A 72,089-nucleotide genomic window follows, 5' to 3' on the forward strand; every position below is an offset into this window, starting at 1 on the left:
AAGAAACCACTTATGAAATGGTACAGAGCATGCCATTCTAAGAGGAATTCAAAGTTTATTTGATGAAAATCGGTTTTGGAATGACTGAGATATCCAAGAACAAAGTTAAACAAAACAATCGTAATAAAGTGTGGGTCCCACACTTTACTAGTATTGCTCTGTTTTGGGTATCTCATCGTTTCATAACCAATTTTCATCAAATAAACGTTAGATTCCTCTTGGAATTACATGCTCTTTCATATTTCATAAGAGGTTTCTCATTATCTCACCCAAAAATGTTAAAAACCTGAAGTTAGGTCTCAACCAAAACTATACAAGCCTTTTAAAGGGATGGTACAGTTTTGGTTGAGAGCTGGCTTCAGGTTTCTAACTTTTTTGGTGAGATAATGAGAAACTGGTTATGAAATATGAAAGAGCATTTAATTCCAAGAGGAATTCTATGTTTATTTGATGAAAACTGGTTTTGAAATGGCTGAGCTAACCAAAACAAAGCAATACTAATAAAAGGTGGGACCAGCCTTTTACTAGGATTACTTTGCTTGACTTTGTTTTTGGATATCTCAGCTATTTCAAAACTGATTTTCATCAAATAAACTTTGAATTCCTCTTAGAATGGGTATGCTCTGTAACATTTCATAAGTGGTTTCTTAGTATCTGGCAAAAAGTTAAAAGCTCAACCTTCTCCTCTACCAATACTATACCATCCCTTTAAAGTTTGTTCATGTTGATCATTGATGTTCTCTTCTGGAAACCATTCATTTTCAAGAAAGAAGTAAAAGTATGATGTTAGCTCTTTATTTATTTAACCTTTCAGGGATTTAAAAAAAAAGAGCTCATGGTCTTCATTACTCAAATTTTGAACACTAACTTCAGAGGTTTTTAGCATACATAGGACTATCATAATATGTGACTTGTGCAACAGAATCAACAAAAAGTTAATAAAGACTTTGGGGTTCAGGTAAGGTGCAGGGGAGGGGTGGGGAGGACAATGTTTGTTCATGTTTGGGTTTTGTTGTTTTATTTCTACTCTTTTAAGATAACCTTTTCATACAGTGTATTGAATAGTACTGTAGTAATGTGCTGACTACACCCAACCTTGACCTTTCCAGACGAATCTCAGATCAATTGTAGATGGTCATTTTGAAATGTTCTTGTTGACAAACATATTTATTTTCTGTGTATGAATTTTGATAAGATGGAAGTGTATTGAACTTATCTTCTCTGTGGGTTTGTATGTGAGGGACCAGTAAATAAGATATCATGAAAAAAGATCTGTTGAAGACCTTAAAGCAATTATGGTCGAGGTGGGAGTGTATTTCCGATTGGGAAAAAAAAAAGGATAGAGAAATATAAAAGATGACATCAAGACATCTTTATGACACTTGTCCTTGTCAATGCTAATGATTGCTTCCTCTCAAAGAAATATTTTGCTCTTCATTTTTTTTTCCAGCCATATTTGTGGCAAGGGCGTATTTGATCGCCCCATTTTGGCGCTAACTGTCCATATCAATTTCCTCAGAGGTTATAATTTGCTATTGGGAAAGAGAGAAATTTGATATAATCATATCCTAACCATTTCCTCTCTTTCCTCAGAGTATTTTTTTCTCTCTCTTCTTCTTCTTCTTCTTTTTTTTTAAGGGGGGGGGGCAGTGGACAAGATAGAACTTTGCCAATAGCAGTTTTATGTCAGTGACAGGCAGACCTTGAATATATCTCCTAAAAAGAAAATATGTGGAAATAAAAGTTCTGTGAAGGTTGGCTTGATGTGTTTCCTACCGTATGTATGTAAATCATGGAATGCTAAAGGAAACATCAATTCATCTTCTGCTAGCAAAATTCTTTTTTGTGACAGAGATTGTTGAGCTGTAAAAGCTGCAGTATTTCCCATCAAGCAGTTGCACAATAATGTATGACATACGGACATGAATACAGCTGTATCTTAAAAAGTAAGGTTGTACAGGCCTGAGCTTTAGATACCAGTGTACCTTTTCAAGCAGTTAGAATATGCTATTACAGTGCCATTGCAGATATGATTCCACAGGCATGGATGCAAAAGAAATGCATGTGAACTATATAATTATGTGCAAAGAATGCTGCTTGTGGGGCTAACACATGCACTGCAAATTGTTTGTGCACTTTTTCTTCGTCTTCATTTTTTTTGATGCAATACTGTCCTTCAGTCTTTCTATGAAATGTTATTTATGTCCTGTTGTCAATTGATCCTCAGTACATACTCTACCACATTTTTGTTTTTCTGCTGGTATTGACAAAGATAGCTATCAGCCATGTTTGATAAGCAACATGATGGCACGGACATTGTCTTGAATATGAAAGGACTCGCTGTAGCTAGATATGGGTACTCGGTGATGCAGAAAATACATTGCAACATTCAGTACATGGGCTGGATGGGATATTTTTTTGCATCAACCCCTTGAATACAAGAAATCTCAGCTCTTGTAAGCTATTACATGGCACATCTGGTTCACATAAGCAATGGGTGAGTGGACCTAGTATCTCTTAATTGTCTGGAAATGTACCTATGCAACTTAAAGGAGAATGAAGCCAAAATAATATGTTAGGGAATGCAACAATGTGAAGAAAATTCAACACATTCTCACTTTTCTAGTATATTGAAAGAGCATTTGGCATACCTCATTCAGAATACAGGGGGAACAATATCAGTAACAAGTTGAGGGAACATATACTTTTCATTAAAAACATAATTCTTTTTTACATGTGTTCTTTATATCATTTTGGTGAGTGCAGTGACATCACAAACTGTCTTCTCATCCAGTAATGGTTGCACCAAAACTGAAAATTCATAACTTTTTAACAGATTGTATGATTTTCCTAAAAATAGTGTGTTCTATTACCATGGTTGCATTCACTCAATTGTCATTTATATTTTGGTATCATTCCCCATTCAGAATTATTGTGAAATTTCGTGAAAATGTTGTGTATCACTAATAGGCCTGCGGATTGAGGCTGAATTTGGGGGTCAACTGGCAACTATCGTATAACAAACAAATTTTGTAATTTTGTGAAAGTATATGTCTTAACAAACTTACCAGTAAAATTTACCCGAAATTTCTGCGTCGGAACATGCTCAAATGACGTCATCAATATGGCCACCCCAAAACCAAAAAAAAAAAAATCAATGAGAATTTTAGGATATCTCAAGTGTTCATTATACAACTGACATTATAATCATTAGATAAGTTGCCAGTGTATGTATTTCTTATTTCCTGCCTTTCTTCAAACAAAATTGGGCCCATTTGTGACCTCTTTTCAAAAAATCTGAGCCCAAATTAGGTCATTTCTATGGCAACTTTATGCTGAAAACATTTTTTTTTAGTGGAAAAGTGAGCAAAGAAAATGGGATTCCATCGGGATTCGAACCCGAGACCTCCGGATTGCTAGACCGGTGCTCTACCGACTGAGCTATAGAAAGCCCTAGTGCAGTGTTCGTCCCAGAAACCCTTAATTCTCAATGCTCGGGTGGTCAGAAGCTATAGCAGTGTGTTTGTGTGTGACACACACGCACACACTTGAACCTGGCATAAACCCGAAGGATAATTCAACTTGGGGATAAATGCGAGGGATCACCGAAGTGATGCAGCTTTTTGAGTTTGTAACAAATAAAGACAGAATAAACTGACCAGAAAGAATATAAATTATTTTCTCAAACAAAAAATGCAACACCCTCTCAACGATAAACACCATTCTAAATTTATATAAGTATGTAAATTTAATAGACTAGAGTTGAGGCCTAATCTGTGAGAGACCATAGCTACCATGGTTACACCCAAATTTGCCTGTAGCCATTATAACACAGCTATCCAGATATCACAATTTTCATTATTAGTGGTGTATTATGTATATATTCCATCTCAGTAGCTGGATTTTTTTTTTTTTTTTTTCGTTTTGCATTTGGCACAATCAATAAGACAATCTGACATTTTGTTCAAGCCAATTAGGCATAGAACATATAGATTAAGTCAATTTCTCATACTAGATGAGATCCTCCTCCACCTCAGCCCCCTTGTTAGTTCATGGCTGTTTCTTTCTTACAGTCCTGTAGGGTGTTTCACCAAACTTCTCATTGGTTTCAGTTTCACTTCACTGGTTTCAGTCTCGCTATCTCACTTTTTTGGTTATATGTTTCAGTCACGAGGACTTGCTAAGTGAAACTGAAAACACTAATTGACACTGATCTCACTGAAATCAATGTCGGTGAAACGGGTCTTGCATGGATTTCTGTACGATATCAAAGCAAGCTCATTATACTCGATGGACTACTACAACAAATACTATACTTCTGAAAGAAATGAAGCACTGTTAACAGAAACTGGATACACATTTTGTCATAGATCACATTAGTCCAGTCAAACTAGGGTTTCACCCACTATACTAATTGCAGTAGGAAATTCCACTGCAGTGCTACTTGTTATGGGCTCCTAAACACCTTACTCAAAGTCCCAAGAAATCCAGTGGGGCATAGTGGCTAAATTTCCATAATATGCAAATTAGCACCCATTATGATAAAAATACAGTGTTTCCATGAAAACTATACTTCTAGGTTTTAGATTGGAACACCGAAAGTGTTGAAACCTATGTTTATAATGTCAGTTAGTGCGATGCAAACATTCGCCATGACATGTACATAGTCTGGGCCTCATTTTGCATAAAATGCAAATTAGGTCCCATAGGCCTAATGATAAAAATACAGTGTTTCCATGAAAACAATACTGCTAGGATTGAGACTGGAACACCGAAAGTGTTGATATCTATGTTTACGATGTCAGTTATTGCGATGCAACTATTTCTATGCACTTATAGTCTGGGCCTCATTTGCATAGTATTGAAATTAGCTCCCATAATGATAAAAATACAGTATTTCCATGAAAACAATGCTTCTAGGTTTCAGACTGGAACACCGAAAATGTTGAAACCTATGTTTGCAATGTGAGTTTGCGATGCAAACATTTCCACGTAATATAATCTCGGCCTCTTGCATAATATGCAAAGGGTTCCGAGCCAACGGAATATTCTAATGCATCAAAGTGCCCGATATGAGCATATCAAGAGTGTTCAAATATGATACTTCAGTTTCTCTTCACCAAAAACAAACTTTACAGCCTCAGTAAACTAGCATGAATAATATCATAAAATTAGAATTTGTTATCCAACAGATAGTGACAGCTTAAAAGTACGAAATAAAACAAGTGTCAACATCTATAATTTGTCTAATTTTGTAATGAATGATCTCTATTTGGAGGGTGGTTTGCTCGAATCTTGATGATTCATCTCTTGCATCCTTGAAGGTTTTGAGATATTGAAGATGGCACAGTCAAAGGAAATCATTGTGATTATTTACTATTTTTGTTGCCATGACAAAGTGCATTGTTTCTTTTTTACGACATCATTCGTGTATAATTTATATTGTATTGAAAAAAAATCCTTTATCGGACGAGTGTAAGAGAAATGAAAAAAAAAATTGTATCACTTTGGATTATGTCAACTTTTTCTTTTCTTTTCTTTGTGATGATGGAAATAAATAAACTATTGAACTATTGAACTAAAGGAAACCATGTAGGTAGTGCCCAAAGTCACCCCAGTCGATCATATTATCCCCACGACCATTTACACAACATGCATCAACCAACGCGATTTCCGTTGTTTTAAGCGTAGGAGATTTTATTTTTAAGTCGTTTGGCCGTCTAGCAAAGACTCTTATTCCCATGAAATAGAATTGGCATTGACAGAGACATTTTCCTACAATGTGTATAATTATCTTTAAAAAGTGGTGCACAGTCAAAGCGACTCGTAAGGAGGTACCCGAATTCATCCCTATACCCTCACGGCTCGGTACAAAACATAATTATACACACGTGAATACAGCTGTTTGAAGCGAAAAAACTCTGTGCATAACGTCCTTTTAGTTTCATTTCCATTAAAATTCAGTGGAAGTTATAGAAGAATTTTTGTTCTACAATATCTATAGGGTAAAAATGGTTCACATACGAAGGCAACCACGTGGAGGGCGCCCAAAATTGCCCCACCTAAAGGCAGTCTAAGACATGCAATAATCATGTACCAACGCAAATACATAATTATGTTCTATATATGGGTACATGCCTTTACACAGTCCTTTTGGTCCTCTAGCAAAGAAACTTTTATTTAATGAAATTCAACGGAGTCAACAGACGACATTATTGCTCTGCAATTTTGACTTACACTGACGTAGTTAAAGTGGTTATCATTCGAAGGGAGCGTATATATGGGAAGTACCCACATTAATCGCCTCTATACATGACCCTTTGTAACGCAAATATCAACGCAATTACAGTCGTTCCAAAAGTGTAAGTCTCAAAAAAAAAAAAAAAACAAGTCGTTCCTTGAGTTTTATGACTATCACTTGAGTTTTATGTTAATTATCGTATGGTGCTATAATCATTGTAAATCCTTTTCATTCGACATAGTTTTACGCACCTCATTTTCTTTTACAAAGAAAGTGATGTCTCGATCTGTTCTTGTTGAAAATGAAATAAAAATTAAATTGAATTGTATTGAATTGGATTCCTGCCGCATCAAGACATTTTTTTTTTATAAAAGTTGCCGGGGTAGAGATAAAATAACAACATTGATCTACAATATCTATGCAGTCCAAAGGGTTCACTTGCAAAGACCACCTTAGGAGAGGTGCTCAAAGTAACTCCATGCATCCTAAAGGCGATGAAAAACATGCAGTATACAACCGAGAAAAATGTTCCATGGTTACATACTTCTGAAAAGCTCTTCCGCCTGTGTAGCACATACGCTTTTATGTTCGTAAAATGCAATTAAGGTGATATAGGACACGTTGCTTTACAATATATACTTTGTCAAGCCCTTGGGAAGTGCCCAGATTATTCCTACCCTGACCGTCGTGGTCCTGAAACAGATTAACAAAACATGCATTTATGCCAAAGCAAACTCACTTGTACATGCATGTAAAGTCGTTTTGCCGAGTGGTTAGTAAAGGCACTTTACTTTTCATGATTTTTAAATGGTAGAGACACTGCTTTGCAATCATCATACAGTCAAAGGGGTGCACATTCAACGGCAACCGAGTGGGAGGTGTTCAAAATCATCTAACCCCACGGCAATATAGAAACATGCACTAGCATATAGCACAAATATGTTTCAATTTTCCATGCCTTCACATTTTCCCGATCGTTACGGTTGTAGAGCAATTGCCCTTTTGTTTGTAAGAAATGCAATATAATTACAAAAAGAAAAATGCTCTACATTAACTACATTGTCAAAAGGGCGAACATTCAAAAGCAATCCCTTGGGAAATCTCCAGAATTACACCGCCGCTCAAGACCCGTAATTACATCACACGGATACTATGAACGCAAATACCGACGTTCTTTCGTGCATGCATGGTTTTAGAAGTATAGTTGCAGCAATACAGCTACACACTTTTATATCAATGAATGTCGTGGAAATGATAGGAAAAGCATTGCTTCAAAATATCTATTTAGTGGGAGGATGCACATTAGATGCCAATCCTGTGGGATGTGCCCCCAAAGTGCACCACCCTCATGGCAATATAGAAAACATTGAATATCATTAACGCGAATACACTATATGTTCCAAACATACATGTTTTCAAACTTCGATCGTGCCGTAAATCAAGGGCACTTTTGTTTTCAAAAATACGTTGTAGTTAATAGAGGAGACAATGCTCTACAATATCCATTATTATCGTCAAGAGGGTGAACATTAAAAGACAACCCCATGGGAATTGTCCAAAGTACACCTACGCTCAAGCCCCCTTAAGACAAAATATAGATATTATAGCAACACAAACATCGTTGTTCTATAGCGTGGATGGTTTTAAAAGCACTTCCGGCAATATAGCAAATACACTTTTTAACAATGAAAAGTCATAGAAATGATAGAAGAGGTTTAACTTTACAAGATCTATGTAGTGAAGAGGGTGCACATTAAATGGCAACCCTGCCGATGTGGTATGTGCCAAAAAATATTCCACCCTCACGGCAATATATAAGACATATAAAATCATATAATGCGAATATATTATATATGTTCCAAACGTGTATGTCTTCAATATGCCATCGTGCCGTACAGCAAAGGCACTTTTGTGTCCAAGAAATACAACTTATGAATAGAGGAGACATTGCTCTACAATAAATATATTGTCAAAAGGGTGAACATTTAAAATTAATCCCTTGGGAAGTGTCTAAATCACACCTAAGCTTACGCCCTCTTGTTACAGAACACATTAGCAACGCAAATACCGTTGTTCTAGCGTGAATGGTTGTAAAAGTAGTCCCGGCAATACAGCAAATACAATTTTCATCGACGGGAAGCAATGGAAATGATAGAAGAGACTTAACTTTACAAAATCTATACAGTGAAGAGGGTGCGCATTAAAGGGCAACCCTGTGGGATGTGCCAAAAATACTCCACCCTCACCGCAATACAGAAAACATTGTAATATCACATAACGCAATGTTCCAAACGTACATGTTTTCGAAATTCCATCGTGCCGTATAGCAAAGGCACTTTTGTTTCCAAAACTGCAACCAATTACTAGAGGAAGCATTGCTCTACAATAACTACATTGTCAAAAAGGTGAACATTCAAAGGTAAGCTTTGGGGAGGTGTCTAAATTTACACCTACGCTAACGGCCTTTATTACAAAATACGGATATTAGCAACGCAAATACAGTTGTTCTAACGTGAATGGTTTTAAAAATAGGTCCGGCAATGCAGCAAATATACTCTTACATCAATGAAAAGTCATCGAAATGATAGAAGAAGATTTACCTTACAAGATCTACATGATAAAGAGGGTGCTTATTGAAGGGCGACGCGGTGCCGTGTGCCCCCAAAATGCCCTTTATCCTCTTGGCAATATAGAAAACATATTATCCTATGACGCGAATATATAATATGTTTCAAACGTACATGCTGTCGTGCCTTATAGCAAGGGCACGGTTGTTTCCAAGAAATGCAATGTGATTAATACAGATTGTCACATAGTTCTTTACCTCAAATGTGACATCCATATTAATATATTTTGATAAACAGAATAGGCCTACACAAGCAAAACGACACTTGACAGATATGTTGAAATTGCACTCTCATTCCATTGCGTAAACCTGTTTCCGAAGCTCTTTCTCGTTGCCATGGAAACAATTTTGGTGACCATGGTTAGCCTTGCAATGAGTTGAGTCATCTAGTGACTGGATACGTTTACTGGGCGCCTTCTTATTTGAAAGTTGTCAAGCTTAATTTATAACTATTTGCGTAGAAAGAATTACATTTTATCATTTAGGGTTTTTTTTTCATGAAAGCGTTACCATGGCAATGACTATATTTCCCCCATATTAACACATGATTAAGACGGAAATTGGTTCGGCACTTCGCTGAAACCAACAAGACACATAAAAAAACCCATATATTTAGGCATTCTTATTATATTTCAACAAATTAAATGAAAATTATGAAAATTATTGTGATTTTTTTTGTTTATTTCTACTACGTCAGTGTAAGGTTGCTATAGAAACGCTATTGGTATGCGTACAACTCACCAGGCTCAACTGAAAATGAGCATAATTGATGGCTGATGACCTGAGGTACATGAGAAATAGCATTACTGTAGCTAGAATCACTTCCTTTCCGAAATATTCCATTTTTATTATTAGAGATGTCGAAGTGACAATCTGGCAAAATTGCAGTTTTAAGAGGCCATTTTGATGACGTCATTTGAGCATGTTCCGATTAGATTTTTTTGGGTAAATTTCAGGTGGGATATTGTCAGGATGTATACTTTTTAAAAAAGTTAAAATTTGCTTGTTATACGATAGTTGCCAGTTGAGCCTTTTTTAAGCCACTTTTTGGCCATCGTCTGCAGGCCTATAAACATACATGTGGGTGAAAGCCTGGATAATTTGAACCATAGTTTAGCGACATTCTGTCATTTTACCCACTGCTCGTCATAGAATAGATTTAGTGGAGATTCTGAAGATTTTGATAAAAATGCCAGTCGTACAAGGACAGTTGTTGTAAAGACTCAGTTTTCTCTCTTCATATAAACATGCTGAACAGCAAACTATTTTACTCTTTTCTCTCCTTTATCTTACTGTCTTTCTTCTCTCTCTCTCTCTCTCTCTCTCTCCCTCTCTCTCTCTCTCTCTGTCTGTCTCCCTTACAAACTCACCGCAATTTCTTGCAATTCACAATAAAATCATTGATCCAGAACTCAGTTGCATTTGATATATATAATATATATTTATATAATAGTTCTTTCTATTTACAGAAACATAGAGTTTTGAAAGGGAAATACACAAGTTTATGTTCACAAAACATATGTATATATGTATATGCACACAGATTACCCTCTAAAGAGGTGAAGAACACCATTGAAACAGGGAAAAGACACTCATTTGTCTTTTACCAACTTTTCAATACTTTGGCTGAATGGAAGACGAGACATTATTTCAAAGTTTACCAGCCTCGACTGTTTAATTCAGTCATGCTGGAAGCAGATCCAAGGCTTTCACAAACAAAACTCCATAATCATCTCCACATCTTTACACTATCAGCCTTATGAATTTAACACAGCTATAAACTACTACTCTTCTGTTTTCAATGGCACATATGTGTAGTCAATAACATAACATCATCAACATGACAAGTGAGTACAGTTGCTGGAATGACATTCACTAAATTTTTTATTTCACTCAGCCCATTACCAATCCTATGTCTACACCTACTCCCAGCAAAAGTTGGAAGAGTCCATGAGCAAAACACAAGAGGGAATTTGAAATATCTCGAATCATATAAATCTTCATTACTTCTATATTGTGTGTTCATCCTCCAATTAAAACTTTACTGTGGTACATTGAATTATAAATGTGAAAGGTACCATGCACAAAGTGTGAAATAAGTGTCTGTCAAATCGTGTTCTAGATCTCCTTAGATCTTGTCACCAAGATAGCAGTTGGCTGATAACATCTTGAGTTGACTTTCATACACAAGACTTGACTTGAGCCATATAAGGACTTGATTTTGAGCTACTTCTTTTCCCTTGTCTAATTCTGTCTATTGAAAGATGCCAAGCCTTAATGTTTCCTTTCCCTTACTGCCTCAAGTGTGGTTCACAGTTTTGTGTTTTCATCTATTAAAGAGCAAACTGAGAACATCTCATTGCTGTCAAAATTGAAATAAATGCCTAGCTCAATTTTGTCGCAAAAATTTGATTCACTTTGGTCAACATCTATTCATTTCTCATTCATCACAGGAGGCAAAATTGTCATAAGAATCATAGAATATGTCAAAGAATACATGATTATATCCAAGGTTAAGATTTTAGTGACAGTTAAACCACATCTACACCTTGATTGTCCAGTCTGTGCCCATTTCACACTCATGTGTACGTCATTTCAGCGTGACTGCTTATCCTCCACCTGATTCATCGATGGTTTTAGTTAGAAATTCTTGTTAAATATAGGGTCACTGATGAGCTATGACTGAGTCAAGACAGTCTCCATAGCAAAAACTCATCAGTGCATTTACCTGGTTTCTCAGTAATGAAAAAGCCCACAGTCATTACCTGATACCGACACTGTGCACACCTTAAGCATGTATTCATACATCTATACATTTCATGCTTATTAATAATACTGATTTTGTGCATAACTAATTTGGCCTCTCTTTCTCTCTCCCTCTCTCTCTCCCCTTCCTCACTTTCTTTGTATATAATTATCATCACTTAACAGTACATGATAGTCTTGGAGTAGTAAACTATGTCACAAAGACTATGCCCTTAACTGATAGTAAACTATGTCACAAAGATTATGCCCTTAATTGAATGTCCATGCTAATATTGGTCAGTGACATCTGTTACACTTAAATCAGTGCTACAATTTGATATTCTCACATCAGTGTAGAACAGTTCCATCACAAAGTATACTCTTTAAACAACTTTAGGTCACCTAATTAAGGTCATTAAAAGTGCACAGAGCTCTTCTATTGGCCATAAATGTAGTAACATATATTTCAGATGCATTCTAATGTTAACACTTTGACACTGAACAAATCACAAAATTGTAGACTATTAAAAAATGCATATATTCAACATAATAAAGGGCAACATTTATCCTACATTCCTCAAGTGGTACATAATGATTTACAAAAAACAAAAAAACAAAACATTTTTTTTTTTTTAGTGGCTTCTGACACACTGACCTGGAATACATGACTATTTCTTCATAACATTCATTTCAGTTCAACGTGCATGTCAACATTAATCAGCATATATTACACAGATGTATTTGATTGAGATTACATATGCAGGTGTGTAATTGGTTTTTCATTGCATGTATTTATTTAGTTTAGATGAGTTTCACAGCTAGTGTCTTGTTTCTCTCCTGAAATTGGCTCCAAACCACTGTTAAGTATGTAAAGAAAAAAAAAAGGGGAAAAAAAAGAAAAGAAAAGGAGATTGTAATTCCCCCTTTAATGGGATCAGCACTCTTTTATCTCAGATTTTGCCCCTCGTGAAAGGAATGATAAATTTGGCATTTTTCTTGATTATTCAGAGTCATTCAGGATATGATAGATTACAACAATTACGCTCCAATTTCCTTAATGGCTAGACAGTCCTCCTTCACTCTCTAGCTCTACTGGGCATAGAAACATACACACACAGACACATACACGCAAAGGAGATTGCTGGTAATTAGCTTCTAATCCTCAGCTTTGGCTTCAGAAAGTGGATTAGGATAATCCATTGTTTCCTCTTCCCCCCCCCCCCCCCCCAAGCCTGATTGCCAGGGTCCCAAAATGCTACGTTAGGTTGTCGTCTTAGTCTCTCCAGTGCTGTGCAGTACTTGCTGACAAAGCCATACAACAAAAGCATGTCTCTTACATGAGAATTGTCATATTGTTCCGCTGGTAGGCAGGGTATTGAAATACTGTGAATGCTTTTGGAGATTATGTTATCCTTGAAACTTTAATGACAAATCCTTGGGATGCCATTAAAAACAGCACATCATCAACTTAGCTGATTGATTAATTGCGTTCCTGCAGTCATTAACAAGTTACCTCTGGATCCACTCAAGTGGAATGCCCTTCAGAGAAGGATTACAATTTCATCTATTGACTCTCAACAAAATGGATGTAATTGGTCATGGTTTAAGCATCATCAATCAATTTGTAATGTTTCCTTTCTACATATAAGTGTTTAGAAACCCATGGTAGCATTTGTGTTTGTGTGTATGCAACACATGGGTGGATTCCTGCGTCATTTATCAGGGCTGTTGATTGGCTTCGTCAAGGATGTATCCACTTCCTTTATCAGGATTTACGTCATGACCACGCCCGACAAGGTTCCAATGTTCTTTCGGCGTTTGATGTCATGAGGATGTTAGACACCTCTGTTCCCTGCGATGAGATCTTGCCTACCCATTTCACTCAATATTCAACACTGCCAGTACCCTGCAAGATTTGATCGCCAAGTCATGTTTTAGATTTTTCAGCAATTGCTGAGCTCATTTGATGTGGATTAAATTCATTTCAGACAAGATATTAAAACAAAGTACCGATTTTGCTCCTCAAGATTTCAGATAGTTCTCTAGACGTAGGATTGGAAGTACATTTTGTACAGAGTTAAACATTAGACATCATCAAAGGCTGATATATTTACACCTGTAATTATCAAGTAAAATGTCAATTGCTTCATAGTATTTTCTTCTTTAATTTATTGAATGTGACTACATAAGAGCTTTTAGTTTAGATGACAAATAACAATCACATTTAACTGTTAGAATCGACTCCTTAATTTTCAGCTGGACTTGTGATGGTTGTATTGCGCAGAACACCTCATTCTATGGCATACTTTTCTTGTATCAGAAAGGTACAGATACAATGACTTGCTTTTAAGATACAAGATAGCTGATGTGCTTCGATAAAAAAAAACGGAAAAAATCTGGGCTATCTCTGCATCAATAGAGGCAAAAGATATCATGTTCTCACATGTTGTATCCTCTCACGTACCCTAACCCATCCCATTACTGTCTACCTTGATTTGATTTGAAATCCCTGAACCTCTACCCTGGAGTAACATATCCTTTTAATAAAATACAGGAGAGAATATCCACAGTGTGAGAAGCATAGACTTTCAAGTCCATTCCTATACAGAGGGAATCGAAAGACAAAAATTATGGATTGATTGTTTGTCAGAGGAAACATTTCTCAGCGTCGAGATTGCTAACTCGGCGTCGCTCTGGCGCAACGGTGCCTCCTGTACGAGAGCTGTATCTGTGTTGCTATGGCGATTTCCTGACCACCCCCTCACTGCCATTATGCTATCCCGCGATCTTTCCCCCCTGATAGCATCACATCAGAACCGAAAACAAGGAAGAAGGAGATGAGGTAGAAATGAAGAGTTTTGTGTTATCGTTCTTTTCTGGCAAGGTCTTGAATAAGGATCACATACAAGGACAGAACTCTTTTGGGAGAGTTTGAATCTCAGGTGAGTTTGCGGAAAAAGGGCGTAATTGGAACTGGATGGTGAGATAGAAGAAGAAGAAGAAGGTGTAGGTAATCTTTGTGTATTGATGGGATTTTTTTCATCTCAAAAGAGGAGTGCGTAAGGATTTTGTGCCTCGCCTCAAATTACCCCGCCCCTCCTTTGCCCCTGGGCGGATAATTTGGGGGCGAGAACCAATGTTTGGGATCAGTAAATCTATTTTGGGCCAGTTTTAGCTGCAGGATTTTGGATTAAAGCCTTAGAAATGGTCAAAGTGATGAGGATTCTGCCAGAGGTTCATGACAGTTCAACACAAACAGGCAGGAAGAGGAGAGAGTCTGGCTAGAAGTCAAAGGACTTGTAGACCATTTTCAATCCCTTATGTCTCAATATGTCACAACAGATCATGGACATTTGCAGCCGTTTGACAGTATTGATGGGCTGGTCACTTATTCACCTATTTATCATGTCATGATACAGCATCAACAAGGAAATCAACTCCCCAAGATAGGGGGAAAAAGTGCAGTGTTTGGTACATCCACAACCAATTTCAAATCTGAGTCATAGAATTTGCCATTGAGAAGGAATGAAAAAATAAATTAAAGCACATTTCTTGAGGAAAGTTTGTCAAAACCTGTTATTGCCACACACGCTAGAAGTCATAATGACCTTGAGTGTTACACGCACATGCCAGGTCAAATATATCTCAGAATAAGATTAACAAAAAAGAAAAAAGGTAGGGAGAAATACCAATTCAATCAGGGAATACTTGATGTGCTGTATGATAAATCATAATTCCTAATTTTCCCAATTTTATAGAAAATATATCTAGATAAATATAAGTAGACCATTGAAAATTTTTTAATGAAGTTAGTTTGTCAAAAAAAAAAAGACTTATGACAAAAGTAAAAGTTTAAAAGGCATTATGGGTCAAAAAGGGTAGTTTGCTAAGATACTAATTGTGCTTGAAGTTACAATAAAAACAATTATAGATAAGAAGAGCTCTTTTGTTTCCATTGCAAACCAAGCAATCACAACAAAAACCAGAGAGTGGAGGTAAGATAACTATTTGCATTATTTTCTCTTCATTTTTGCATTTAAACAACCAAAGAGATAAATAATTTGAAAAATCATGGACAGCTGTCCCTGACGAAACCTCATCATCATCTCCGCGACCTTACTTGACTTCTGCAGTCACCCCTCATCCTGTCCCCAAAGAGATACTCCACTGACCAGTAACAAAGCAAAGTGACCACTGCAACTCATCACCAAGTTTGCTGGATGCCAAATTGTCTCCATCAACAGTTGATGAATTGGCTTGAACATCACTCAACAGCCAACCTTCCCTGCTCCCACCCCTCCTCCACTTATTGTCTGTCTAGTCTGAAATCAGGTGGAAAGAGCTATAATGATAAACCCTCACCATCATCTTTTGCTGCAGTACTGTAAAACCAGAAACATTCGTAGTGATCATGAAACTTTCACAAATCACCACTGGCATTCACTGCATTGTGTAGATAAGCACTTTCTTGTGCACTGTACTTTTGTAAATCTTGACTCCTTCCAAAATTCGCACTAAGTTTCATGCACATGAACATTTCTGGCTTTACAGTATACCTTAAAGTGATCATCGAAAGGTGTTCATATCACCCGTTTGGGATGATTTGGCTTTTCGTCATGTGTCACAATAAGTTTTAGCTTCTTAGCGATTACTACTTCACTTGTTGGGTTATCAAACTTTTCACAAATGCTAGAATCATATCAGTGTATACACCATATTGTTTAATATTACCTCAGAAAAGTTGATACTGAAATGTTGATGTCATACCATCTTACATGTAGCTATTGTCTACAAGACCAGATGAGGTCCAACAGAATGTATCATTTCCCACAGTGATGGCAGATTTAAAGACGGATCACACTGCTACTGTTAGATTGTTATATTTTGATTATTTGATATTTGTTTGAGTCTAGTAGAAAAATCTGACCTAAATATGAGTCATCATTGACCAGCACATCTTGATACCGTATTGAGTGTGTGCTGGTGAATATAGCAAGGCTTGTATTTTCTAGAGAACAAAGAAATGTGTTAATACATCACATCAGTCAAATCAACACAGTTAAGCACATCACACAATAGAAATTTGATTTCCATGTAGCATACATTGAAACATTGTCAAAGTCAGTTTAATATGCATGTACATATATCACGCGCAATGTACTCTCTATTGACAAGAACATGGAACATTATTCATTTCAATAAATACTTCATATATACCTCTACAAAAAGATGATTTTTCTATACACATATATCAGGAACATGTCCATTTGTCCAATTCTTGTGGATGGAATCAAAGCAATTCTTACATTTCTTTTAACAAACAAAACAAGTGTGCACTTTTTGAGTGTCATCAAATCTCCAAACTCCATTCCTTTTGTATACATAACATCGCAAGAGTCACTTTTACCAAATTTGATATGCTTGCCATTCAAAGGTTAGCATACTTTTCACATTCAAGAGTTACCATTCTCTGTCGTTCATTTCATTCTGTTACATCGAAACCCTTTTTTTTAAACCATTGTATCACCTGTCATAAAATTCATACAGGTACCAAAGCTTTCATGTAAACCAATCCGTTTGAATGGAATAAAGTACAACCCTTAAATGTATTTTTGTCGAACTCATTCCCTCTTTGTTGCTTTCATCAATGGTGTCCCTGATATGATTTCCACTTTAGTACAGAATGATACTTTTATATATCGACACTGACAGCAGTGCTCCTGGAAATCGTAACAAATCACATACCACTCATTTTGCATCCCCTAACAAACTCACTTTCTTCGTGTCCAAGTTCCTTGCAAAACTCATTTGTATTGACACTCTCTATCTGGTATGTACACACAGGAAATGACAACATTAACCATTTATTTTCCAACACAGGAGAGAACATATACCGTCCACTTGAATCGTTGTCTTCAAAAAACAGTTTGGCACCAAATCCTGACTGCCAGAGCTCATTTCCCATTTGGGTTTGAAAGAACCTGTCCCTTTCAGGTTATCCCTATCTATGCTGTGGTTCAGCATAAATCTTCCAGTCACAGGCAACCATGGTACCATCAATCTTTTCTTCAGCACACAATTCTAAATGATTTTGCTGCCCTCTTGATTTGCCAACACTTGTATTTGCAATCAAGTAGAAGGCACCATGCATGGATGTAAATTTTTCAAAGTTGGCATGGATCAGCTTTTGACCAGAGCTTTGCTGCTGCACTCACACACAATTCAACTTCTTCCAATCATCCAGAGGGAGGAGTAGGAAAAAAAAAAATCAACGTCACCTGTCCCTCCAACCCTTACTTCATCCTTGATCACGGACTATCAGGAGACTGCCGTACAATCGTCAGTCAAACAACTTCTCCGCAACGCTCAAGAAATGTGCGAGGTCACACAGGTAGGCCATCCACCAAGTCGTCACCCATGTCGCCTAATGTTTGCGCATCCTTTGCAAAAACACGCACCAAGAGATGTTTCATCGTTATGCCGATGTCTCTTCATCTGCCCCTGTTATGAGAAGACGCTCCCGGTCTTTTGCCGACAATGTTTGAGTCCCTTCGTCTCCATCCAGTTGCAGTTTCCGTTGGGCAGCAGCACGCAGCTGGAGTATCTACCCTCGCAGTCATCATTGTCCATCATGTAGGGATTGTACGGACAGACTTCTTTCTCTTTGTCTCGGGTGGCCAGTAGAGCGTACCACTCTTGATCTGCAGGGGAAAGATGTCAAAAAGGAATAGAAATACAGAGATGATTCAGTTGAAGGAGAATTGAATGTTGATATATTTGTTGACTTTTGAGAGTTCGTAGCATGAAATCATGTGCAGAGAAACAGCACAAACAGAATAGCAGACTTTTGTACATGGCATCATTTGTGCTCCTGGATTGTATGTGTTGCCATTTTATCAATATGAACAGTTTTACAACCTAAAGTATGATAAAAGTAGTCTTGAATGGGTCAAAGATAAGGAATTGAGTACAATTTAATGTGTACACCTCAAACTTTCTTACATTCTCTAGTTTGAATTGACTGGACAGTGAGTCGTCAATGTTATCTGGAGTTCCCTTTTTTTAGCTCTATACATTCCTCCCTTGATTACCAGTGTAAAATGCCCCCATCTTCGCTTGAAGATATGCAGTTGAACAAACACAAGTTTGCTCAGTAAGTTCTGTGCAGTTTGCATGTGGTGAAAAAGAGCCAAGTTTTCACAAAGCAAGATTTCAGAGAAGATGGATCAATCTCACAAATTCTGTGGATGTCTCCAGATTGCCAGTAAGGACAGTGGCAGGTCAGATGGATTGACAAAAATAGCAGTTCATGCAGCAAGGAAGACAAAAAATTAACAAAAGATGGCTTGGGGAAAGTCGGACGCCGGTTAAGTCGATCTGTTTCGGCGAAAAGTTTGAATTACTCCGGCCAACAGGTGAGGATTATCACCACTACTCTGCAGTCTGGCCATTTTAAGGTGTTAATTGCATGATCCAAATCACTAAGAGGGAAGGATCGAGAACAAGCATACAAACAGTCGGTCCAGTTTGTCAGACAATGGTGTTGGTATGTAGAGGTATTTTTGTCGGTAGCAAGGCATGGGGGGGGGGGGGGATTGGGGTAAATGACCAGGATATGGAGAGAACCAGAGTGGACAATAGGAGACGAGATGACAGGATTTACCTTGTTCATTGATGAGGAGGAAATATTTGATTATAACAGGCAAACATAACTGTCACTCTCTCTACTCATCCTTACTATCTTCAGGACAAGCATTTTTTTTTTTTGTCTCCGTAATGACTCTCCACTGCTTTGTTGTTGTTTTTTCTTTCACTTATTTTTTTTTCTTTTTCCCATCAGAAGGGAGACTGCTAATTACACAGAGTCCCATACCAAGACTGTCCCACTTGCTATGGGCTCAGAAGATGATGAAAAAAAAAAATGTCTGTTGTTTGCTGGGTAGCAAACATGTTTTCCTGACAACCATTACAGTGTCCAGGTCCCAGTAATTTCAGCAGGATATCTCGAAAGAAATGAACAGACTGTCCGATTAGCTTGCTGTTGTGACATTTCTGCTCTTTCATGGGCTTGGAAATAGGTTTGCTCACGGTCACTTGCTACATTTGAGGTCGGGCAAAAAGTGCTCCATTACATATAAACAATTTAAAGCACTATTAACTCTGTCGTAGATATTCTCTCCTCTTTCCCAGAAAGATTGAAAGATCTTTGCAACAATGTCAATGCAGAGAAGCTCATGAGTTCTGTTAGTTTTGTAGGATTTATACTCAAGTTAACTATAGGCAGTTTTGGATACATCTCATGTTTTTATTTTTGTTTTGTTTTTCCCAGAATATTTTTAAGAGTGACTAGACTACGATCCATTTTAACGGTAGCCATCGTGCATCGAAGACCAATATACTTCTTTGTTGGACTATGAGTATGAACAGGAGGATGTCACTTCTGTTTTACTCAAATCTCTTACCTTAACCCTGTTTGCAGATGAACCAATTTTGCCATAAAGGGTGTGTACAGTTCTGGTCGAGGTGAAGATTTAGCTTTTAACGTTTTGCGAGATATTCAGAAACCACTCTATGAGATGTCGAAGACCATGCGGTTCTACCGGGGTATCAAAAGTTTATTCGATGAAAATCGGTTTTGATATGGCTGAGATATCCAAAAACAAGGTGAAACGAAGAGATCCTAATAAAGTTGTGGCATGTCGCCTTTTATTGTTAGCACTTTTTGGGATATCTCAGCAATTTGAAAACCAATTTTCATCAAATAAACGTTGAATCCTTCTTAAAATTACATGCTCTCTCATATTTCATAAGAGGCTTTTCATTATCTTACTTAGGAATGTTCAAAACATGAATCCCTACCTCAACCAGTACTGTACAGTCCCTTTAACATGCATTTCCGATAGACACCTGCCCGAGTATACTTGGGACTAGTCCTAGTCTTCAATGGGTTAAACCCTGTATTTGCCCAGGCACTGAGGTTAACATGCCAAGCTTTTTCAATAACATTCACTATCAGATCCATCCAAACTTCACCTAGTCATAAAGTTAGCAGGTGTAGCAATATGCCTCAACTCAACTGGAGAGTCATGGATACACAATAGGATTTAGAGGGCTAGGTCATCTCTATTCATTGACAATTAGTTTCTAGATATCCATGCCAATCAGCAAAGAAAGTGATCCATCATGCACGCCAATGGTATACACAAAGCTCAGTAAGGGTTAATGCAAGGAGGTCTAGATAACCTCCCTGTTTTTGTAGTAGTGAAAATTTCTTCTTTGAAGTCTTATCTCTTTACAGACTTGATAGTTATGGCTGTACTAGGTTGATTTTAGCATAGATGTGCAAGAATTACCTTAAATGATTTATTGCAGACGTATAGGGTAATTTGATGCCAGAATGGAAGATGCAAGCATTTATGAAGACCACAGGCATGGTCACATGACCAAAAATGAAACAGGAAAAGTTGGTGGTGGGAGAGGGGTGGGTGGAGCATGAGAGAGAGAGCTCTAGAGAGAGACAGGAAGTGGGGGGAATGTAGGGACAGGGATGTAGACCTTCAGGTGCACGTGTAATGCAGGGTGAGAGGAATTATCACTTCACAAGTACTTGTCCTTATTCCTAATGTACAATTCTATCACCACATCACATGGGGGTAATGGAGGGGGAGGAGGGATGGTATTTTACCCTCTTCATGCCACATTAATTTTTGTCCATAGATAATTGTGTGAACTCTGTGCACATTTGACTCATTAGCATACAAAGGGTTAAGAACAAAAAGGCTTACATCTACAAAATTAATATCCTTAAATTATAGCTCTAAGCCCAAAGACTGTACTATCGATGGCAGTGGTGTTGTATATGTCGGATGGGCATGGAGAAATATTAATGACTCACGCCTGCAGGCGTAATCATACAAACTGAATGAAGGCAATCGGGGAGAGAAATTGATGTGTCATACTGTCAGTGAACAGCCGTTTGGCACATAGACCTTTTTGGCATGGTCATTCTGGGCACAAAATCGAGAAGACACTGTATAATACGGAATGATGCAGACCCAAGTTTGTTTTCCCCCTTCTTATTCATATTTTTGAAATTGTGGCACTGTTGTTTTGGCACACCAAAACAAAAGGAATCTATGGAGTTTCTGAATTTCAGGAACTCAGCTACATGCATACAATAAATGTGTTAGCCTCCTTAGGAGAGGGTTTGGAATTTTAGAATTTTGTAAACTTTCTGTTCTCGGTGCCAAACATTGGGGACACAATGAAATGCTGCATTCATGTATTGTGCATGATGTGACATATGATGTGAATTATGATGAAATCTATGTATTCAATTTCTGTAATATATTTATATGTTTCAGTTGGAAATAGAAAAATAAATGAATGAATGAATGAATGAATGAATGAATGAATGAATGAATGAATGAATGAATGAATATATTTGATATAATTTAAGTCACTTCCTGTTCTATTCTTTTATTTCTTTCTTTATTTCTCTCCTTTATTTATTTTTTTTTTTTTGGGGGGGGGGGAGGGGGTAAGAATGGGAAAGTACAATGAGATGATTGTTTTGATTGTAACTGTTGGTTTGCTTAAGCAATGTATATTTTGTGATGAAAATATGTACTGACCTTGTCCAAACTTATGATTTTTTTTTTCAAGTCCAATACTGAAGTGTCTGTATTTGTTGACAAGTTGTAAACTTTTATTTGCCCACATTTTGTACAAAGAGGTAGAATATCCCATTTTGTGTTTGTTTGCTTGTTTTTGTGCTTGTTTTTCTTTTTTCTTCTGTAGTCTAGGTCAGACTGTCAAATTGGAGAAAATAAATAAAAGGACTCTGTCATCCTCCTGCAGAGATTTAGCCTTTTTCTGTGTGACTAACCAACCCCTCTCCTTCAAGTTTTGAAAATGCTTAAAATTGAATATATACAATGAAGTCGAGTGTTCTCCTGTCAAAGGAAAAATATTCCAGTGATGGAGTGAAACAAAGCTATTAATGATGGTAGAATCTTGTTTTCATTTCCTGTTTGTAATGTCCACATCATTTCCACAGAGGCATGAATCATGCAACATGAAAGTTTGACCGGTCACAGAGATACCCAAATTGACTTCTACTGCGATGTCAGGGCATGACACAGCATTTATTACAACAATCTTGCCTCCCTTCAGTGATGTCACATATTAACTTGGCCAATAAGCTATAGAGGCAGTCTGCAATCAGCTGGGGAAAAATGCAATTCTAATGAAATTCTCATCTTGTGAGCTATGTGTACTCTCGTCATTGATTTCATCAGCTGCCTCAGCTTACGAAGACAAAAACAAATTACTGTAGGGGTAGCTAAGGAATGAATGAGAAAATACAGAACAGAAACAAAAGAACAAACAAACACACAAAGTTCACACCATTATCAAATCTTTAAGTTCACTAAACCAATTTTAAGGATTATTCGAAATGCATATCATATGTTCCCCCAGACATTGTAAGGATAACCATCCAGTATGTATACTTCGTAAATATTGTGATATAGTTGTGCTATGTGAGGTGTCTCTAAATGTGACCGTGCACCTCAAAACGAACATAAAGTCGCACACACTGATTTTGTGTGAGGACTGAAAATAAGTGAAATGGGTCAACCTAGCCGAATTTGACTTTTTCATATTTTCTGAAAGAACGAGTCTTCTTTTACATCATGCTAAAATTTGGTATCATAATACGGGCAGGAAAATGTGTTTTTTTAGCAGTTTATCTCGAACATTTTGGTAGAATAGTGTGATTAGGTGTGTCTTTAGAATCCCTTTTTCATTTCTGAAAAACCTTGTCCACACTCTTCACTTTCAACTCTAATTACTTTTGAAAAGATAATGCTACTGCTTTGAAAGTTCGCATTGATTATGGACAGAATGTGTTAATGAGGCATGCTTAATTTCAGTTTAATCTGATAATCCCTTCATTGTTGTTACTCTGGTAGTTTACTTCCTGTTTTTTGTCCCATTCATCACACAGCCAGCACGGTTTGGTAAAGATTAAACGCTTGAGTAGACACTATACTTCAGAGCCTCTTTTCTCAGTTCACGCTTTTCCTGAGTTTGTGCTTTCTTTCCTATATTTAGATAGGTTAGGAGAGTCCATTTGATTTGAGTTATACATCATTTTAAAGCTTAAAGTCTGCTCTTTAAGAATATGGACTTAACTAAAAATTCATGTCTGGCGACTTTTTGTTTGTTTTGAGGTGCAGGGTCACAAATGATTAATCATGGTAATGGTGATGATGATGATGATAAGAGTTAAAAGTAAGAATGAAAATTATGATCATAACAGTAGTATTAAAAATGATGATAACAATAATAAAACTGATAATGAAGATAGAAATAAAATATATAACAAAATATTTAAATGAGATTGCTCATGTTATGACATTGCAGTATATTTCATTTTAGTAATGATAATAACAATAACGTAAATAATAAGAATGCTGGTAATAATGAAACATAAGATATTTAACAAAATGCTTTGTTGAGATTTACTCACCTTGCAGACATCGCAGTATTTCTTATAGGTATGCCTGAGTCCCCTCCTTTGGTCCTTGGTAAGCTGGCTTTTCTCAATGACCCAGTCGCAGAGGCCTATGAAGATTTCTCCGTCAACATAGTAACCTGTAAATGGGCAGTGATAGGAGAGATCCAATGCATAATCATACTTAACTAGGCATTCATAAAGTGTTTGTTTCAAGGCAAGTGCATACTGCAATCAACTCTCTCCTTATCAACAGAAACCTGCAACATTGTTTCTTAACTCATCGAGGATGGGCTGATTTTGCCACAACATGCATTTTCCATAGACACATGCCCGAGTATACTTGGGACTCGTCTTTGACGGGTTAAAGTAAATACCATGTATCTTTACTTTACAACCTATCATATTGTAATTATACTATATATTGATATAAACATGTATATTCCTGAAGTCCGTTTTTTTAGCATGATATGTTTCATAATTTTGTATCATTTCTTGTGGAAAATGAATTGAATGGATAGAATTTTAAATGCAATAGAGGCAGAGAGTGAGAGAGATAGAAATGTCACTAAACCATCTCTTGAGAAAATGTTTTTGTTATTATTTTTGTTTTGTTTTGTTTCTGAACGAATGTGGACAGGGTAGCTTTCTTCTTTTTCTGTCACCATAGACTGGTGACCCAAGATGACTTTTAGTTCACCCTTGTGGAATGTTGTGAACCAGCTATAAGACACTCTTCGTTAAGGGTGACATGTCCGGATAGTCTCGCCCAGGTGATCTGTAAACAAGCTCCTCAAATTTCATAAACAAGTCAAGGGAAGACCATTCAGGCACTTGCACTATCATTAATAGGTACACGCCTCTCAGCAAGCAACCCTGTCAATATTCCAAACTATTTCTTCCCTACGAAGATAGCTCCTGTGAAATTGGAAGCACTGCATCTATTCGTTCCATCATGGCTAGCTTTACCCCCATCCACTTTCCCCCAGCCTCCTCTCTCTTACCCCCTTCCCTCCCAATTAACCCCCTATTGGGCCATCTACTTAAGCTCTGCGAGACCCTTTTCTTCATTATACCGTACATATTCCAGGCTTAGCCAGTATCTTCTTCCAAGCTTTAGGCATTCCTCTCTGTTGTGTTTAGATTAACTGTAACTCCGAAGATGGGGAGTTATAGTTTTATTTAAACAATGGCATGTTATTCATCAACTCTGACAACCCCCTCCTGTGTAAAGCCTTTATATATCATGATAAGAAAATAAAACTACTTGTCTTAACCCGTTGAGGACGAGTCCTGAGTATACTCGGGCATGTATCTATGGGAAATGCGTGTTGTAGCAAAATCAAATCGTCCTCAACGGGTTAACAGGGCTCTCCAACAAGATAAAATAAGATTTGGATGCTTGGCAGTCTATTGCACAGTAAAAACACACATGCATTTTCATACTTCTAGGTTAAATCTATAAGTTCATCCAACAAGCTTAAACCCTCGTGGGCACTTTTTTTTCCTCTCTCTTTGAATTACATTTTAATGCAAAGGCCTTGAATGACAAGTAAGCAAGCATAGTGTAGCAATATAGGAACAATTTGTCATTTGATCTTGGCATTATTTGGTGATATATTTGTATGTTTATATGTTTCTCTTCCTGGTTGATGAGATGAGATGGGGTGAAGCAATGGTGGTAATGCCCCTTTTTTCTCTCTCCCTCTCAAACTGTATCCTGAGCTTAATCCACGAGTGACTCAAAACCAATGAGTAATCAAGAAACATAATAACATTGTAGTTGTTTCCCCCAGACAGAAAAGTTGGCAGAAGTGGAAAGGAAAAAAGTGGACACACCCTTCTCATGATTCCTTGGGCATCTGTTACATATGTTTCTCATTCTAAATGTATGACATTGATCCATACCGAATGACAGACATAAATGTCACACTTTCTAAAACTTCTACACATTTTTTGTTCTCTTCTTTTCCATACCAAAATGTCAGTCAGACGACTCGTTGCATGTAACATTTTACTTTTCTTGTCTGAGAGCTCATGATACTGTCTCCAGTGGCTACTTCAGTAGGAAAAAAAAAATAAAAAGAAGTAACTTTTGGATAAGATACCACATAATCAGAAACTATACAAGTCAACACATTCATTTTCTGTATGATATAACGCTAGCCTTTCATTCATTTGCTCCATTAGTTTTCCGTGCTTTCTGCACTTCAGTAGAAAAAATACGTAATGCTTCAATATCAGGATTATGTAGTGACCCCCTGCCTCTAACAAACTGAAATGAAACCACATTATGTCTGATGATGACATTTCTGGCTATTTTAACTGACATATTTCAGCTCATTAACCCTCTTCTTAGTGACAAAGGGATCAAAAACACAGGTGACATACTCCTTGAACTTCTTTCTGTCTTTTTCTGGGTGTTCTAGGCATCTCCCAGCTGCAGTAAAATATGCCCAATGTACCTTGGATCAGATATGCCCCATATCATGCGATTTTTATCTCTTACACAGGTCGTGAGTTCAGCCGAACTAAAGCATGTCCATTTGGCTTTTAGACGCCTACACTGTTTTGCATGCTGCGTTTTCTGACTGACAAAGAATTGTCACAGAAATGCTAAGTCACAGCAAGAAGCAGATGTGTACATAATAAAGATAGACATCCAGTTTCTGGGTAGGACCAGCATGTTTTTAACATACCTAAAAAGTAATTGCAACTGATTAACAAATTACCCTACATTGACGTAATTCTTTCATCAAATTCATGCATTTGAACAAAAAAAAATCATGTTTCTTAAACTATTAACACATAATATGTGAAGCCAAAAAAAAAAATTGTTATGATCCATCTACGTGCAAGTCAAATCATTCCCAACAACATGCATTCACAGTGTTTTTGTTTTTGTTCTTCTTTTGCTTTTATAACATGACCAAGGAGGTGATGTGTTTGGCTGAAATCTCAACTTCCGAAAATTTTATAGGGACAGACCTGTGAAAAAAAAAAGTTATTTTCTAGAAGAAAGGAAGGGATAGCGTGCAAAGGATATCGTGCAGGGCCTTCAACTTGAACTTCAAGTGTCTGTGGAATAAGTTCATAAAGAATAAATTATTTAACCTAGTTTACACTCATTATTTAACTTTCCCTCATACTTCCCTGCATGTAGTCTGTGTGTGTTTGACTTGAGGGACAGTTGCCATGGTGATTAGATAACAAACCACTTCACAGGGCGTGGATGACACTCATGTATCCCTTTCCCCCATTTTATTTTTAATAGTCTAATTTGCTACTAATAATAGCATGCAGACTTGTGTTTATCATAAAATAAAATTGTTTAAGTATTCTTCTCTTTACTTTTTTTTCCCCTCACCACAGGGAAGATAATTGTAATGCAGGAAGTGTAGGGATGTTGTTATTAGGACAGTGGCAAACCTCGTAATGACGGAAAACAGCTGAGTGATTATCCATAAGCATTCCAGGAGTGCCTTTTGAATGTCAACTTTGGTTCTTTTCTGATGCCCCATACATTCACACTGCCTGGTGTCGAACTTGCTACATAACGCACCTCTGGCATCCTCACCCCAACCACTGTCCCCCCATCACTTCAGCTCGCACAACTTTACAACACCTTCTTTTTTTCATTGCCCTCCTCCAACCAGGCCCAACTCTCATTTATGAATTAAAGAAAGTTCAAGCTGATGCTCCATAGAATTGCTTTTGTAGCATACAGTGCAATTCAACCACGAAAATACATTTTTTTTTTCCTTTATGTTTTTGAACATAACATGTATTTGTTTGTTTGTTTGTTGGTTTTTTTTTAACAAGGTGCCATGGTATTGCAGGCTTTGAGATTTCATTTAAATGCATTCTTAAAGGCTAGGTAAGGATGTGAGATATGTTAGAAATATGACAGAATAAGCACACACTCACACACACACACACACACACACACACACACACACAAATAAAATTTTCCACTGGTCATGTATGTTGGATTTCACTCTCCGTTCCAGGCCCAATAGAGTAAATCTGTTCTGCATACTAAAGCGAAAGTTGTTGAGGCAGAAAGAAAAATGCAATTAACCCCTAAATGTACTCACTTGGAATTTGTTTGTTTTGTTTTGTCTGGTTTCATCCATAGTTGACACCTATTAAGAAAATCTGTTTTTTATTTGTTTTCTGTTTGGATGATTGCAAAGAAGACAAATACAGTCTCCAGTCATTTTCTTTTAAGCAGCTGCTTATGAAATGCCTTTTGATGTGGCACTTTCAGGGGCTTCTAATTTCTTCATTCTTACATGATGGATCATTTGACGCTTGATTGTAAGGTTAATGATTCGGCCATCAGCTTACACAAAATGTCATCCTTTCTTCATCAACTAAGGTACGCGCAGGGAGGAATGAGCTGGCTACTTTAAGTGTCGGCATGCTTGTGTTTTCGGCATTTTAGGAAGGAAGGTTTGGAAACTCTGAACAATGCTGTGAAATGTTACAAGTGCTCTGAGGATTTGCATGGCTTCAGATAATGACATGGTTTCCTACCATAGAATGTTGAACAAATATTTATTTTGTTGGTCTTACAGAAAACACACACTACACACTAACAAACATTTTTTTTTTTCTGTCCCTCCCCCTTACTTTTTTTTCATACCTCTTCTACAACTACCTTGCTTTGCCATCAGTGAAATTCCAAGATAAATGGTGCACCCTAGGATTACAAATCAACTTGATGTATTGAACTTTTTCATCTTTTCCACACAAAACAATGTTTGTACACATCTTTCTCAGAGTGTAAAGAAGACTTGTTGAAGTACCTGGTTAAGAAAGCCTTTGTAAAGGTATACCAGTACATAAAATTCTAGCAAATGTTTCCTAACAAGGCTCGATATTAGCAGTGACCCAAGGCCACTAAAAATTGGTTTATTTTGAATCTTAGTTGCCCAATAAGCCAGTTCGGGGTTCCAGTTTGAGCATGAGCAGAAAAAGGTCATTTGTACCAAGAGACAGGTTGGTTACTAATTTCACTGAGATAAGCATCTGTGATGCTATGATTATTCATGGAATCCTTAAAGGACAAGTTCACCTTCATAGACATGTGGGTTGAGTGAATGCAGCAATATTAGTAAAACACATCAGAGAAAGTTTGAGGAAAATCAGACAATCCGTTCTAGAGTTACGAACTTTTGAAGTTTCTGCTCACTGAAGGCTGGATGAGAAGACTACTTTAGCTTGTAATGTCACATGAGTACAACGATATAAAGAAAATACAAAGAAAATTCAACATATTTTCACTTTCCTCGCTTAATAAAAGGTCTTTTGACTTCCCTCTTTCAGAAGGCAAGGGGAATTATATTACCCTTAACATATGTCTGTGACAAGTTGAGGAAATGTACACTTTTTTTAAAAAGTGAAATTTTGTGAAATTCTCTTTTTATTTTCTTTATGTCGTTGTACGCATATGACATCATACACTGTAGTAGTCTTCTCATCCAGCAGTAACTGGGCAGATACTTTAAAAATTCATAACTTATGAACGGATTTTCCGATTTTCCCCAAACTTTCACTGATGTGTTCTACTGATATTGCTGCATTCACTCAATCCACATGTACATGAAGGTGAACTTGTCCTTTAATAAATGGTGCCTGCCAGTACATCCACCTGCCAGCAAGCCTGGTATTTGGCAATGTTAACAGAAAAAGTTTGTTAATGTACCCGGTATTCAAAACAGCACAATGAAATAGATGCTTTCCAAAGTGTTGATTGACGAACCATTCTGGTCACTTCATCTACACAGATTCATTCTTTGTTAGAATATGAGTTCCATAAATTGGTATGTTGGGCAAGCTGCTGCATTATGTTGCTTTGAATTGAGTAAAGTGCCTAACCAACTGAGAAAAATGAAAGGTCATTTGTACCCATGTGCACATGAGCTATCTCCGAACTGGCTTATTGGGCCACCAAAAGATTTTAGTGGCCTTTAAAAAAAAGTTAGTGTTGAGCATTGACTTAGGCGTAGTATTGGAGATATATGTTCATTTTAAGCATTTTAAGGACCTGTGGAATGCTTTACATTTCTCGAAGAGCAGTATTTGGCATTATCACAAGTTTCCAACACAACCTGCATAGCCATACGTAGACCCAACATGTTTACAAGAAAAATAATCAAATGTGCCACTGGGTGGGGTTCTTCTGGTACAGCATTCACAAACTTGGCACTTTTATCATCATTACATTTTGTTATGGCATTTCACACCTATACGCCCACTTGCAAAGTACCAGCACCTTATTTTGCCATGTGTGCAGCAGAGCTCATACTATTTTTTTTTTCAAAACCTTGTTTTCTTTTGGCTAGCGTCAACCGTCAGATGTATATTTTTGGTAGGCATTGATATCAAATGAGTGCCATTAATACAATCATGATTGATGTTCGATTGCCAGGGTTTTTTTATCCTTTTTGCTCTCCTCGATGTACTTTGTGTGAATTTGTGCTTGTTTATGGCATCAGTTCTGGTGCGTGGGCAGTATATAAATACATCGGTCGTAGTAGTGTGTGTTGTTGTTTTCATGCACCCGTTGTTGTTACCACACCTTTTTCTCTTTTCTCTATCTTCATCTGTCTCAGTCAGAATGGTTATGCTGGCTTTGCTTTCTTTTAAAACCAGGCGGGGAAAGATGTGAAATAGCAACACATTCAGAATAAAACAGTCATTCATTTATTTGTTTTCTTCATTTTTTTTCCACATTCTATCATGTATAAGCATTTTTTTTTCTTATTATTTTTTTCTTTTCTTTTTTTTATAACTGCTGAGAGAAAGGACTAAGTTGGCATGGATCCCTGTAGCGCAGTTGAGATCTTCAGGATTATTAGCTTGTACGATGACAGTTAAAATCATCACACGTCAACTCAACTGTGCACTACTTCCTCCGACTAAACAGTCTTGTCTGCTTCAGAAATTGCGGTTGCAATTTTGAAGATGGACATCCAGAATGTTCTTGGTTTTATACGTTTTAAATCCTGAAGAAAACCCCCTCCCCCCCCCCCCCCCCCCCCCACCCTAGAAAGAGTGAAGGAGAGCAACATTTGTTCACAACAAACAAAATGAAACAAGAAGATGGTAAGGAGGGCAGTTGTGAATTGACCTTGTGGGGAAGCTCAAATTGAAACATAAGTCTGGAATTTTTTAGTCAAAAACTGATGGGTAACTATCATCACTAGAATGATGCTATCCGTATTTACTTTTCATCAAGAGTAGTGATGTTCACTTGTTTACCGCAGAACCAAAAAAAAAAAAAAAAAAAAGAGTTCAGAGCAGTAAGTGTGTTATTTGTGCTGAGGCTTTAGGTCCATGCGAAGGTCTGCCTTCGATTATGCCGTCTTTGAGTTGAGAATCGATGAAATGAGGTATAGGAGGGATGGCCCATGAAATTCATGTGACTTAAAGAGATTTAATCTATTTGGCACCAAATCTGAGAATTTGCGATACGAGAATGGAATGACATGTATGCTTTAAAAAAAAAGTGAAGGTAAATTAGTCCATTAAAGTTATGAAGACTAATGGAATGAGTCTGTGAGTGCCACTTTGAAGTTTATTCATTTTCAGCAAATTATTTCCTAGCTCTCTTCACTGCAGGTATTCCTGCCTTTTTGTGCTTGTTTGTTTGCTGAATTTCAGCGTACACAGAGCATTGCAATTGGCAGGTAAATGTTGGGAGTATATATTGTTAACAACAATCTTTTCGATGTGCTGATGTAACCGTTCCAAAACACATACCACACTTTGTAGAAACCAGAAGAAGAGAAAGACATTCAAGATGATTACATGAGAGCTCAGCAGAAAATGACAACACCAAACATGTATCACAGAACAAGGATGTCAAATTTGCTATACAGTGTCTTGGTGTTCTTTTACAGCAATAACTGTTTTGGTCAGGTGTGTACAGTACAAATTGCAATGTGAGTGATTTTGGAATGCAGTGGTACACAGACAACAAGGTCTGTAAATATCACCACTTTGCCTATTTGTCCAAATGCCCCTAGTGATCCAAACATGTTGTGAGGCATGCTTTCTGGTGTATTCAATTTGTGTTTTTGCATGTGATTCCTTTCTCTTTCTTTATGCCATAAAAAAGTGTCCTTTGCATAGGTTACAGGGAAAAACAGCTCAAACAGCATGAAAGTACACACCTTTGGAATGTTAATAACAAGCACTCTGGAAAACAGGATTTTGTCTCTCAAATCCTAAAAATAAATTCAACTAAACGTTTGATTACTACAAAGGTGCAAGGTAGTCTCATGACTGATCCTACATTAACACACTTTGATAAACTTTTTGAGTGAAACTCCCAAACTTGTTATCCAGGTTCACTGTAGACATCAAATGAGAACATCGTTTCCTTTGTTTGTTTGTTTGTTTGTTTGTTTGTTTGTTTGTTTGTTTGGTTGGTTGTTGTCATATTAGTTTCGTTCTTAAATATTTCATATGTTGACCTGTTGAGAACATGCTGGTTTTGCTACAGCACACATTTTCCATAGACGCTTGCCCAAGTATACTCAGGACTCCTCAACAGGTTAAGCATCGTCAATTTTGTTACTTCCTTTGCCTTTTTTCTTAACCCATTGAAGACAAGTCCCGAGTATACTCGGGCTGGTGCCTCGGGAGATGCGTGTTGTAGCAAAACCAGCCTGTCCTCAACAGGTTAATAGCCTAATTGTTAAATATTTCATATGTGAAGCATTTTCTATTTCTTAGTATAATGAAAAAAACAGATTCGCTATTTGGTCTGCATGCTTGCCCTCTGTGTGAACGCGTCACAAATTGATGCTCTAAGCTGTGTGAGGGGGAATACTTTTCTTGTCGCTATCTCCCTCTCTCGCTTCTGCGAAACTGCAGCATTGTGGTTGTGAGTAAGAGAGTGAGGGGGGAATTAGCAGGAAACCATTGATTCAGCGGCTAATACTTTAACCGGGGAACAGGTGACAGCAGTAATAATCATCCTTTGTTTGTTTTGCTGTATTTCACCAGGTCCCTCCTTATCTCTTCTCTTGATCTTCTCTTTCATCCATGTACCCCCTCCAAGGTCATCGCTTATTTCCCCAACTTCTCTCATGTATGCATGTATGTGTGTATGTGTGTCTCCTTATACTAGGCCAGATACATTGTACTGTAGAGCAATATATTTTCGCAGAATGAAATTTTCACGAATTAGAGCCAACGGCCTTTTCACTACATGAAATTTAAAGATGACAAAATGAAATAGGTTAGCTCTGTCCAGCTACCAATCCTGGCTATTCCATATTATCCTTGCAATATTCTACCTGCACTTTGGCAAGTGTATTTTTCACTGCTTTTTGTCTACTGCATAATATACATCATGTATCGAAGGTGTCAGATTGAGTATTAAAATTAATCGAGGGGAGAATACATCAGATTTGTAGCCGTTGCCTCTGGCAAAGACAATTGGGGAAACCCCTTGATACAACCTACATGTCATTTCCAGGATTCTCCAGTCTGCACACATTGAATTCAACTTGCTTTCGTTCTTGAGCAACCCTACTAATCCCCTGATCAAATTTGTTGGTATTTGTGGGGGATGTCCCTGGACTATCTTTGATATTTACATTACCAATGGCAAGTAAACACAAAACGTTCGTATATATCTGCCATCTCTTGTATTAGGTATTTAAGTGGTGTAATGTCAGCAAAGAGGAAAGGCCTTGTACAATGTTCATTTCAGAGAATTTATGCCCACCAATTGCCATGTCTGGTATTCCATTTCTCCCAGTAGCTCAAAACTTGATTTCCCAAGAGGGTTCATTAGATATTCCATTTGGATTATTACAAGGGCTCACCTGCTAAGATATATCTCGAGTCTATCTTGAGATCCTTTCCGCACATTCCTTCACTGGTCTCTGTAAAGATGTTGATGGTAGATCTGGCAGCAATCCTTTCCTCCCCCTTGTACACCTTGTCCACCTTAACTGTGTATTTCCTCAAGTATTGCCATGGCAACCCGTCATCCTTGAAGCCGCCGCTGCTGACTACAGGTCTGGGTTGGTGCAGGGGTTGGTGCCGGGGTTGGAGCTGGGGTTGGTCCGCCACCATGAGGGGGAGGGGGTCTTCAATGCGTGCCTCTGGTGGCTGATCTGCAAGCACCAGGGGTGGGTGCTGTCGGTAGCCCATGAAGGGGTTCTGCCACTGAGGAATCGGGCGGGGTTGGGGCCGGGGCTGGGGCTGTTCTCTTGGGCCTGGCCTGAGAAGAACAGGTTCCCACCATGGTTCCTGCCACTGGGGGAACTTGAATGGGGTGCGCTTGGTGGTGGTGGGTGCTGGAGGCAGGGTGGGAAGAGGTGCCTTTGAGGACGTGATGCCTCCAGCCGGAACATAAGTCTCCGATAGTACTTTTCCCCTAATAACTGTGAATACAAACAAAGAAGTCAAGTACATTATATTTTGATATGACACAAATATAATTCAGAAGTTGGTTAAGCTAAAGTCCAAACATTGATAATGCGATTAATATATTCAAAGGGTAAATTGTTGATGTTCATTCTATATTTTCAATATTGGTGTCCTTGTACTTTGAAGAGATAAAAGGAAACTAATTTTGAGTAGATGGATTAGGGATATCATAAGATGGATGTACAACATGGCGTGCAAACCTTGAATTCAGCTTTGAAGTCAGGCAATTATCAAAGGAATGTGGCTGTTTGCATGCTTTCCTCTGCAGGTGGGTGTGTTGATCTTTATGAAGATAACAAGTTCCAAAGTCATGCCATGCATGATGGAATATCTTTGACAATAAATTGAATTGCAGCTGTCACTGCAACAACATGTGTAGATATACATGTATAACGTAATATCTCCTTTGCGCGAAATTATTTTATAAGATATACTTTACACTATAAGGTAAAAATATAATGGTTTTAAAAAGACCTTAATTACCAGGTTATTGCACCTTTCTGCATTCCTGTCCTCTCTCCTCCAAATACGTGCTATATTTCATTTCCCATTGCCATTGCTGACAAGCAGAGATTTACTTTTTTGGCTAATTATGAGGTTTTAAGGTCAGATGTATCTTTTTGATGCACAGAAAAAAAAGAAAATGCTGGAAGATTGCCATATATTTCCTTGTTGCCATGGTGAACATAACCCAGGGTAGGGAGACTCCTTCCTTTGACCAAGGTGAAGTTGCTCTGACCAGCAGGTGTGACGACAGAAAGAGGGGGAACTTGATACTTCCTGAAAACCTGCAGTGGACTTTGTTAGAGCTGTGGGATCCAATATGGTTGCCTTATGCACAAGACTCTGAGCACTTGGTCAGTAAGAGAGATCTGAAAAGTACACTTTTATTCTTTTCTGTATGATTTTCTCTCTGATGCAAGCTTCAAGTTTGGTCCTGTCTTATTCCTAAAATTCAGTTCCTTTATGCAATTCATTTTCCCATTATTGAGATGGAAGGGGAGTAGTTGAACACCCGGTGTAGTGTTCTTGAAGTTTCCCAGTGCTGCTCGTACCAAAAATATTTGTTAACCATGCCCTAAATAAAATGTAATATGGAACACATTTCGAGGTACACTTAATATGAATTGTATAGGGTCAGTGAAAATAGGTTTTATGTAATGGACCAGGATGTATTTGATCAAGAGGTAAAACAAAACCGTAGTAGCTCCATCATAGAGGATGTGCATTCAGATCCAATCAATAGGCACCTTATGCTATTAGGTAGATTCTACTAATTGACACTGTCTGTGGTCCCATGATTACTACTCACGAACAAAATCATGTGTAATTCATTCTGCGGGGATGGTTTTGTTTCTTACATTGCTCTTATAACATTAAGAAAAATCAAATTTTCTTTGCTAGTCTGTTATTAGGGCCTACATCATTCCATGCTCACATCACCTCCCACGATCTGTCAACGTGAGGTATTCGGGGTCAGGTAAAGTGGGCAAGAGTTTCATGATGGAGTCACCTCAATTTCCTGCTGCGGTCCTTGTGGTCAAACAAACACTGGCTGCAGCCAGAATATCGTACCTCCTACACAAGAGTACCACGCCATATCAGTACCGATATATCTCAATTAACCTGTCGTAACTTACATGTGCTAAGACAAACCTGACGAGTCACGACATTTTATATATTTTCTTTTTTTATAATATGCGGTGGGTTTTTCTGACAAGACTTTCTTCCCGGGAGGGGTATTCAGGTTACCCACTGTTGTTTTACGACTGTCAACTCAGTGGAATATTTTGCATTTTGATGCCAGCGGTTGTGGTAACACTGCAGACTTATTGAGCAAAGGAGGGAAATATGAAATCCCAAGGTAGCTGCTTATATCCTGCTATTAAAAAGTATCTTTTAAAGTTAGAGTGGTGTTTTCATTTCCTTTAATTTCCTGGTAGTATGATGTGTCACAAGAGGCGCATCATCATGATCGTTTCAGACTCACGTGTCATTCTTTAACATCGCTGGGGTGATGGAAATCCCCCCATCCTGATGTTGCAACAAGGATGAATTATGTAAGTGTGGATGGGTCGGTTTGAGGGGTGATGTTGCAATATCCTCAAAGATAATTATTTCTTACTCTCTGTCATACTTTCATACAGATTTGTAGGTGTTTTCTTTTTAATAATTTTTAATCTGAAAAAAAAAAACCAACAGCAATCAAACAGTAACAAATAAACTGGACTGTTGGCACACCAAATCCAAAGGGTTCAGGGCACCATTTCATGAAAGTTGTCAGCCCTGACAAGTTGTCAGTCTCTGACAATATCAGGTAAATCCTTGGTTTTGATTGGCTGAGAAGCTCTGGTCAATGACTGTTACTATGGTAATTGTCAGAAACCGACAATTTGTCAGAACTGACAACTTTCATGAAACACCCCCCAGGATTGTAATGTGACTCCACTTTTCACAGACACATATGCAGCACGCTTCCGTTTAATTGTCATTACTCCTCTTTACATGAATATGTCATGCACCTCACCACCTCCCATCATTTTCCAGTATTTGTCAGTATCTATACTGTAATGTAAGGAAAAAGAAGGACTTAAGGACAAAAAACAAAAACAAAAAAACATATGTATAGGCTGTGCCAATTAATACCTGCAAAAGCGTAACATGCACAACAAATGTAGTAAGAAATAGGTTCAGCCCAAAAGGGAAAACAAAAAAGATAGTAAACTGTCATAATAAAGACACAGAGAGTCATGTTTTCTGTCACTTCAGTGTGGCATCATCCTTGAAGTAGTCTTCCAAAGAGGCCAGTCGATATTTTACAAATACCTGAGTATGCACAAGTGTAATTATGTATATCCTCCTGAGTTACATATAGTTACTCTCCTGTGAGCAGATTGCAACCTTAAAGTTACAACTGCATTTTAAGTCCCTCGTTTACCGTCAACAATGTCATGCCATCATTTCCTTTACGACTGTACCATTCACTTTTTCTGAAAAATGATTGTCATTTCTGTGCAGCTGTATTCTGGAACTGGCATCAACCACTTTCATTTATGGTCAGAGTGTTGTATAAAACAAATAGTGAATGGCCTTTACTTTATGCAACTTGGATCAGTTAGATTTTGCATGCATCGCATCTTTCACCTCATGTGCAAAATCATATACCACTGCACTCGGGACCGTTCACTGTTTATGATAATGTGAACTATAAAGAGGAATACAGTGATTTTGACAGGTCTCTTGTCACTACTTGAGGTACAGAGCATAAGTGAGTCTGGACAAACAGACTAGTCAACTTCAAGCCCATAAACTACCCAAGCAGTCAGACTCACTCAAGTTTTTATTGGCTATCATTGCTCACAATTTTTTATTGGCATATCAGCTCAAACTGGTCAATGACAAGCTACAGGTCCAGGGGGCATAGAAATGTTTCTTTTTAAACTGTGTGGAATGGGAGAGATTAAAAGAAAGTAATCATAATACCCAGTGTCTATGGGCAGCCATAAATATTGCAGTATTAGCCATGATTAACTACACATCAAAAGTTATCCCCCTTATATTTGACTGTATAAACAAATGCTGATGGACAGTCACAATATACATAGACAGGAAAATTTGACATAAAAAGGAATATATGCAATGAAATCAAACTCAAAAAAAATATATCTAACTACTCAATTTTGGGAGGACTGATATGCAGTAGTTTGCCAACTTTTTAGAGCAATAATTTGCTACTTGTTTATAGCATTGTTGACGATGGAATGTCAAATTGGACTGTTCCAGGCAGTTGGGTAGTTTTGATTGATGGTATCGCAAACCTCTTCTTTTCAGATGACAGTTCTATCCTGCATGTATAGACAGTACTCTTTCGGGTTGCTTATCCCATTGTCTCCTGTCTATAGGTGCTCAGCAGTTATGAATCGCTCTGTTTAACTCATTGAAATTTTGACATTCCATTTTATGTCAGGCATTTCTGTGTAGCGTGACAGCATCTATTTCTTTTGCATTCTTTTCTTGTATTTAATTTGGTAGGTTTTTCAGAAAACATTATCATGAATGACACCAATGTCACAGAAATGTCTGTTTGTGTGGTTCCTGTGTAGGCTTATGATATGTGTGTTTCCCTGAGGCTGCGTTCACATAGAAGTATATGGTATTCGCTATTCGCTATTCGCTATTCGGGCACCCAGTATACCATCACCCGCACCTTCAACTCACCATCCCATGCAGTGAGGATTTCTTCCTCCTACATCCCAGCAAATCTTATTAACAATTTCTAAACTGCATCAGAATGTCAGTCTACATGCTTATTTTTGCTAAAGGGCAAATCCAGACCAAAATTGTCATCATTTTATAAACGAGAGACGGTATACGCTGCAAGAAAATCGAACAAGCTCGATTCCCACTATGCTATACTATTCTATGCTATTCGGTACTTTCGAATAGTGCCCTCTTATGTGAACCGGTGTTAGGAAATCCTATCGTTCAATTCAAGCTATTCATGTGCCCTCGAAAACGAGCCCCGAATACCCGAATAGTATACTTCTATGTGAACGCAGCCTTATGCCTAAATGCTCTGATGTAACTTTCCTATTTGTTTGTTTGTTTAATTTAATGTTGTTGTTTTTTTTTTGGGGGGGGGGGTATCATCGTCAATACTTGTCAATCATTATCAAACGGACATCTGCAGTAAGACATATGACTTTTGATAAGTCCTTGTGAAGTTTTTCCATTTTGAACAAGCAGTGTCACACGGTTGTATAGAGACATGGTTGAATTGTATCCCAAATGACATACAAGATCAGTAACAATGAATTGTGAGGGTATAGCATTCCTACAACACAACATGAAGCGTAATATATTGGCTGTTATGACACACACCACTCTAATGACTGTTGATAAAGTCCTACAGCGCCATGTTAAAAGGGCAAAGCACTTTGTACAGCCAGTTGTCATTGCACAGAGGAAGACTTGCTTGTCCACATGGACAGTGTCTACTCACATCTGGTGTCAGGTTAAGCCCTTCTGACCATGAGCAAACAGAAGGATCATGTTCTATTCTATAACGAGCAGTAACTTGAAACATTGTCTGTCTATCCTTGGAAGCTGAACTAAACAGGCATCACATCGGCCGAACAATAGTGTGTATATTCTCTCTGTGTATCTATGTATAATAAAAAAATTGTATCTTATCATGAATTATATTCACAGGACAAAGTTAACATTCCCAGGGCATATCCTAAATTAGGATTTTTGTTTAATTAGGCCCTATATTGTGATAGAATATCACTTTTAGTCTTGTAAGTCTCATTCTGTGGCTCCTTTTGAGTGCCAAAATTTGAACTGAAACATTTGTCCTCTTCATCAAGCCTGGCCTGTAGAACTTATAAGATATGGCTCTAATTGCTACTGACTGACTACAATATACTGAAGGAATTACCAACCACTTTGAATCCATCATTATGTTTCACGAACTATCTTCCCGATAAGGAGTATCTCCTGGTCTTTAGTTTGGTCTCCTCCCTGGAAATAACTTTGACCCTGCCAACAGGTGCAACCACATCGGGGGCCCACAAGTGTAATGACGTAAACCGGAATGTCTGTCCCCGTGTCAGACGCTGGATTCCATTAAGTCATGCTCCAGTCATATCATGGTTTTCCAAGAAATACAGAGGACAGACGGAAGAATTTCTCAGATGCAGCTTGTCACCACTTTCCTACACAGACACTCAGCCAGCCGACATTGGAAACTCCTCGGTAATCAGCAAGGAATGATATCTCCGACGTCTTCGCCTTGTCGGTCGAATCCTGTCTACCCCATCTCCTCCCAGAGCTTTGTAGTCTCTACATGATCCTACCTGGACCTCTGGCCCTCCCTTCCCTCCCTCCTCATGATATCACTCAATCCAGCTCATTAATGCGTGCCCATATCGACATCCCCATTTCATTAAGGTTTTTATCATCACCAGTCTCAAATCACACGTTTCGCCTTACACCTTCTAGGAACCCATTCAAAGATTCAGTCCATTCAAAACCAGACAAATAATAATTCCAGGAGGGTCAACAAGTGAGTGAATGAGTGAATGAGTTTGCTTGTTTTATTTTGTTTTATTTGTTTGTCTGTTTGTTTGTTAGCTATTCTTTTGTGTCTTTTTCCGAAGTCACACATCTGGATTAACAGCATCAAGAGCAATCGTTTATGATAGAGAATAGAGACAATTTGATGGTGTGGTGAAAATTTTCAGTGTGTACAATTTACTGGTAAGTTTGATAAGATAAGATATAAGTTTTCATGCCTAATCATTTATGGTTATACTTTATGATTGACATTTGAATTTAAATCAACAAAATTAGAAACATAGGTTGATATGATATCCTGTCCTTCCATCTCAAAATAAATATGTAGAGTAGTGTTATATTATGTCAGCAGATGAGATTAGAGATAAGCAGATTTACATCTTGAAAGGCAGAAATGAATTCAGTGATACACTGTAACTGCAAGTTGTTAATATTAGCTCAAGGGCAAGTCCTGGATCCATTTCTCTCATACACAGAGAGCAGTAATAACATACAGTCCCTTTTCCAAATAATCAGTTGGTACAGACCCAGTCGAGCTGAGGGCTAGCCCATAAGCCCCCATCAACCATTACAGGGGTGATAATCACCCTAATTGCCGCCGTAATCAAACGGTAATTACAGTAAACCCTGCCACTGCGATGACAGCAACTCTACAGAGCATTTGAAAGAAAGAGAGAGACCGCAGAGCTCGCTAAAGGCATAGAGCATTCCTCCCCCTTTTCCCTTTTCCCCCTGACTCAGTCAGTTAGCTGACCACTGCTGGACAGTGGTTTTAGTGGCGATTAGTCTTGACTTGTCCCAGAGAAACTCGTTTAGCCTGTGGCTTGGAATATGTCCAAAGCATCACATCTTGTCACCATTGGTCAGACAAGGAATCTTGGCATCTATTTGGGGGACAATCCTGCTCCCATCCATCCCCATCTCCCCCCCCCCCCCCACCTCTCCCAGGCACCACTTTGCAAAGTATTGTTTTGTACCTTAGGACTGCATCTCCAAAATGTTGAAGATGCCTCTGTACTATTCTTGGGGTCAGTTCCAAGTTTCAAAACAACAGTGTTGTTGACCTGTCGGTAGGTGTCAAGTGACATTAAATTTAGTTGGGCTTGAATCATACACTTTCTGTTGTGGTTAAATCACAATACTGGTCAAACCTCTGCATGGGTTTTATTAGGTGATCCGAGTATCCTCTCGGATCACCTTCTGTATCTGTACTGATTCTTTATTCTTCTTTCTTTGTTTCTTTCTTTATTTCTCCTCAAAAGTTGTGCAGAGGTTAGCTCAGAAAGTGCTATGCCTATCAAGTTCAAACTTATACCATGTATGTATCGTGTCCCAAAGACGACAGATCAAGTAAAATCATTGTGATCAGTTGACCGTGACGTCACTATGACGTCATTATATGAAAACACATTCTCAATCATATCTCATTAATGGGATGGAATTTTTAAATGAAATTTACGTCACATATATTTCAAGTCAAGCGAATTCTATTCATATTGTCAAAATTTATATTTTCTCTTAAAACGTGCGCGTACGCGCGCGTTGAAATATTTGTATGCTCCAATCAAGCCCAAATTTTTTTTGCACACGTTTCAGACCATTTAGAGCATTTTTTGAAAAAATGAAAAAATCGGACGGACGCGTACGCGCGCGCGCATATACGCACGCACAGCTCATATGCAATAGAAATTTCCCATTTTTTTCACTGTGATCAGATGTCTGAAATGTGAAGGAATATTTCTACCAAGTTTCAAGTCAATCCGACTCAATATGACGTCATACGGGCCCGTCAAAGTTGAAATTCCGCGCGCGCGTCAATGGCGATAGACAGTGCAACTATGCCAAAAAACCGCAAATCTTAAATCCGATTTTACTCGTCAGGATGGACGGTGACCCCCCATTTCCTTTACATATTCTGAAAGCTGATGAGTTGTATATGTCATTTCATGGGGTGGCGATGCTGAAAAAATGATTAAAAGATATCAAATTTCTTAATAAAGTAAAAAAAGTAAATTTTCAAAATGACGTCATCAAATTTCAAGTTTACTCGAGCGTATCTCACTTATCCTTTGCCAATTTTCACCCAAATTTCAATATGTTGTAGCTTATGAAATGCTCTTTCATAAATTAAATACACAATTTTCATTAGATGACGACATCACCTCGAAAAAATGGATTGAAGGTAACCTTGTCAAATTTGACCAGTTTACGTGTAATCTCTATGGGAGTGCAATTTTTATGGAAATGAAAATTGACATGACTATCTTTATCGAGCACTAGCTCACTTATGCTTTAGTGAATTTCTCTAAGGTTTTAATATGTTGTAGCTGAGACGTAGGGCTATCGTAAGTGTGCCCTTTGTTTTTTCATACGTTGTCGGGATCACGTGAAAAAACTTGGTTGAAATTAAAGTTTATCTTCGATGTATTGAGATATTCCTTTCTTTTTGCAACTTTATGTGCAATAACTCAAGAAAAACATACCCTATCACCACCATATTTTGCACATGTTTAGTTCATGTCACGAACATTATTTCATAGAATAACAACTACTTGATCAGACGCCATCTTGGGTATGTAAATTAGGGTCAAAGGTCATAAATGTTTCATCCTGTATCTTGGTGAATACATGACCTATCTTTCCCATATTTTGCACACGTAAAATCCATGTTACAGGGATCATTTCATAAAATAACCACTTTTTGCTCAGATGCCATCTTGTCTGTGCAAAGTGGGGTCAAAGGTCATATGTACTTCTTTTTCTATGTTCGCTATGACGTGTTATCTCTATGGGAGGGAATTTTTTAGATGTGAAAATTGACATGACTCTCTTTATCGAGCACTATCTTACTTATGCTTCGGTGAATTTCTCTCAGATTTTGATATGTTGTAGCTGAGACTTTGCAGTATCAGGACTCGAATCATTGATAAAAAAAATCGGATCACCTTAATTTGTCAGTGATGACAAATTACAATCTCTAGTTACTGTTGTCATTGTTGTCATTGAAGTTTATCCTTTATTCTCTTTATTTGTTTTTGTTTTGTTTTGTTTTTTTTTTTTTCATTTGGGGATGAGGGTTGTTGTCTGGTCAAGCTGGCAAAGCTTATGGCCAGGAAGTTACCATTGACAAACAACACTGCCACTTTCTTGCAGTTTGCCTGATAAATATCATTGTGTGTATATATATATAAGTGCACTTTTTATTTGCAACCATTGCTAAGAAGTCATTTAATTTGCTTCCTAGTATCAAGTAATCCTACAAGTTCAGATTTTCAAAGTCTTCTGAAAAAAAAATGAAATATAAGTGTTGAATTTGACAGTTTCCCAGCTATTATCATTTCTTAGTAGCATTCATTGAAAATGTTTCAGAATACTTACCTTACAAATAAAAAAATAAACCTGTACCCAGTTCTAAACGTTAAAGTAGAACCTTAATGATACAGATGGTACTGAAGATGTGAAAGTGTTGGTTTTCAGCGTGAGCACCAAATGAGTGTGTCTTCGTCCTCTTTGCAGCACAAACTGCTAAAGTCATCACATCTACTGATACTGAATCTAAAAAATTGACCAAGCTGAAATGTAAAAGAATTACTATCTTTGTGGATGTGTCATAAACAAAAACAAAAAAAGCCAAAACAACATGACAATGATAATAATCAATTTGATTCCTCATAAAAGCAGTATTAATTGTAGTCTCAAATAAACTAAAGCGATACAGCAGCAAATAATAGATTTTGACATTGTTAGCAATCATCGAAGTAATCACTGTTAGGCTCTGCAATGATTGCAGTTCTCATGAAATCAGATTTAAGAAGAACAGGAAGTGAAATAGATAGCATGATTTCTGTGTTCAAAATGCAAGTGAAATTTGAAGCTTGCATTCTCAGGACTCTGTACTACTGTGTGCAGACAGGATGTGTGATAAATATGATATGAGAGCGCTTTCCCCTTTAAAGACCGAGCAGCATGAGGATACTGTGATGTGGGAAACCTGGCCCGACTTGGATATACTGGAGTATCCCTGTAATGAATTGTGAACGGCTTTATCACTGATATCTCAATGTTATAACACACACAGCCGAAAAAATGTGTTTGGAGTCGACTGTGACCAATGAGCGGACATTTTGACAGGGACTATTCATGGTTTTCGAATGTACCCCAGTCTGAATGAAGATTGACTCAATCAGACAACCAATGTTTCCCTGCCAGTACTTTTTAAGGGCAGTCAGGACCTGTGAAAAGAATCTCTAAGAGATCGTTGCTATTCCCTGTGGCCGGCTGGGTGTGTTATGGGAGAGTAACCACCACCAAGTGGCCGAAGGAGGTGTAACTTTGGACGAATGTCAACAGAGAGACAGATAGGAAGAGATAGAGATGAACTGCCAACGTCAATGGGGTTCCCAGAGCATGGCCATTCAACCGCTACTTCCTCTGTCGCAATCTTCCTTAGATTAGGGGACTGGGCACATCCGTGGCAAAATTAGTTGTAGGAGGACTCGCATGCAAGATGAATGAAAAGTGAAAATCAAGAATGTCCTAAAGTGAAAGTGAATTTGACATTTCATAATAAAATTGTGCATGATAGAAACCAGCAAGCAAACAAAATGGACCTCATTTGTATTTGTAGCATTTCTTCTTCTTTCTTTTTTATGGGGGAGCTTAATTTGGTAGATATTCATTGCAACAATTTAGACAATTTATAATCTTTCCTCTCTGTAAGCAATTTGGTATGAAGTGATATCCTCTTTGAGTGAGTGTCATAATACATCACTGGACTTCATACTGTTACTGGAGTTTATCAATATACTGTATAGGATGGATCAAATGTATAGCAGCTTCATGGGTAGGTCTAAAAACAAGTCCATCATTTTCATTGTATGGAAGGGCAGTTAGTCTAGAACAGAAGTGGGCTCATTATACTTCAAGATGAGTGTTTTTGAGACATCCATTTGACAACAATTCAGTTTTCAATATGACATCAACTTGGTGCCATGGACCGTATGGACTTGAGGCGAGTGAAATTTTAAATGGCATTGGAGTGGAATGCATGGGGTATGTGTCTTAAAGGCATAATTTATCATTTTCAGATGAAGCAAAATCCTATCTTTAGTGCTTCAAAATAGTTCTAAAATGTGAGTTAGGGATAGGAACAACCAATGTAAAAATTTGAAGCAGAATAATCGATGTTGAGTATTGTTAAATATACAAAATGTGGATGATAGTTACAATAAAAATGCTTCCAGACTAAACCGTCTACAGTTATGGTTTAATGAGAAAAATAGTGATATCTCCATATATTTTAGGCTTTATTGCAAAAATTTTATATGGTAGGATGTTTTGTGATACAACTGACCTATACATAGTGCCTATCCATCAAATGTGATATCTTGAACATTTTTAAAATCACTGCTTCCAAAGGTAAACAGGACTTTTGACCCGTTGAGGACAGTCCTGAGTATACTCGCGCAGGTGTCTATGGGAAATGTGTGTCGTAGCAAAATCAGTCCATCCTAAACGAGTGAAGACCTGGGATGGTTCAAATCATCATAACTCTCCAATATCTCTCCAAATTTGTCCTTTTTTTTCAAAGTAAAAAATTACAGACCCTGTAATATATATATCATTGATTCCATTAGGGATTATTTTCACACCGAATTGGTAAAGATTTCCCTTTCATGGAGAAAAAAATACCTCAGATTCACATGGGGAATGACAAGTTCTATCCAAAAAGCTTCTTACAAAACTGGAAAAAGACAAACAAACAAACAAACTGATGCAATGTCAGTGGTTCCATCGCAACCACTCTGTTTACGTTTCCGCAGGAAATTGTGCCGGTTGTTAAATACCTCGGGGGATGTACCTTCTCTGTGAAGCTTTCCAGAAATCCAAAATTTTACAAGAGGAGGGTGCGTTTCAGGAAATAATATATCCTGCTACTTTAGAGGTCACCCGCTAAATAAGGCAGTCAGTTAATGCAAGTTTTTTACGTCAGCAATAGAGTAACCAGAAGAGTGGAAGTGGAGAGTGAAATCGGAAACTAGAAAGTAGTGAAAGTGTGACAACTGGATGTCATATGATTTTAAGTACTTCTGTGTGTTCCCAGAGCTAATGTTTACCCTTTATTAGCCCAGGAAACCAAGAGCTCTATATTTTGTTCCAGCTATTCAATGGGCATTTGATTAATGCCCCCTTCCCCCCCCCCCCCCCAACTTGAATTCACCATAAGTTAGAGAGCAGGCCACTGATGTCACAATGCCAAGTCCGATGGAAAGATCATGTTGACACAATAGAGGATTAGGCAATTTATATTCATCCTCCCCTTCTCTCCCCCCCCCCCCCCCATTCATGAAGAAAGCACTCAACTTGATGTGCCAGTCAGCGATAAAGCACTGTATGGGTCATAAGTACAAGTATCTGATGTCTGAATCCATGTCATCATGAAAAATGGAAGAGTATTGATGTAGACATCATTAAACTGAACAGAATGTTTAAAAGAATGAAAGAGTGCATGTTTTGCAGTGAAACAGCAGTTTGATTGCATGCTGTCTATCTATGCTGTCAAAACAAACAAAAATAAAATATGCAGAAAAAAACCCCAACAACAACAAATATTGGGTGACATATCTGACACTTACTGACCAGATACATGGTCATTGCTGAACAGTGTGACAAGTGGTCAGTGTGGTTACTGCCCACTACTATAGAATGAATAGTCAAAAGTATTTAGGGCATAGTTCCCTTATTCACACTCCCTAATATCAACCTTCACTTATGCTGGGCTTGCCATATTTATTCTGCATGCAGTCACTTAATTGATTACACTGATTGCAAGAAATGACATAGCACCATTGGAATGTTTGACATCTCCATCACAAATATCACCCTCGGGAATCCTGTTGTACTGACCAAGTTCAGCTCCATTTCCACTATTTTTTTCCCCCTCATCATTCCAGAGGTTTGTTCAAAACCATCAGCCTGTGACCTAAGGGTCAGAACTAAACTCCAGAAACAACACTTGTACAAGTGCGTGGGTGTTGGAAGTGAAGGGGGTCACCTTCCATGTATGGAGAACTGAGATGAATTCCCAGAATTACCTGTTTCTTGCTGAAAGTTAGTTTGTTTGTTCCTTTTCAAGAAACATCTAGATTTCCAGGAGAAAGCAACCCTTTTGGACGTTGATTTGGCAAATTATATTTGGAGGAGGGCAGTGAAAGAGACATGGTCAGTCACTTTCCTGGTGTAAAAGGATAAGGAAACCCACAAGGACCATGAGGTGGTAATCAAAAGGGATAAAGGAAATGTTATTGAAGTGTGTGTATTATTTTAAGTTGGTGTTTAGTTTAACCTTTTTTGTGCCAGGGATTTTGGACAGTGTGTACAATGTTATGGGAGTTTTGTGTCAATCAGCACTCAGAACATATAAAGGGTTAAACTGTCTAAACTATGTCATCGAGAGAATTTGCCGTATCCCAAAGCAAGTAATCGTAGAAGGCCTTTTTGCGTTCATGTTCGCTCATCTTCACACTTGCAGCCGGAAAAGACAGTTGAGATAGTTTTTAATCTCTGCATCATCTCGTTCAGTCGCGCAGCTGCAGCACTAATCTGTGTTTGGGCGGAATGGTTTTGCACTCAATCCTGAAAACTTCCTCTTATGAAATTATCACAGAATTCTACTTCTTTTTCGTGGTAGTCTGTTCTCATCTCTCTCTCTCTCTCTCTCTCTCTCTCTCTCTCTTTTATCTCTCTTTCTCTTTCAAAATGATGTCACAATGTAATCATCCTCATTGCTGCAAATGTAAAAGAATAAAATCTGATTTTCCAAGGATCATTAGTATCTCGTCATCAGCTCATTTTTTGCCAAGTTGTTAGATGAGGATGTTGCTTGTGTTCTCAATTCAATCCTTGCGATGCGAGCTAGACTAATAATCTTCTAGCAATGTATGCCTCGCATCCTCCATTTGTACATAGAAGTGATGGTGCAATGTTTTGCCCATTAATCAGTTGGTAGATTGAGTGTGAATCAATGATAAGCAATCTGCTGATAACTTTCTCATTTGATTTCAAGCACTAATGGAATGACAATGGGATGATAAAGAATATGTCTATCCCCATATTTTTGTTTAATAATATAGATCCTGATACGCACTTATTGATTTGAAGAGAATTGGAAGTTAAGGGATGACATTTGTCCATTGAAGTAGTTCCATGTATACTCGGACAGGCATCTATGGAAATATGTGTCAAAATGAAATCAGTTCATCCTCAAGGGGTTTTAAAAGCTAAATCTATTCCTTTAGGCATATCCATTCTTCACACAATTTGTATTTATGATTTACTGATCTCCCTGAGCTGTATGAAAGAATACATTTACATTCTTTGATCATGGGAGTAACACATCATATCATGATAATAGATTTTGATTCCAACATATTATTCTGTATGTAATTGTTTAAATGTTCATGGTATTCTCCATGATTGCTGTGAACAAACTGAATATTTCTAATAGTAGTCTTTTCGTCATTTGGGATATTCTAAGGTTAAAATAATCTTTGATCTCGGAATGAAAGTATATGTCATTGTTTAGTATTGGAAAATTTGGTTCTTTACTTGATATTAGTCAAACATTGCCAGGTCTTCTCTTCTGTTTGCTGTCTGTGAAACACATCTTGGAGCAGTTGCCAAAATCGCTCTGACTTTCAGAGAGAACACTTTAACCTTGGAGCAAGTGGATTTAATGTTTATTTGATCAAAATGTCTCCCAAGCAAGATCACAGATCAGAGGGCTTAAAGGTGCACACCTGTTAATGTCTAAATCATAAACATGTTTTTGTTTTTGTTGTTTTGTTTTGTTTTGTTTTGTCATGTTGTTTGTTTTGTTTTGTTTTGTTATGTTGTTTGTTTTAATGCAGGAATCTGTTATCACTTACATTGGAAGACTGATCTGCTTCTTGTTATTTTAAGACTAGGCTCATAGATAGTATGTGATGCTTTTAGGATAATCATTCTTCAATTCTGTACTTTTTTGGATTATCACATTACAACTTATGATCATCAGCTTATGATGAGTGTTTTGAAAGTGGTTTATTAAGGGACTCAGCGAATTCCTGGGAAGAGGGAAACATATGTGACCCGCTACAACAAAATGGTCCTAAAGTCGCGCACAGTCAAAGACGTGAAAATCGAGTTTGAAGTCAGAGCATCAAAATTGGTCAAAACTTACGATTTTCTGAATTTGACATATTATTAGAGTCTGACATGTCTTCTATCATCTGTCGAAATTTTGAAGCAAAATGATGAAAGGAAAGACCAAAAAATAGCGTCTTTCTGGGCCATGTTTTTTGGCGTTTCAACGAAGCAGAAACTGGTTCGAACATTTGGATTGAGCGCCACAGATAGGCTCCGCCCCTAACAACGACCAGAGTGATCTCATTGGTCAGTTTGCTGCTTGCCGCTAACCGAAGCGTGAAGCTCGCACACTCCCCAGTCCACTGGTGCGTGGTGGCGGGTGCGCCTATGCCCAGCCGCTTCTCCTGGAATCCTGGTCACTGATTGGTCGGTGAGGAGACCGCCGACGCTGTGTTTGAATGAGCATTGTGGGGGTTGCTAGGGCTTACCTTCTATTGTCCGGAGGTGAATACTGACTTGCGTGTCCCTTGGTCGCGATTGCATCGCAAGGAGAACTTTTAGGGCGCTTTTCTCGAAACAGTGATTTCCCAGACGTCTCGACATGCTCTCTTTTAAACATCGATATCTCCGCAGCCGATTATCTTTGTAAGATGTGTTATATATCAATTTAAAGCAGAAAGATTAGGGAATTGTGTCATGCAATTTTCGAATAATCGACCTCGCCCGACTTTAGGATCATTTTGTTGTAGCGGGTCACATATCAGGTAATCTAGTGAGTGCAAGCACACGTAACAGTAGCAGCAAGATGTTAGAAATCGATGAACCGTGCAATTGTGTCATGCGTAATGTGTGTCATTCTTTGTGAAGATATGTGTGCCTTGTCAGAGAAGGTTGTAAATTTTCCCTTTAAACAGGACTACCTCACATCACTGTACAAGGTTGTTCCACAAAGTCAGAGTCTTTCTTCTCAAGAGTTACTACCTTCTTTTGGGGGTAATGCCATTAGACAAATCCTTCTACTTGTATTATGATGGCTGATCACCCACTCACCTCATTTGCCCCCCCCCCCTTGTGTTTTACATGTACATACAAGTAAATGTTCATTCGGGTACAGTAGTCAGTAGCTAGCTATGGTTTGTGTGGGCTACAGAGTTCAAGACCTATTTGCTGTGATTGCGCCAGCAGCTGCTACGTTGAGACAGGCATGATTTTCCCCGCAAAACCTAATAAGACGTCCAGAGCCTGGAGAAAAATCACGGACCGCGCCGATGATGATGACATGTGCCACCTCACGCTGTCAAGAATCGCAGTCAGCCAAGAATAGCCCAGTGACTGTGTGCACTTGCCCTCTTCTACCATGTCATAACACCTTGCAATTTGTATAATGCCGCCGACACAATATCTTTATCTGTAGTGTATTGATATGGGAGTGAATTCCTTCATTCATGATGGGCTCAACGATGACAAGTGAACCTTGCATGTGCCTGCGGGGGTAATTGTGTAAATATTCGTGACCTGGGTGAACGTGTTGGTGTGTAGGTATGTGTTTGTGTGTGTTACAGAACTTTGGGTCAGAAGATGCTCAGATGAAGAGAATGATATGAATGGGATCTTTTCAGTATTAGCAGTATCCCAATGCCAATGCTACCTGGTTTTCATTATAGTTACTCAAGCCTCGTTTCCTTTTTCATGACAACACAATTTAACAAGTTTCTTTTTTCTTTATCAATTTTGTTTATTTCCTATTCAGAATAATTGCACCATATACTGCACTGCTCATGGTAGAGCATGGAATATATTAGAGAAAAACAAAAATTGAAATGTTATGTGATTAAACAATGTTAACCCATTGAGGACGGTACCGAGTATACTCAGACAAATGTCTATAGGATTACTGAGTATACTTGGGCAAGTGTCTATAGAAAATGCGTGTTGTTGCAAAATCAGCCCATCCTCAATAGGTTAAGAACTTTATTTCACACACACAACCTCAGCAAACAAATTAGGTCATGATATAATACTCTCTGAACTGGTAACCCCATATTATGCACTCTGCCATTAGGGTAGCCTATTTCAGTATTTGTGTCATTATGTTTCTTTCTCATGTCACAGATGTAGTTTAAAAAGTACCATCTTTCTTGCTTTCAACTTTTAATTGTTGTATCTTATCCATTTGGCCATGTTTTAATCAACTGTTCAAAAATCATATGAAGACTATGGAACTGTATGCACTATAATGAAGGTTAGCAAAGCTCTAGTGACACACAAAACTCATTATGTTCTAGTCTGCCTTGTGTTCATAACTTTTGAATTGCTGTTTACTTGACAATAAATTGAAAGTTGTATTGTGGGTAAACATGAGTCCTGGGGGGCATTTAATGAAGCACTTTTGTCCGACAACTTGTCGGACAAATTTGCTCTCAGCCAATCAGGTGCAAGGATTTCCGTAGCTTTTAACATTTTGTCAGACGAAATATCTGACAAAACGCTTCATGAAATGCCCCCCTGGACATCTGGGGGGCATTTCATGAAGGAACTTGTCGGATAAAATATCCGACAAGTGAATTATATCCAACAAGTTCAGAGAAATCAACCAATCAGACTAAAGAATTTCTCAAAACTTGTCGGATATAATTGACTTGTCAGATATTTTATCCGACAAGTTCCTTCATGAAATGCCCCCCTGATCAGAAAGAAACATAGTACGTGTCGTATCAAATCCTGTTGACTTTATCTGCAAAATTCTCACAGCGTGCTGGTACTGGTTACCATAATGTATAGGGCCTACAACTAGATATAAGGCTGTTGTCAGTTTCTATTGATTCTAATCAGAACGGATTCCTGCAAATAATCCATGTAAACATACATATTCATATATGTGTGTGTGTGCGTGTGTGTGAGTGTATTTGAAATTGTGAATTGACCATTGGAACAAAAAAAAAAAAAGAGAAAAAACAGAAGGAAAAAAAAAGTTCACTCACCATAGTCAGCATCACACATGTACTGCTGGGGATGTTTCTGACGGGCACACTGGCACCCGAGGACCTTTGATGAACGGAAATCCAATAAAAACATGGTCACGAGCATCCCCACGACTAAATGCAGATCCATCGTAGCAGTCCGTCTGATCACTGACCCCTAGAAAGTGAAGTAAAAGTCCAAGGCTTTGCCGTTTTCGCTTCCTTCAGTTTTATGTTGTGCACAGTAACACCTAGTGGCTGCTACAGGCTACCTACAATCTCCTGAAATTGATCTTAGCGACGAGATTTCACCGTCATGTGAAAGACAAAGTGACGATGAAGAAAAATAGAGACAGGTCCCCAGAACTATCATCAATTAATTCATCAGGCTTTGATGGAAGGACTAGGTAAGTATTCCCTCAGGAAGAAGAATCTCCTGCAGCAATTCAATTTACCAGTTAGACCCTGGCTCTGTGTCAAATAGAGACTTTGATGCTCACTACCGTATGGCTACAGAACAATTGGTGTCATTCTCGAGAGCTGCGAATGCTTTATATTCAGCCAAGAGCAAGTGGGTTATTGTAAATTTCCTCTCAGATGTTTTGCGGCAGGAGCTGGCACGTGGATACGACTGCGTTGCGACATTCTTGTTTATATCCCTCTCTTCAGCATACTTTGCAAGGATAACACGCTCGATCTGTTCACACACAATCTCCTCATAGGCACACTGTGCAAGCAAGGAGGGAAGATTCGTGTAAGTGCTGTTGCACACATGCACATGCTTCTGTGTGTATATTCGTGTGTGTATGTGTGTGTATATGTGTGTTTAGCTCCACACGTGTGGGTAAGAGATTCACGCTATCTACATTCTCTTCACTCATGCATAGTGGAACAATCACTCCACATGATGTCACTAGCTGACAATACCATATAAGGTAGTGTGGGTGGGGCCAAGTAAGTGAAGTGTGTGTTTGTGCAGACCAATCAGTCAAGCGCAGTGCTGAAGTTCTCCTCACAGCCGTGAGGCCACACCCCTTTCCTGTCAGGCAGTGGGTGATTATTGGCTTATTGTTGTTCCAATATATTGCCCCAGCAGAGCTTAGACCCAAATTAAGATGATAATATCTGATTGGTTTATGCACTTCCTGAATGAAGTCCCTACAGTGAGCAGTGTGCTCTTAACAGTAGGGAGAATCTGTCAGTCTACTGTCAGTGTTGATTTTTTTTCTATTCTTTTCAAGGGAAGGCAGTATCAAGATCTACACAAGATTAAAGATTTGTATTTCCTCAGTATATTTGACTAGTCATAGAGCTTTGTGTTACAGTAAAATCACATTAGATTTCTGTTGTGATGTCCAAGTAAACATACAGGCATTCATCAGGAATGATGGTGTCTGTTTTAGTTCATCAACTCCTTGTTTCCTAGTCAAACACAATCATGATTTTAATGTTCATTCCCCCAAGTTGTTAGAGTCAAATCAGAATATACCATTGGTTTTTGGTAAGATCCAAGAATTTCCCAGCGACAGTATAACAAATAGAAAGTCGCATGATGACCTTTGTTGTGAAGCTGTGAAAATAGCACATTCCAATGTCTAATTCAAAAATATGAAGGGGTTTCAGAATGAAAAGTGAAAGTAATATTTGCAATGATTTTCCCCAGCTGTCATATCTTACCATCCTGTCTAAACATAAAAGCTAATTCAACAGGTTAGTTGTTGCATTGTACTCACAAATCAAAATATAAGAATGTTTGTGATATGTAATATGATATTGTTATCAAGATTAATGTATGTGTTTGCTATGTTATCCTTTTTTTATGTTGATGGATGCGTTTCTAAGTATCATAGTACTAGATGGAGAACAGCCTTTTGGTAAAGTGAGCTTCATGCTCCCCCCCCCCCCCCCCCAAAAAAAAAAAAAAAAAAAAATGAAATGTTATGACATGAAAGTGATATGAAATGAAACAAAATGAAACAGAACAGAACAGAACAGAATAAACTGTGAAATGAAACAAAATGGAATGCAGCTTTTTTTCTTCTTCTTTTTTACCACAGGAGCTTACATCCCAAGCTACTATAAGCCTTCTTTTGTTTGTCTTTTTCATGCACCCCAAATGTTTCACATGTTAAGATATAAAATTTCTGGGTACATCATTTCCGAGTTACCATTATTGATTACATGCTAATCTATAGTTCATCTATACATAATATGTTTGATCTGGTACATTGTTAAGAAATTTGCTTCCCTGCCACCAGTTGTTTGCTGCAATTAGTGACTTCTGATCTTACAATGTAAGCTGTCAGCATTGCTTTGCAAAAGTCTGAAACAACTCAGGCATTTTCCCCCTAAAATAAATCAAATTTTAGAAGACATTAATTCCATATCATGTATAGTGTCAGTCAATTGTGAGCAGTAAAACAAATTGAATAATCAAATTACAGTTTCTGTAACCCGATCACAATTTTTTTTTATCCATTTCAAAGTGACTTGCATTTATTCATTCACAAAGTATTATTCTTGTTAGCACCTTTTGCAAAATGAAATTGTAAGTGTCACTGGCACTGTGACCTCCAGGAACTTTGACTAGCTTTAGTGCCTCAAATATGAAAATAACTGCTGCAGCAATAATCTCTATAAAGGGAGGGATGGGAGACAGTTGTATCAGGAAATGCAGGGGGGAGGAGGGGGGGAGTAACACCGCATGGAGTGGTGATAGATTTTCCGATTTGCTTTATTTCTTTGCATATTCTCTACTCTGGTGCTTTTCTGCAAACTTTCTGCTTTGGATTTGTAGCGATTCTTCAAACATGCCTTGAGTCTAGCAATGTTCGTGACACAGAACGCCTGACTGCCATATCTGTTCCTGTCACTAGCTGTTACTTTCAACGAGGGAACCTGCGGCCTGTTTTGACCTCCCCCGTGACATTCTTTGCTCACTTCCTGAATATCTCTACGCCTAGGAATTTTCGAGATAATTAGCAAATTTGAGAGTGTGTGTTTTTTCCCTCATTCTTTCCGTTGCATCTTTCCTCTCCCCCCACTTCAAAATTTGTTCTACGCTAAGCAAAAGGTACGACACGAGTGTCAGAGGTGCTGAGTGTGTGTATTTGAGTGAACAAGTGACTTTGCACTTTCCGCCGCAGGATTTGTTAACTAGATGTCAACACCTCTATGTTGGGGTCACCATAGTCACTGATTTGCTGATATATTTCAGGAATTTCTGAACTGTCACACGCAAAAATGAAACTCCTCAAGAGACACAGATGTTGTTATTGTTTTTTTTATCCTTCTTCTTTTTCACACATTCACTGTATGTTTTTCTTAATTCAGTTTAAGATCTTGTGATTCTCTCTCTCTCTCTAACAAAAAAAAAAGAGTGTCAGTTTTAAAGCAATGAATGAAACATATCTTTCATTTTTTCCTTCAGTTGTACTGAAGATAATGTGTTTTTGCACTATTTCTTCTGCACATTACCGTCATTAGGAACCAAAAACACACAAATCCATGATTTATATTCTCAAAATGCCAAACAACTGCAAGTCTTGGAATCTCTGTCTTATAAAGTCAATGTTACATTTTACTACGATGATGAAATGACAAATCCTTCAGTAGTAGCTCAATCTTTTTTTTTTTTTTGTGGAGGAAAAAAAAATACTTTTAGGAACTGTAAAGCTTGACTCTTTACCCATGGTAACCTCTGGGCTACTGCTTAAAGGGACTGTACAGTACTGGTTGAGGTAGGGATTCATGTTTTGAACATTCCTAAGTGAGATCATGAAAAGCCTTTTATGAACTATGAAAGAGCATGTTATTTTAAGAAGGATTCAACGTTTATTTGATGAAAATTGGTTTTCAAATGGCTGAGATATCCAAAAAAAGTGCTAATAATAAAAGGCGACATGCCACAACTTTATTGGGATCTCTTGTTTCACCTTGTATTTGGATATCCCAGCCATTTCAAAACTGATTTTCATCGAATAAACTTTTGATACCCCTTAGAACTGCATGCTCTTTGACATCTCATAGAGTGGTTTCTGAATATCTCATAAAACGTTAAAAGCTAAATCTTCACTTCGACCAGAACTGTACACACCCTTTAAAGTCCTGAACAGTTTAGAATTTTGCAGTCAGTTGGCTGCAAGGAAGTGCCCCCATCTTGTTTGATTAGCAAAGAGGGACGGGATGTATGGATGATATTTTCAAATGTTCATCATGGCTAGGAATGAAAACCTACTATCACAGGATTTTCAGTCGTTGACCCATAACAACTTGTTTTCAAGATAAATTTTACTGATGATATTTTGGTCTTGTTAAAAACAGATTGCAAGATTTCATTGCATGTTTATGATTTTAGATGATATGTTTGAGATAATATAATTTAAACAATAGGATGGAATAGTTTCCCACCTTGCTGTTTTGTCCTATGTACATCCTTTTCCTCTATTAATATGTACATTGCATTTGGTTCTGTGTATTTCTACTTGCATGTGCTCCTACTATGATACCCTTTTACTTTGAACTGTCAATAAATTTAGTGGCCTACATTCTTTCAAGTTTGAATTTTGAATGGGCCTCTCCTTTCCAACACTGCAGTATTTTTTTCCCAAATGTACTGTATGTTCATATATTTTGTGGTATATTGCTTCTTGTAATTTGTGCATTTGATACAATTAATGTGATAGTGGTCATAAAATCTGGCTTGCATTGAATTAAAAAAAAGGCAAACATAAGGGCCACACTGATAGTAACTTAACCCATGCATGGCCTATGGCACCATGGTGTGTACTGTATTACAATGTCAGTCCACACGCTTTTCAGAATCTTACAGAGGACCAGTTAAAACCTTGATTTATCATTGCACATGTATCGGGATTGGAATCACCCTTTCCATACAAATTTTTGTACGGAGAGGGAATACCTGTGAAGCAGTTCAACATACCTTTAAGGAGAAGCCAACCAAATCATGACAGATCCCCCCCCCCCAAAAAAAAAAACAAAAAAAAAAAACCACAACAACAAATCATGTCCTTGTGCTTGTTTATTTACATTTTTATGTGTGCAGTGCAGGCAAACAGAATATTTGCATTATGTCCAAATATTCTGGTGCATGTTTTATCTCAGATCAGCTATATTCTTCATACTTCATTGATTTTGACACATTTATAGATGTAGAAGATTTCAGGGGGAAAAAATGAAAAGAGATGGAAAAGGATTGCAGCCCCAGGAAGAATTTCAGTTCCGGAAACTTTAGCTGGATCTTCTCACTCAAATACATGTAAGGCCCAGAGAAGGAAATAGTAACAAATCAGCTTGCTTGATGGGTAGCCTACTTGATAGCAGTCTACGGGTGCATTTATCAACTCACACCTGGCACAGAATTAAGTTTTCCAAACAACTTTCAGGAAGTTTTGGCCAGTTAATAAATGCAAAGCTGTTTTGATTATAGGGTTAGAAACATGTTTCTGAAACACCAAAATTAGTGCGATCGCAAATGTGTTTCCATAGAGTTGATGAAAGTAAGGTCATTTTGAAAAGCGTTTATAGCTCTGACCTGTCCAAGCCAACCACCGCCAACTACACATCTCTGCTCCTCAAGTCAAACTGCGCAGTGGATCCTGCGCAGTGACAAGGCCTCCCAATCAACTCATGACAGAGTTGATAATTTCAACAACTTGAGAAACACAATCCGAAAAGCATTTGCAAACACGCTTTGATTGAGGGTATTGAAACGCATTTCAGGCATGGGAAAGTTGATAAACGCAGACTATGTCTGTTTGTAGAGCCTTTTACACTACCAATTAAAGATTTTTACATTTCGATGAGAAATACTGGATGATATCTAATGTTGCTAGTGTTTGCTGGGACATTTGTAATAGTGCCATTGTCAATCGCGATAATTTGTTGACCAAACTGCACATGCCCAAAATCTACCAAAATGATGACCCTTGCCTTGTGTTTGTGCTCTGTTGCAATGTTTGTTTTGAATGATGAGATGAAAAAATCTCAAGATTATATGCTCAAGCATTTACACACTAGCCGCAGTGCAATTTATCATGCCATTTCTCAGATTATTGCAATAATTCCATAATAATCGCAAGATATCTTGGGATTTGGATCATGCTACTGATTGCACTATTTAGAGAGATTTGAATGTCCACACTGGCAAAAATTTAAAGATTTGGCTCATGATGCAAATTTCAAGATTTATATCCTTGGGTCAGTATGAATCCCACTACTGATTGTGTATCACTTTGAGTCTTTACACTGAGTGCAAGTCCATTTTAAGTCTTAACACTGAGTGCAAGTCCATTTCAAGTCTTTACACTGAGTGCAAGTCCATTTTAAGTCTTAACACTGAGTGCAAGTCCATGTCAAGTCTTTACACTGAGTGCAAGTCCATTTTAAGTCTTAACACTGAGTGCAAGTCCATTTCAAGTCTTTACACTGAGTGCAAGTCCATTTCAAGTCTTTACATTGAGTGCGAGTCTATTTCAAGTCTTTACACTGAGTGCAAGTCCATTGTAAATCTTTACACTAAGTGCAAGTCCATTAAAAATATGGTTCCAAGTGGCTTCATCCAGTATGAGTGGGGAATAAAACATTGTGTTGTTGTTGTTTTTTTTCTTACCTGTACATCCGGCCAAAGTCTCCAGAGAAGTATGAATTGAGACTGTGCTAAATCTGGTAAAAAAAGATTGTTATCAGTTCTGTGTGTCTTTTCAGAGGATTGTGACATAAAAGAAAGTACTTGTCATTTCTGCATTTCTGTGAAATATGTCGGGTGAGAATGATAAGGGCGTTAAGTTGCCACAAAACCTATAGTGTTCGAGACAACTTAACGCCCTTTTCATTCTCAACGGAATAGATAATGTCCATGGATACAATATTTCAAGATTTCTGTCAGCAATATGTATCAACTTGCTACTTTCTTTAATTCACAGAAAGCCCGAAACAAGTGTGATTATATCTATATTAGGTGAAGCTTCATCTTCTCCAAGTTGGAATGTTGTATCAGCATCCCATTGTTTGTGTGTCTTGAAAATATGTCTGTCATTGTTATGTTGTTATTACTGATATACTTATCTGTCTTGAAATAGCTTACAGCATGTTCTATATGCTGTACAGTATTCTAAAGATGGCTGCATAATGTGCTTTAATGAGGTAAATTCTTTGTTTTGTTTGTGGTTAATAGATATAATGTATGTGTGTTTGCATTTTTTATTTGGTATCATATTGTTCATCCTGTGTTACCAATAAATCAGTCGTTACCACTCTTTATAGGTAATGTGGTGATTTCACTCATCATCACCTAGGCTTTTAACAGCTCATTTCAAATCCAACTTGGTGTGATACGTGTGTAATGCCTGCAGGATTATGATCTTGATTTTGCATCACACATCAATAAGAATAAAGGTGTGCACATTAGCACTACTACCCACTGCAGCAGCCAACCTTCTAAGGAACAAGATAACAGTTTACCCTAATTTGTTCATTCATATACCTCGGTAAAGCTGATCTGACTCATTCAGGAAAGCTCAGAGCTCACGTGGTTCCAATCAATATCACCCTGGTACCTCTGTAGTCATTCAGGCTTATACATCATTTTTAAAAAAGCATGGATTCACCATTACTTCTTTGTCTAAAAACTATACCACACTGTTTTGTCAATTAATGTACCTGTTGTCTATATCCATGTGACAAAAGGTACACATTTTCCATGAGATTTTCATGAGAATTGTCTCGAATGTTCCTTCAACATTAGTGGGGCCGGCCTTTAATTTCTGGAAGCATGTTTGTCTTTCCGTAGTGTGGCAGCTGCCATACTATCACGTAGAAACCAAGCACATTATCTCATGATCTGATCTGTTTTTGTCACTAGCTCTCGACCGCCTGACATCTTCCATTTGTCTGGACTCTGCCCATTTCTCAAGTGCATTATTGTTATTATTTTTTTCAGATAATAATTCATTGAGGCAGCTGCCTTACCCCTTCCCCCTCTTTATTGACCTGAGCTAAGAATTTGTCACTGTGGGGACTCTAAAAATTGCAGCAAATTGTATCAAATCTCTACCGCCACGGTATAAATATGTCAGACAATTGATTGATATCTAACCATCAATTTCTACACAACTTCAGCGGTTTCGGTCTACCTATAACAAACATAGATGTATATAAAGATTGGACTCAGAAAAAAATCATATTACAAATCTTAACTCAAAGACTCCTATCTTTATGCAATTATTTTCAAATATAGCTCCCATTTTTAACTTCTGTTGAGTTCATTTTGATAAGAAAAATGATTATTGATCATTCTTATATTTAAAATGGACAGATATATTAAATGACTTGATAAGCCAGAATAACAGGTCTGCCAGCAATGTTTCAGTAGCAACAGTGCAATAAAAAAAAATATATATTTTTGAAGAAATAAAGTGTCAGAATTTGTAAATAGAGCTCTTGCTTTGTGTTGACATAAAATGATTTGATAGTAATTGAATTCTCAGTTGTCTTTTAAGTAATTTCTTGTTTGTACTCAATCACCACAGCTATTTTTTTTTTTCCAAATATCATCTACTGACCAATAAGGAAAGACATGGAATTTCTGGCATGAAAATAGTGACGGTCTCCCAATATTAAACTTGGAGTTTTGCTAATATACTTCTCTCTACAGACATCAACCTCTACCATTTAATTTTTTTGAATTTTGAAAGTTAAACATATGAAAGAATAAAACCTACAAAGGATGACAACACACAAAATTAACCTGTCTGACTTTGATTTTCTCAGCCAAATGTTGTCATACATATTTCTCGTATCATACAGATGTGATTTGCCTTTGTACAAATTGTGTTGTCTTTAATTTCTATCTGTCCTCATGTAGCAGCACAAACATCTGCACTGAATTTGGATGGGAATGCGCTACCTTCAAAACTACCAATGGGGAGTTATTCTTTCACTTTTGAAAGGGTCATGGTACCTTTTTTTTTTGACAAACCAATAGTTTGACTGACGAATTGACCAGAACCATGGCTTGCTGCCAAGGGTCAAACATGGGGACCAAGGCAGCGCCAAAGAAGAGCATTCTTCCACAAAGGAGCGTGGTATAATTTCAGGAAGAATATCGGATCAAAAATTGAGAGGAGATAACAAAATATATGGAATAGGAATGGTAATTGGCCTTTGAAATGAAGCATCCCACAGGAGTATCATTCCCTCTGTAAAGTAATACAAATATTGAAAGAGGAAGGGTTTGTGACAGGAAAATATGACTACTGGGAGGAATAGAAGCGAAAGGGGGAATGTGTTTTGACAAGGATTGTCCCTGCTCTTCTGAAAATAACAGTTTTGGTAGTGGGAAGACAGATCATAAGAGAAATATCGAAAGAGAAGAGAAACAGAGAATATAAATGAGAAGGCGTAGATTCTGTCTCTCCCTCTCTCTCTCTTCCCTCCCCTTCCCCCCCCCCCCCCAATCGGGCGTGGGGGCACACACACACACTTACACACACACACACACACACACACACACACACACACACACACACACACACACACACACACACACACACACACACACATGTATAAATAGATAGGTGTTAGGTGTATAGAGTGTCTGAGAATTGTACTGTTGTTTGTCAGAACTTTCACTTTCCCTGTCTTCCATCCATCCGCTGTCCATTGTCCCATCCCACCCTTTTTCAATGGTAGTTGCTCCACCCAGTACCCCCTACTTGCTCTGCAAAGTGACCACATGTCAATGGAAAGGAATGCAGAAAATGTCAGGAATGCAGATGCTTGTATCTTCCTGGCATACTTCAGTGTCACTCCCTACCCCTCCCATGGATGTTCTACTAATGCTGTCTGGCAGTTATTTGTGTAACCATGAAATCACTGTCTGAAAATGCTCCCCTTGAATTAATATTTATGCCAATAAAAGTATAGCTTTTGATATTGGTATTTGTAAAATGTGGGTGTGTGTTTAGGTCAGGATTTAAGGTGAGCAGAAACCCTGGTTTATGACGTTGTTTTGCTGACATACCACCCTTTATTTACTCAGTTATTGTTCTGAACAGACAGGTAATGTAGATGGAAAAACAACTTTGATACAATATCATTGTTTTGGTCTTCTTTTATTCCACTTTTGATTTATTGACAAAGTAGAAATGTGAGGTGCAAATTGCTGTAAACGCTTCCTTTGTAGTGGGTTTAAAGTGTCATTACTTCTCATTTCAATTTCGGGGTGTGTTTGACAGGAGGTCTATCCAGATAAATATATATGTGTTTTATTAGTTAATGCATTCATCATTTCATCTTTTAGTTGACATATGTAGGCTCTTTGTGGTATATACTTGACCTTTCCTTTTGAACTACCAGATCAAAATATAATGGCTCTCTAGAACCATCATATACAGAATCGATCATAAACATGTGCCAAAATGCACCTGTTTATTTTTCTTTTATTTTTGCTAAACATCATCCTTCACATGCTGAAGAAGATAGAATATAGGTTACTAGGCTTTAAAATGTCACTTTTTTCAATTTTATGCATTTCTGCTCCTTTATGATGTAGAAAATTGCACTCCATATGCTTAATCAGCTAAATCAGTGTTTACCTTATTTTCTCATTTTGCTCGTATACCATTTTCATACTTTTTTATGTTTTAGTCAGCAATATTTGAGCATTTGCAAACATTCTTTGTTTGAATATCATTACTCTTTGTGGTCTGCTGAAGAAACATTCTTTCAAATATTAATTGCCTATTTTAATCTTCCTGTCAAATATCTAATAGGTGGCATTTCTTAACAAAAGCTAGTTCTTGCATGCTGTCCCCCCCCAATAAGGTGCAAGGCACTGCCAAGACATTTTTTTTTAAAATTCATGATAGGTGAATATTTCAGATTGAAAGATACAACAACTCTTTATCCACCAGCATCAACATTCCTTGAATTGTCAACTATACATTTTCAAAGGGAGGGATTAATTTGCAATGTAGTGATACCAAACATGCTTGGAATGCAATTTTCACAGCACAAAAGACATGAATCAATTGTGTGACAGTAGAGGACCTAGAGGATAATGTCACAGTCTTTTGTTACAGCTTTTGTTAGAACCAGGTGCAAGCATGGTTACAACAATAGTGTTCATTTGGGCCAGGTGAGGTTGTTTAGAACCAGTTTCTATGACGATGAATGGCTATGAGATTACCCTATTGCATTGTTCTTATTTGAAATCAACACTCCACCACATGTTTATCCTTTTATGAATGTAGTCTGTAAAGGGTTAAGTCACTCTTTTTTTAGTGTTCTGTTCTGGTGCAACTCATATTTTTGTGAAATTCTAGGATGACAAATCACAAAGGGTGACAAGTTTACTGAAAATAACACATAACGACAAAATCTTCTGAGGCTTGTTCATGCTTCCTTTGTTTTCAGAGATATGAAAAAGCTCTTCATACTTTTGAAGTGAACACAAATTGGCATGGCCCATTTCTTTTTCCCCTTTTTCTTTTAAGCATTGGTTCTTTTTTGGGGAACCGCTGTGAAAATACAACCCCTATCCTGGCCTGACATCTTTCTCTCTCTGAGTGTTGACGGAGGAAGAAGATACTTTTCACCTCCCGTGAATTAAGTGGAACTGGGTTAAGCCAGGGCTTTTAAGGGGAAGCTGGAAGATCCCCGCGTCCAATCCCTCTCCTAATCTTAGCCGACCGAAGGTCAAGCGAACCCCCAGCAAAGGAAGTTTGTTACCGTGAAGGGTTTCAGAATGTAATAATGACTCGTTTGTAAACGTATTTAAGAACACATTTCATGCTTACCAAGAATTGTTCGTAAGTCTGAAAGCAAGTAACAGGCTTTCTATTCTCCCATAGTATGTTTAGGCCAATTCTGGTCCGGAGGTGTTTTCTATTGGAGTTTCCCTCAAAGCATGATACATGTGTGCAGTTGAAATGATTCGAATCTCAAGACATGTTTGAAAAGGCAATGCATAGCTTGAACTTCAGTCATTTCTGCCAACGAACAGTGCACTCTTTGGTGGCATTTGCAATGCACATGCACTTAAGCAAAATACACTTGCGCACATGTTTGTTAAGAGTTGCGGGTTTGTTACATGACTTGACTGATGTGTGGCTATACAGTTGTAGCTTGCATTGGGAAGACTCATTTCAGTGTATGAACACCCCGTGACTCAAAATACAATTTTAAAGAATGCATGTCAGGAACGTGATCGCAAATGAGAAAGTCTCACAGTCTGGAAGTATACTATGACATGGGAGGATGTGGGAGATTGAAGGTTGGAATATGATGATATGTGGTAGAATCCAGTTCATTTGTACTTTACCCCCATTTTTGAAAAGTTGCAGAAAGTGTGGCTCACATCCTTTTTGCAAACAAGTTTAAAGATGGAGACTCAAATGTTCTTGTGTGTTTATTTGTTTGTTTGTTTGTTTTTTACCATAAACAATGGCAATGTTACATGATTCTAAAAGTCAATTTTAGTGTTTAATCCTTAGTGTGTTTTGAATGCTGATTGGCACAGTAAACCCTATAGCATTGTGCACACTGTCAAAGTCCTTTACACAGAAAGGGTTTAACCCGTGTTGAGGACAGGCCAATTTTGCTACAACACCAACTTTGCTACAACACCCATCTCCCAGAGACACCTGCCTGAGTGTACTCAGGACTCATCCTCAATCGGTTAACGATAATCACATTTCCAAAGTTGATTTTATTCATTATATTAATAAGTGTTCTTGGAGTGATGAAATACATTTTACTGTTTTCATGCTACTGTGTGGTACTTTGATTTGATCTTTTTTTTTTTCAAAGGTCTCCTTTGAAAGGAAGCTTCTAAGAAAAAAATGTTTCAAATATCACAAAGATATATTTGATCTAGTTATAATCAATTGTATCATCTGTGAACACATGTATAGGGCCTATATCAATACTTCTGCACACAGAAACCATGTTTGCTGACTTCATCATTGCATTTCCTCTGTGTGTGATTCTGTGTTCACTGTTTGCAGTGCATTGATGTATGTTGTATGTGACATCATCCAACCAACCCCTTTTAATTTATAAGCAAAATGAATTTTCTCAGTTTTTCTAGCTAAATACATCCTCTGGGCTAGCTGCACTACAGGGAAACAGCTGAACTGCAAAGTCCATTGTAGCACTGGGGAGGGATATGATTGTGTGCATGTTTTTTTGTGAATTGAGTAGGCCTACTCACCAAAAGGAATGCAGTGATAAATATGACCGAAATATGGGCCTTGTCGTTTTTGGTGCCCACACTGTACATATGTCTCCACGCACCTGTTTGGTCAGAGGTGAATGCACTGCTGACTGATGAGTGAAGAACATAGTGCCTGCTTTCTATATGAAAGAAAAAATGAAAGAGAAGAGGGGTGGGGGGGGGGGGGAGATGGAGAGAGAATGAAAGATTCACTTACAGTATGGCTTTGATGGGTATTGCCAGGTAGCGGAGGCAGCCTGAAAGTGACATGTCCCTGAACCTGTTACAAGCTACACAGAAGGAACAAATTATGTGTTGAGATTTCTCACAAACATTTCATCTTCCTCGCCCCTCCCCCCCCCCCCCACTCCCACTCCATAATTCTGTATATTTACCCTTCTATCAAGAGCCCAAACAGTCCCCCAGAATTACTTGTGCGATAATAAATCTTGACCCTGGCGATGCGAGAGATTACGCTCTGTTGTTTTAAGAAATTACAGTTTTAGTGAATCTGTCAGGTGATGCTACAGTAGCAGGGTTGGTGCTGTTGATGGCAAATCTGTTTACCGCATAGTTTTGAACGTGGGCGTGGTGGTAAAATATATTTGTGACTGGTGGACAAAGATAGATGGGAAGACAGAGAGATAGAGAGGCAACAGTTTCAAAAATATGAAAAATGACATTGAAAAGGATAAAAAGAAACCATGTGTGCCTCTTGAACATTTAAAGCTGAATTCACCCCAAACATACACAAGGACTCACTGAAAACAGAAATAAATTAACACATTGCATATTGTTGTTGTTTTTTTGTATTCATATGTCATGATTAATTGGTGTCATAATTTGACGGGTGAATGTCACGAGACCGACACCCATGAGTCACACAGCCTGCAAGTTATACAGCCCAGGGGCCCGTTGCATAGAACTTACCATTGAATTTCAATGGTAACTACTGTCAAAATTAGGCATCACAGCCAATCAGCATCAAGGATTCTAAAATTTACCGCTAATTTGAAGACTTACCGCTAGAAAGGAGTGGTAAGTCCAGCGGTAAGGGTTTTATGCAACAGGGCCCAGGAGTCATACAGCCTATGAGTTCGACACTAAGCAAATAAGGCCCACGAGACCGACACATTAAACCCCGTGTTGTATCTGTCGAACTTGTGGGCTGTTTTTACCTAGTGTCGGTCTCATGGGCTTTATTTGCCTAGTGTCAAACTTGTGGGCTGTAGGACTCATGGGTGTCGGTCTTGTGGGATGACCCCAATTTGACAAATGGGTGTATCTTGACATACTCCGCATTTGTTATACGTGTATTTTCTCCTACTGCGGTGAGGCAACAGAATGGTGTATGTCGTGATACCTTCAGTCATATTTTTGTCAAAATTTCAATGATTTCTACCACCAAGTCTGTCCTTCACCATCCACATCACATGCTTTCCATTTTGTCAACAGTGGAGTTCTGTTAGTTGAGTGGTTTGTATACTGCACCTTCTGAGAGAGAGTCCAGGGTTCAAACCTTGCCATGGTGCACCCACAACGTCAAGCAATATGCTTTGTCCACCATTCTCCTCCAGAAGCATGTTTAAGATAATGCATGTTGATATGAAATGCAAAGTAGTAGCTGCTTGGCAGGATGACTTTTCCAGGGAGTTATAGAATGATAGACCCAAGGGGAAAGGGTCTGATAAATGTGCTTGGATGAATATTGAGTAAAGCGCATTGTACACTTTGTACAGTAGCACAAGAAGCTGGTCATGATGTAAAGATGCTGTATTAAAATGAACAAACAAATAAACCAAACAAACAACTAAACCAAACAAACAACCAAAAACAGTCATTATGTTACTATATGGTCACAGTCATATGCTACATGCCACTTTTCAGAAGTTTTGACAGGTTGGCAACTATCTCTCTTTTTTTCTCTTCTTCTTCTTCTTCTTCTTCTTGTGCTTCTTCAGTGTTCTTTCTCTTCTTTTTTGCATGATTAATCAGAAATGTACACACGATAGGAAAATGAACACAGAAATTGCTCAGTTGATCATTGTGTGTTTGATGTCACTGCGAGCTGTCATTTTCGTTGAAATATTGTTAACCACTCAACAATCACAACTATCGTCATGAGGATCATCTACTCAGGGGTGTAAATATGTGGCAATCCAATCCCATGTTTATTTGCGTTGACCCAAAAATGTGGCCCAGATAGGGGGTGGGGACAGGGCAAGTGGGAATAATGACATTTTTCGGTTCCTCCCGAGGTATTTCACACTCCTAATTCCTGACAACTGATGTGTTTCTTATAGCACCTTGTAAATGTCACCCGTCACCACGTACCATCAAGGAGTCACAGATATAAAAGCTACAGAAAAATGCAAAATAAGGTGATCTGGCGGCAAAACAAAATTGTGTACTTTTGTTCAATAACCAAAGTTTGATATCCTTTAAAATCTCTTATCCAAAATCAGAAGTTAGAAAGAATGTAAAATCCAAACTCTCCAGTTTTCATGAAGCATGTTGCTGTGGTATTTTAAATCAGCCAACTACATATGAATGCATGATCCAATCTTGTCTGCATTTATAGACTACAAACCTGCAAGTGTGTTGCCTTGCTTTCTTACCATTCCTGCTTTGATTTTTATGTAAATAAAGTGGAACAAATTACATTTCACCGAAATTTCAATGTAAGCAAAAGTTGGAAATACCACAATCAAAATGTCTCTAAAAGGAAAGTGGAATGTCACCTAAAAAGATATGATATCAAATTTTAGGACAACAGAAATCAGTGTATTCCTCACAAACCAATGAGATTAAAGACATCAGTCCAGTATAGCAATAGGTTATAAACTGTGTCTCTTTTTTTTCAAATGATGTTGTTTCTTATTGATGAAAAGATTGTCTAATCTCTGATATATCACCATGGCCATGCAAACATGAATCCATCTTTGACAATGTTTCATATGTTAGTCATGGAGCTTTTATTCTATTCTTTTTTTAACAGAGGTACCATATTGTTTTGAAATTAGACAATTTGCATAATTCAATATCTACCAGAATAGTTCAATGCAATATTGCAGGTGTATCCAGAAAGATAGAACTCTTGATACTTTTGTATCTCTTGTTATTCATTCTATTGCATGAAAAAAAGAATATCTCTAATGCCCCGTCATTTGACAAAATATTTTTTTTGGGAAAAAGGAATTTGATATATATGACTTCATTTTGATTCACCTGTGATATGAAATAATATCTGCACAACTCACAAAAATGTCATTTTTTCAACATCTTAACAACAATAGATTACAATTACATAACATCGTTTTTAGAGAAAACACTCATACACGAGCATTAGATATTGAGTTTGTATTACCTCAAGATGAAATTAAGAATCCTAAACAGACAATGCAGTCTGAAGAGACTTTGCAGAGAACTTGGGCTAGGGATCATTTTGATATTCTTATATCAATATTTGACTGTTTGTTATAGAATAATGGTGATTAGTGTGTGAAGCCTTTTATTGGTAAATGAGCGCAAGAAGGCAGTAGGCAATAGAAGTGTAACTGATATTTTATCTGTCAATAAGAAATAGCTTGAGTAAAGTGCCAACATTAAACAAAAAAAAGTGTCTCACCAATCATTAAGCTTTTCAATCAATGACTGAAATGTCTTGTTTTAATGAAATCATAGGAAGGGGAATGTTCATAACACACAGTTCAACATACTGACATTTGAACTTTGAGATATATTAAGAATACCCAAGTTTTTGTGACCATTTTTTTCCCAACATTTATTGCTCCACACAATTCAGGCTTTATGGCTTTCTGCACTATGAACTTGCATCCAGTGCCAGTTCGCAACACCGTATCTGTGGTAATGCTATTGCAATTCCATTAAATTTCTGTCACGGGTTGTAGATTCAGTACATCGCCCATTTCATCAAAGGATACTTGGTCTACCATGCAGAACTCTGAATGCTACTTGTGGGGTAACGGTTAGTGGTATATTTTGGTCACCCCCATCGTGCACATGGCCAATGCCATATATAGCTCTCTAATGAGTGCTTGGTGAGAGAGTCCCTGTTTCCACCAGTTAGAATCAATGTGACTTTGGAAGATTAGTCACCAATATACACCCACATCTCAAGCTTGCAATTCCTGGCCCCCTGTCTTGTCTCTTCATGGTCCTTTCTACTCCCCCCCCCCCCCCTTCTCTCCATCTCTTTCTTATCCCACACACTCTTTGTCCTTTTTTGACACCATTTTTTTTTCCCTTTTATCACACTGTCTCACTCACTTTCTGGTCACTTTTATCTTCTCATTTCTCTGTAGAATGAACAGAGCTTTCTTTAGATTCACACCACTGTGAATCGACTATCTTGTTCCATCCTTGTGCACATATACATGTATATATATATCATATATATAATATATAATGTCATATATGTATGTATATATATATATATGTATATATATATATATATATATATATATATATATATATATATATATATATATATATATATATATTATATATGGGCCATAAGCACATGGACATTAAAGATGAAAAATATGTATAAGATAGTTATTTTACCAAGATATAAAATTGGATATTTACTCAAAATCAAAAGTTTGGTTTGCATAATTCACCTCCTGTTCAAATTTTGAAGTCTGAAACTATTTTGGCATTCAAATACTGTTTGTGTGAAGAATCTAATAATACTACGTATGCTTTTAATCAACTTTTTTTGCAGTAGAAATGTATTAAAAATTTTATACCAACTTTCTGAAACATAACTTTGTCTGATGACCTGCATTCTTACTGTTTCTGTTTTACATTTTCTTTAACTCTTTATGTGCCACGTTCACATGCTCGACTCAGTGGACAGTGTGCCAAGTTCAGCTATTCTGCTCAAACGCACAAACCCACCCAAACCGATCAATAATCGCCAAATGCCACAGTACAATGAAAGCGTTTCTCGCAAATCTATTCCTGTCACTTGTAGCTTGCAGTGTATGTGGTGATTAACTATCAAGTGGTGATTCCTACTGGATTTGAGAGTAAATTCTAAATTTCTGTCGCTGTTCCGTGTGCAAAAGTCATGCCTCTACAATAATGAAGCACAATCATTTGGCAGAAAACAAAATTCAAAGCTTTGTCGTATAATTTACATCAATGAAAAGTTTGGCATTTTCTCTACAACTTTGTTCATTATGTCAGACTCATTTGAAGAACAGAATGTTTTCCCAATTAAAAGCATGACTACATTCCTGCCTCGGAATAATGTGGCACATAGGGGGTTTTCACGATGGCACATAAAGAGTTGAATACTGACAGTGGTATATAATTTGAAAGCTGCTATCAGAGTGTGGAAAAAACCAAAGTCATAAATTCAATGTTAAATGATTTTTATCAGGATTTTGTGATCAGCTGCATTTTGCTATCTCTCTCTCTCTCTCTCTCTCTCTCTCTCTCTCTCTCCATATTTATCCCCCACCCTTCTCTTTCCCATCTCTTTCTTGTCTTGCATGATATTCATCTTCATTTTTTTTTTCACACAGATGAGAAATATTTCACTTCAGTAGTCATTGTTTTGAAATGCTTGAATCTCATCTGCTGGATGAGTAGTACAAAAAATGTCAATGTCGAAGTAGTTCACTCTCTAAGGTCACATTAATATAGGTCTGATTGAATTTGTGAGTAATATCCCCTCAGGGCAACATATTAAAATCAAGAACCACAGGTATGTCGGGGACATTTAGTGTATAATAGAGTACTGAAAAGGCAATGTTTTCTTTTAAAGCAGTTTGTGGGTCAAAGGTCAGTTTCTCAAGCCAGTAGTAATTGGAGCATTTTGATTTTCAAAGCCATTTCCTATAAACTAAAAGTTTTTTTCTTATCACCAGAGATGTAATATAGACTGACAAAGCTGAGTTTCAGTACTACAGCAATATTTTCACCATTATAATGATGCCAATAACATTTTACTTAAAGAGACCCTGACTTCTCAATGATATTGTTGATGCAGCGTCCCCCAGGTATCAAATTCTGATTTGTTTTTTTCTTTCTCAGAAATTGAAAGAGAAAATGTCAAGCGCCTTTTG

General features: G+C 37.7%; 1 pseudogene; it reads right to left on the minus strand.

Annotated features, from left to right (window-relative positions):
- Positions 1 to 17,090: 17,090 nt before the first annotated feature.
- LOC139716630 (uncharacterized) lies at positions 17,091 to 52,905 on the minus strand (annotated as a pseudogene).
- Between the last annotated feature and the right edge of the window lie 19,184 nt (positions 52,906 to 72,089).

This window comes from Diadema antillarum, unplaced genomic scaffold, assembly GCF_040938485.1.
Source record: "Diadema antillarum isolate AM-2024a unplaced genomic scaffold, OU_Dant_1.0 scf00000068, whole genome shotgun sequence".
NCBI classification, from domain to species: Eukaryota; Metazoa; Echinodermata; class Echinoidea; order Diadematoida; family Diadematidae; genus Diadema; species Diadema antillarum.